Consider the following 67,257-nt stretch of genomic DNA (forward strand, 5'->3'; position numbering starts at 1 on the left):
AGTTGAACAAGAGGTGAATGGGGGAAGGATTTAAAAGGAAGTGATAGTAGTAGAGATACACTGCACGAAGTGATAGAGACTGGGGCTTGGTGGCGTCCATTGAAGGGGGGGAATTCTGCCTTTTAAGTTGCTCTGCAGTTCCTACTCATCCGGTCTTTAACTCACTCTGTCAGAAATGTAGTCTTAAATATTTCAACCAGCTAACCTGTTACGGGTATTTGTTAAGATGTGGGGCTTTGGTTCCCCTCGGGTGTGCGTTGACATGCAGTGATACAGTCTACTGTCGCCACATGAATGACTGACCTTGAGCTTGTTGTGCGGGACTGTATCGTCACGGAAATGTAGCGTCATACAACTGGATGCTACTTTAGCGCTCTTGCCAAAGAACCAGAACTAAAATGTTTTTAAAAAACACACAAAAAAACTGTATATATACAGTTTTACAAGTTTTTACTTATACTGAACAAAAATATAAAACATGTAAAGTGTTGGTCCCATGTTTCATGAGGTGAAATAAAAGAAGCTGATGGAATGTGTAATTGGCATGCTGACTGCAGGAATGTCCACAAGAGCTGTTGCCAGAGAATTTAATGTTCATTTCTCTACCATAAGCTAGTTCCAACATTGTTTTAGAGAATTTGGCAGTACGTCCAACCAGCCTCACAACCGTAGGGTACGAGTAACCACGCCAGCCCAGGACCTCCATATCCAGCTTCTTCACCTACAGGATCATCTGAGACCAGCCACCCGGAGAAACAGAGGAGTATTTCGGTCTGTTATGAAGCCCTTTTGCAGGGAAAATCAAATTCTGATTGGGGAGCCAGGCCCATTCAGTGGGTGGGCCTTGCTCGCAAGTGGGTGGGCCAATGCCCTCCCAAGCCCACCCATGGCTGCGCCCCTTCCCAGTCATTTGAAATCCATTGATTTGGGCCTAATGAATTTATTTCAATCGACTGATTTCCTTATATGAACTGTACTTCAGTAAAATCGTTGCATTTATATTTTTGTTCAATATACTATGACTGAGATGTGGTTGTCGTATTTAGCTACCTTAAGATGAACGCACTTTACTGCAAGTCACTCTGGATAAGGGTGTCTGCTAAATTACTAACATTTAAATGTTTCAAGTTAATGATCACGTGCACAAGTATATTGAAATGCCTTCCTTGCAAGCTCCAAACCCAACAATGCAGTAATCAACATCAATATAGCACTAACAATAAACAAGGCAGAACAAAAACACATGAGAAATAAAAATGAGAACACAGAAAAGTAAGAAGCTATATACAGGGTCAGATCCAGTACCATATTTACAATGTGCTGGGATACTGGAGTGATAGAGGTAGATACAGTATGTATAGGGATAAGGTGACTAGGCATCAGGATGTATGATAAAAAGAGTAGCAAAAGTGTAAATGATGATTGTGTGTGAGTGGAGTCAGTATAAATGTGTGCGCGTAGAGTCCTGTGAGTGTGAATAGAGGGCATGCAAACGTTTAAATAAAATACAAGCGTCAACTAAGATAGTCCGTGCAGCCAATTTGTTAGCTATTTAGCAAAGTTATGGCTTTGGGATAGAAGCTGTTCAGGAGCCTGTTGGTGTCAGTCTTGATGCACCGGCAATTTCGAAGCTGAGAGAACAGTCTATGGCTTGGGTGGCTGGAGTCTAATGATTTTCCAGGCCTTCCTTTCACACCGCCTGATATAGAGGTCCTGGATGGCAGGGAGCTCGGCCCAAGTGATGTACTGGGCTGTCCGCACCACAATCTGTTCGCCCATGCGATCCAGGGCGGTGCTGTTGCCATACCAAGCAATGATGCAGCCAGTCAAGATGCTCTCAAATGATGCAGCTGTAGAACTTTGAGGATTTATGTAAACTTTGTGTAGCCCAAGTGTGACTTAAACCAAACAAGAAAATGACACTTAACTCCACAAGAGAAAAAGCCTACCTATTCCAAGTTAATAAGGACCACCTACAGGGATAATTCAGGATTTTGACAATGAAACCCTTTATCTACATCCCAGAGTAAGATTCATTTGTGGATACCATTTTTATGTCTCTGCATGCAGTTTGGGGGAGGGGCTTGCCTGTTTTGCATTAATACATGTCACATATCAGTTTGCAAACAATGTAAAAAATATATCACTTAGTTAATAAAGCCGCATACAAACATGGTCTCTTTTTTGCATTCTTGAGTAAGGCAGCTCCAAAATGCAGGTGTTTCAGTCTAGCTCAGTGCTTTCTGTCATGATGGGGCAAGCCAGCAGAAAATAGAGCGTTGCGCTGTGATTGGCTCAGTGTTCTGTCACTCATGGGGACACTACGTCACCGCCAAGTCTAAGGATAGAGCTAGAAAATTCTAGCCCCTTTGGTGCTGCCATAGAGTTACATTAGAAGTGCCCATCCAAGAAGGCTCAAGGTCATTGGCCACAGATAAAATGAAGTCAAATCATGTTATATGTACAGCCGCTTTGGTTGGACTGATCATGTCAACATCATACTTTCGTAATCTTAGCTAGCAGTCGACATCATGAATTAAGTCGACAATCTACTGGCAAATCCTTTTTAATCCTTGTCATTTGAAAATAAATAATGAAGAGAAATTACAGATAAAACCTATCGGTGCTGATCGGCCATAAACATGACACAAGTTGGAAATTGCAAATTTAACAATGAGTCGTTTGCAAAGCAATCACTAGCCTGCCATTCAGTGGAGTGGCTGTGTGGTCCCAAATCTGGGATTAAGGGGCTCTATACGCCGGTGAACATATCGGAATCGACCGATACCGATGTTGGCATTTTTAGCTAATATCGTCCGATTCCGATATGTTCACCGATGTATCGTCCATGTCCATCTTAACGTCCGATGCGCAAACCCAATGTCAAAGCTGACGTGCATACGTATATAATGAAGGTACATGGCGTAAAATGTTGCAACACAGCATTCCTAAACTAGCCCACAATATCTGCTGTGTGGATCGAGCAGTCAACAAGTCAAGCAGTCATTTGAAAGAGTAACAACATTTCAGCGAGACAACAACTCAAAGGCGAACTTCATTAAAGCCAAGAATTGAATTCATTGCCCTTGACAATCAACCGTTCTCTGTTGTGGGTGATGTTGGCTTTCGTCAACTGGTCGAGTACCGTTTAACACTACCAAGTGAGTTATTTTTACGATGTTGCCCTACCGGAGTTACACAGTAATAGCGTCACTGCTATTAGCATCACGACATACATAGTATGGAACGCCATTTGCGTGTCAAAAAAGATACAGTAGCACTGTCAAAGCAGTACAAAAAAAAGTCAGCAAACACCGGCCACGAACGATGTTTACAATACTGTGTTGGTAATAAAGCGTCATTTGTTCGACCGCAACTTCTGGGGTAGCTAGCTTTACCTTGGTACCTAGCTAGCAACAATACTTTTATTTTAAAGGCAAACCGCAAAGTCCACTATTGTGGCTAATCCTTATTGTGGCTAGCTTCACAAAGATAGGTCAAACCATTAATCAAATAAGAACAGTCTTATAAATTAGGGTTATTTTAGATGATGGCACCTCCCTATATAGTTAGCTAGCTAACTATAGCTACTGAAACAGACTGTCGTTTTGCTATGTTTTTGGGGAAGAACATTGTTTGCATCCATGAGCTAGCTAGCTTTTTTTATGGCCAGCACTGTATGTGCGCGAGACAACTTTTCCAGCGTCATAGCATACGTATCGATAAATCGTTGTGATGTATGAAATACGAGTGAGTGTAATAACTACGTACAAAAAATGTATGAACGTGTTAAATTATTATGTGACGGGCAGTCATATTCAGATCCTGATTGGTCAAATAGTGTTATTTGACACGACAAATAGTATCTTTTTCGACATGTAAAGACCCCAAAAAATCCTGGTTGAGAATGAAACGACTGAACAACAAAACAGCACAGCAAGTAAGTGAGAGAAATAGGTTTGATGATGTTTTACTGCTAATGGGGCCATACGTAAATGCCAACAAAATAACTTTTTGGTCAGTGTGTGTGTAACCTTAATTTAACTAGGCAAGTCCATTATGAACAAATTCTTATTTACAATGACGGCCTACCCCAGACAAACCGGGACGACCCTGGGTCATTGTGCGCCGCCCTATGGGACTCCCAATCACAGCCAGATGTGATACAGCCTGGATTCGAATCAGGGACCGTAGTGACGCCTCTTGCACTGAGATGCAGTGGCTTAGACCGCTGCATCCATGTGTGTGTGTTAACTATACTAGAATGCTTCAAAGGCCGCTCAAGTTAAATATCTGTATTGTTTTTTTGGCAAGGAAAATATTGAATATTGGTATCGGCCAAAAATATCATATCGGTGCATCACTAATGATAAACATTCAACATTGGCCATGCTGTCAATTAAGCATGATTTGTGCCGTGCTCAAAACAACCGTTAAAATCGGAACTGCGAAAAATTGACTTCAGTGAGTTCAAGACAACTGGTTAGTCGGGAATAAATGAGCTCCGACTGCGAAAATACGTTTTGAACGGTCATCCAATTCAGAATTGTAAATCCAGCCACTTTCTGGAGCTACGACCTGAAGATCAATGATGTCATCATGATTCAACCTCATTTCTCTCACCCTAATAATTTGGTCTGTTTACCCCTCTTAATTTCACCTACTGTTCTGACTTCGTGGCACACATGTAGCCTATAACCTGTTTTAGAGAGATGTAACCATTGAATATTGTATGAGCTTTCATGGTCTGCTTATATGCCCCCTTTATTTATCCTACGGTTCTGACTTGGTGTACAGGGAGAACACTAAGAACGGCCCATGTTCTATATTCTGTTGCTGTGCATTTCAAAAGTGCTAAACAAATAGTCACTATAACTACGGCCGTTCTAGCTCGCTCATTAATGTCTAAATCTAAATTACGGATTGCCTCTTATCTGCTTGTCGTCCCCTTATGCCATAGTTCAATTGTCATTAGAAACCACATTTGTTTAAGCAAGTCAGCCATGTTTTCTTTTTAAAGGCAGTAAATGAGGCAGAATTAACTGTTTTGCTGATAGCCAAGTGTATCGGTGGTAAAATGCTGGGACTACTGTTGGGACAGCTTTATGTAGGCGGTTTGTGGGCACCGTTTGTCACCGTTATAGTGCAATTAATGTATTGATTAGTTTTGTGTAGTGGCTTTGCTGGCATGCATCCCACTTGTTTTTGTTTGTTGCCCAACCAAGATTTACATGCTTAAATCGCCGTTGGTTAGCACAATTGCTAACTAGCATTAGCGCAATTACAAAGTCTATGGTAACTGCTATTATGCTAGTAGATACCATATACTTCCAGGTATTGTGGTAAAGCTAGTTAGCATTGGCTCACGAAACTACCTTCAACTTCCTTCATACTGGATGCAGAGACAAAAATGTTATCCATGAGTTAATTTGACTGTGGAAATATTGCCCAAATCCCAATGTAGCCTATCCCTTTAAGCTCCTCACTACCGCTCCTCTTTTACCCTCAAAAAAAGGGTACAGGTCAAAGAATCAAATTCCAATTAGGAAAACAAGCAGGCTTTCCTTTCAGCTCGCTGTGTCATCAACAGCCCTTCCGCAGCCACTACTCCGATCTCCCCACTATTCATCTTGTTAATTCCACACACACACCAAATACCTTTGATCCACCATCCTCTCTCAGTAACACACAAACACACCCCTTACGACACACTAAAAGAATGCCATCTATTCAGACATCAATGGAGCAAAAATGCAGCGTGACAAAGACAGAGTGGAGGTAGTTATCAAAAAGGGCCTCGCCACCACACAAAAGGTGATGAGGCATTCGCTTATTTTCCCGCTCATTCTTATTGATGGAAGTAAAACTCCACGCTTTGAGGTGGCAAGGATGAGGGCAATTTTCTTATACTAACAATTAAATAAGGCCAAGAATGCTCTTTCAAATCCTGAAGTCTTACTGCTGACAAACACCAACTCAAAAACACACAGTATCCAATCAATATGCCATGGAAATCAATGGATTGGTTCATCTGCTACGAAGCTCTGACACCACAGAGAGAGAGAGATGTTCCCGCTCCCATGAGACGAAGCCCGTTAATGAGAACACAGTAGCAAAACAGACAAAGAGCAAAAGCAATGCATCCAAGTCACTTCTTCAGCCCATCTGTAGTCAAAGAATCTCCCAGAAGATTGATTCATTGTTAATGCAGCCTGACACCCTGTGTGTGACAGAAAGAAAGGGAAAGAGAGAAGGGGGATACAGAGGCTCCATTTGCAAAGAATATGAGTAGCAGCAGCAGTTCATTGGGTAATTTCCCACAGTGGCCACTGTTCCCCTCCTACAAACATACTAACACATATAGGCCTACACTGCTAGAGAAGATGTAAGAGTGCATTACATTTAATTATTTATTCATGATAAATAAATAGGCCTAATCTCAAAATTAAGAGACCATGAAGACCACCCAGTAAATAGGCTAGCTCAGTGGCCTTATTCATACTCCAGGCCAACAAGCCAAAAACCATACACACATTCACCTGACACCATGCTCGCCAGCCTTACATGTCACATGTGTGGGTAGTGGTGTGGAGGAGAGAGGATGTGTTATAACTAGGGCCTCAAGCTTTTCTTGGTCAGGTCACATTGTTAGGAAAAACTCCTGGCCCTACTTAGAAAACTGACAGATAGGCATGGCATATAACACAACAGATTTTTTTTAAAGTCTGAAGCCAGACACAGAGCATTGAGTGTTGCAAGAGGAGATGTGTAGGTCCTCCTCCTGTATATGTGCGCGTGAGTATCAGTAAGGGTGCTTGTGATTCACGTGTTCTGCCAGCAAGCAAAGACTGACTGCACACACCTAGACCTGAACCTTAAAAATCGAAGCGACATGACTCACGCTCCATTGTCTGTCGAGTTACATGAGCAAGCTCTCAAAGAATGCTCCCTTACCGCCTCAGAAAGTGAATGTTCAGCATATACAGAGATCAGTAGTTACCCTTTTTTTTTTTTTTTTTACCAAAACTCAATGAGGAGTTTGCACTGCAGAGTACACGTTCTCGCTAACACACACACGTGAATTTATACCAAAACCATGCACCATCAAATGTCTACACTACAGTAAATTAAAATGTAGCCTGTGAACTTGAGACATATGGTGTCATAAGTAGCCTATTCTGTACCGATGTGTGACATGTAGCATAGACTAGAGGGTTTCACGGGTGGCCTGACGTCCGTATCCAACCCTCCCCTTTCCGTTGTACATAGTAGTGCTGGGTCATTAACCGTTACAATCACAGAGATACTTAACCTGCTAGACTACACAAATAGAAGAGTTCACTCACAGTCGAAATTAAATAGAATTGGTTCTGAACATAGCCCATCAATTGCCCCTCGGATAAACTTTGTAACAAAAGAGGAGTAGGTATGAAAGCAGTCCGAAACCTCCTCGAGGAATGCACATTCAAAACGACAAATTTGGTCTCGCATCATCAGGTAGAAAGAACACTTCATACAGCCTAAAATTACGTAAATAAACGAACACGATCGGAACTAACGTTACAAGGTAGGTTGGTTGCATTGAGGTATACTAAGACGGGTGAAACCTCTACCTATTCCAAGTAACTCGGCACATCAGATCAACAGGAACATTTGCCACATGTTTAAAACCCAAATCAGTGTTATCAACAAAACACTTTAAAAACTTGAAAAGAAAACACCGGCTATTAGCAGAAAAACTCACCCGCTTCAATGCATTCATTGAGTCCACCACTCCAGTTTCTTTTTTGCCTCTATTAACTCTCCGCCATCTTCACCACTGTGCTTGTTTAAATGGGAAACACTCCCAAAGCGCAAGAAGCCAGGGGCGTATTCATTATGCCGATTATGTTGCAAAACGTTTCTTAAACGAAAGCAAAGGGAACGAAACGAGGAGGGACCTACCTGAATTTGTCCAATAGAAACTCTCGTTTTGTTTTACAACGAACAATAGTGTTTCTATTGGACAGATTTAGGTAGGTACCTTCCCATTGGCTGAACTTGTCCAATAGAAACGCTAGTTTTCGTTGCAAAACGGAACATTTAGCAATTGTTTGGAGAACTGATTACAACCCAGCTTGCAACAGAGCGACAGGGCTTCTGGGTAGGGTAGTTGTCTTCCTCCTCTATTAGCATAAAGATTTATGGGCCTTTCTAAATATGGACTACACGTACACGAATTAAATAACCTACCTATGAGACAGGCAGCAGCAATGCATTTATTTATAGCTCACCAAAGCAGCTCATGGAGATATGCATGATAACGGTGCACGTGGCCGTTGTGACATGCTATTTTCCATTAGGCCAAGTCCCCATAAGGAAACCCTGTTAACTGTTTTCTTTTATAGACACATCATTCTATGAGGTCTCAAAAATTGATATTGACAGGTCTAATGTTTCGGTCTGCAATTGTAACAAGGCTAGAATTAACCCCCCAAATTTCATATAGGTCTACATATTTTCTTTGATTGTATGATGTTGGTTAATTTTTCAACATGGTCCGTTGTAACCATTGCGGGTTTCCAAGTATGAATTTTCAAAGAGACATTAGTGAGTTGAGTTGACCTTTTTATATAATCCTTTAAGAATATTAACACAAATACAAAATTATACAGAATTTAGAGTAAACAGTTACATGGAGAAGGATACATAAGCATGATACAAAATGTAGCCTATGCTTCCTCAGAATGCTTCCTTACTGCCAGTCCTTACAGTTGCACATTAACTGGCAGTCAAGCTCAAGTATGCGCTCACACACAACCCTCAGACTTTCAGACCATTTCAATTATGAGGGGGATATCAAACATGCATGTTATCTACTGACACACAAACCGGCCAATATCCATATGCCACATTGGCACTGGAGAGCAGCGGTGGTCAGGGTACAATTTGCAATTATGTAGCAAACACTATGAAGTAAAATCGCCCTATAGGAGGATGAAGGGACTCGGGAGGCCCAACTGCCCTCTGGAGAAGAGCCACAGAAGATAGTGACGAATTTGTCTCTATGGTGATCTCTCAGCACACAAGTGTAGAATTTCAACTGTTCGGAGGGAGTCAGGGCTAAAGATGGAGGGAGGGAAGGGGGGAAGGAGAAGGCGAAGGGGTAGAGAGAGGGAATGGTTGGAGGATAGCGCCAGTGAGAAACAGTCTAACCACCCAGAGGTGCATCATCGCGAGACTTCCAGGAACGCTTGCGAAACAGACCAAACCTATCAAGCAACAAAAAAAAATGTTAGTTGTTAATTTTATATATTCAAATGACTTAAGTAGTTGAACATGTTATTACTCCAACCTTATGAAAGTGACAAACTGACACATTTTCATTTGTCAAAAATAACTATATCGAAGGAGTGCCTTTGATTTGATGGCCTGCACATGCGAAGTTCAGCGCGAGACAACTGTTAGACCCGATGACTTGTTTCTATGCATGAGCTTAGCTAGCCAACGCCACCATGACATCGCCTACAAGCAATGTTCCCTGACATTATTTTCATCACTGAACAATTTTCAGGTCTGCTGAGCGCAAACCTGAATGTTGTGAAAATTCTGTGCAACTTCCGGTGTGTTTCCTGTGAACACAGGCTGTACCTGCTTTAAGTGGTCAAGTAGGCTACTGTGGCTATTTGATCATAATGTAGGTCTACCAGAGTGGTCTACCATCAAAAACAATGGAGAAAATGCATCCCATAACATTTTAACATGGAAATAGCTGTTCTATTGTTCAGTCTACAGTAGCAGCCAATGTGTGGTGTTCAATGTATGCCTACATTCCATGAGACTTTTGAAAAAAACATGCAGGGCTTGACATTAACCTGTTTATCCACTTGTCCTTCAGAGGAGGTGACTGAAAATGTTGTTGTGTGATGCAAGAAACCACTTTACAAAATAAAATGCATCAAATTATCTATAACTGGGCTAATAACTCACTAACTAGTGAAAGATATTAACAAAATGTACAAATGTCGCTACATGTAGCTCTCGCTTTGATCTCAAAACAAGTACATTACTCATGACCGCTCATGCTGTAAAAACAGTCAATTTCAAAGTGAATGCATATAGGCCTACTGCAGCTCTGATTGGTTATGGCACACCGGTCTGTGTAGACTGTAGAGTATGGGCCTGAGTCTTGCCTGTCAATGCAATATAATCCTACTCAGATGCTTCCTGCCTACAACAAAATCTCTTACATAGTTAGCTTCGCATACTAAAAGTCTTGCATAGTTTGTTTTGGTATAATGCATTGAAAGTGGCTAAAATTGCGTTGATTCGATCACCATTCCCACAGTAAAGGGAAACGTTGATAGTGTTAACGGGGAAAACTCTAGAAAGTTGAGTGAAGTTCTATCTCTTGCTTATTAGCGCAAGGCATCCCCGGGGAGCTGCGTGCCCGCACACATGAACAGTTTAGAGGGAACATTACAAGTTTGATCGGGGATTTCTATTGGAGAAGCAGTTTTAGCCTATCTTCATACTGTACCGTCTTTGGTGTAACACTTGGTAATTAGCTCCTTGCTTGCTGTTTCCTGTCTGGACATATTTTACCTTAATCAGTCTACAAATGAAAGGGGAAACGTTGACAGAAATAATATATAATGGAAAGAAATAGCCCACCTGATACACAGTGTGTCTCTTAAAAGTTTTACTTACATGCAAGGCCTCTTTGATGTCACCTTCAAAGGGGTGTTGTAGAAAAAATCTGTGAAGTTCATTGCCTCAGCTGAGTCCCAAGCTTCAAGCTCAAAGAGATTTATGCAGTCCAGCCAATTGTATACAGATTTTAACGTCAAACATAGCAATTTTATTTAGGTTATTGATCCGCATGAACTCAAAACACAAAAGGAAGCATTATTTGTGACACTAGACAGACATTTAGTCTTGACAGAGAAAGTTTGATATGGACTCTTTCCCATAATATTATGCTACGAGAGTTCACTTGCATTTGATAAACAGCATTAAACTGAGATGATATGTTTATAACAGATATCACCACAGCCAGAAAGCCAACACTGCGATCATGAATCATCTGTTTTCCTGGTTGTTTGCTTGTGTTTTAAAGAGTGAGCCTCAATTACATTCCACAGAGACCTAAAAAGGGGCCCATGGCCCTCTGTTTGTGCCCCCTCCCCCATAACACACCGCAAACTGACCTCCCCCTCTGTCAGTGAGTGTGAGACGCTACATCCCAACCCCCTTCCCACTCTGCCTCTCCAGTATGAAAAGACAGGAGATAACAGTTTGAAAGGACAGGAGATAGCCCCCTAATAATTAATGCATTTGCAGATTGCTTTACCTGCAAACAACCAATCGGATGCCTCTCAGCTCATCACCCCTTCCCCCTCCCCCACTTTGTTTCAATTGCACTCAGATTCAAGCCTTTAGGATCATGATGAAGACAAAACAGAGATACAGTCCATTGCAGTACATGGGCACAAATTATGAATATGATTTGACAAAGAAATGTGAAATTGATAGATAAAGCACAAATGAAAAGGGCAGAGAATGTTCAATATTGAATTAATTTTTTAAAAAGATTGAGTTTACTTACAGGGAGAGAGGGAGAGAGAAAGAGAGAGAATCACACACACACACACACACACACACACACACACACACACACACACACACACACACACACACACACACACACACACACACACACACACACACACACACACACACACACACACACACACACACACACACACACAATATGATACATTTATTTTTATCCAGCTGATATAAAGGTATTCAAATATACATTTGAGAATGATAGGTGTTTGATAGTTTGCTTTAGAGGCCTGCTCAGTTGAACTCACAGACAAATATTTCATAATTCCCCTGTTAATGATTCTTGAACGTATTTCATGGGTAGTAGCCTACATAAGATGGATTTACAATTGGCTTTTGTTTTGATCACATGCCTGAATCTGCTTGTGGAGGTCCCCTTAAAGTTTGGAGATGCAGGTGGAATACATGGATGGAGTATCTGGTACAACAGACACGAACTTGTTGATATCAAATCATCATAGACCGCCAGAGAAAACTATGACACAAGCGCATTGCCGCAGGAGATCAATACAACATGGAATGTTCAATGGAAGAGAAGGAAACTTCAAAAACATAAGAACAATCCGCCACTCCCCAACATCCTTTTTGCCAACGTGAGATCAATAAGAAACTAAAATGATGAGCTCAACGCCAATTCCCGCTTTCTGAGTGAATATAGAGATGATTGCATTCTCTGTTTTACAGAGACTTGGTTATCTGATGACATTTCTAATGACGCGCTGAAATTGAATGGATTTTATGGTCCCATTCGCACAGATCGTGACCTGTCAATCACCGGTAAAGCAACAGGAGGAGGGGTGTGTTTTTACGTAAACAAATGCTGGTTTTCTTCCATTACCATCAAGAGCACTATCTGCACAAAAGATGTTGAACTATTATGCATTTCACTGCGCCCTTTATCTCCCAAGGGAATTTGGACAAGTGTTTATCACAACTGTTTATTTACCACCCACAGCTACAACTGCTGCTCAAACCATCTACCAATGCATCAACACGCTGGAAGACGTCCCCTGAAGCACCCAAAACCATACTCGTTTATTTTAACTCTCGCTCACTGTCCTACCAAACTATGAACAGTATGTTACTTGTAGCATAGGGGGAGATAGTAAATTGGATTTGTGCTGGTAATATTAAAGGGCATATAAGTCACTGCAGAAGCCCCCAGTGAGCACATCGGACCACTATGCAATTAAATTACTGCCAACATTGAAACTGAAACAGGAAAATATTAAGGAAAGGGCAGTCCATATATGGTCATAGAAAGCTATAGAAAGCCTGCAAGGCTGTTTTGCCTGTATAAACTGGGACATTTTTATAGTGGACCATACCCTTGAGGAGTCAGTATCAGCAGTGACTGCAAATATACATTTCTGTGAGGGCATATTAGTCTCCACAAAGATGGTTAAATGCTATCCACAAGCCTTGGATTACTGCAGAGTTTAAACAGACACTTAAGATGAAACAGACAGCCTTTTCTGCTGGCAACCAAGAGGAAGTGAAAACCCTGCAGAGGACAGTAAAAGAACAAATAGACCAGGCTAAGGACAACTACAAAAAAAGTGTAAATCATGGGAAGCTCAGGCAGCCCTGGCAGGGTCTGGCAACCCTCACAGGGCAAGCCAAAAAACCCAAGGAAAAACATAAATGACTAGGGACAGTTTGTCAATGAACTCAACACTTTTTTACTGTCATTTTGATAATCACAACTTCTCCACTGTAACAGAAAGCCTGAGGGAACAACTGGAGTTCCAGGCTCTGGATGGAGGGGAGGCATCAACCATCGAGAAGAGGTGGTGAGACGGGTCTTCAAGAGAGTAAAATCCATCAAAGCACCCGGACCAGACAACATCAAGGGACAGCTACTGAAGGAATGCTCAGATGATCTGGCAGACATCTTCCGCGTGCTCTTTAACAGCTCCTTATCAGAACACATGGTTCCCTCACTCTGGAAGACGTCTGAGATCCGACTATTTCCAAAGGAGAACAATCCAGCGGAGCTGTATGACTATCGTCCTGTGGCGTTAACGTCAGTCGTTGTCAAGTGCCTTGAGCGCTTGATACCCACACATCTCAGGTCTCATGTGGATGGAGCCCTTGACCCAATGCAGTTTGCATACATAAAGAACAGATCAGTGGAGGATGCAGTCCTGACGGAGATGCACAGTGCCGTGACACACATGGAGAGGCCTCACTCTTATGTGTGCGTCAGTGGAGGCTGGTGGGAGGAGCTACAGGAGGGCAGGCTCATTGTAATGGCTGGAATGGAATTGGTGGAACAGAATCAAACATGTGGTTTCCATATGTCCGATACTATTCCATTCATTTCAATCCAGACATTACAATGAGTCAGTCTTTCTATTGCTCCTCCCACCAGCCTCCATTGGTGTGCATCCTTTTCCTGAACTTCTCCTTGGCGTTTAACTGCATGCAGCCCTAGCATACTACTCGCCAATGTCCAGTCTCTTGACAATAAGGTTGATGAAATCCGAGCACGGGTAGCATTCCAGAGAGACATCAGGGATTGCAACGTGCTCTGCTTCACGGAAACATGGCTAACTCAAGGGACGCTAACGGAGTCGGTGCAGCCAGCTGGTTTCTTCATGCATCGCGCCGACAGAAACAAACATCTTTCCGGTAAGAAGAGGGGCGGGGGGGTATGCCTTATGATAAACGAGAAGTGGTGTGATCATCATAACAACACACAAGAACTCAAGTCGTTCTGTTCACCTGATCTAGAACTCCTCACAATCAAATGTCGACCGCATTATCTACCAAGGGAATTCTCGTCAATCATAATCACAGCCGTATACATTCCCCCCCAAGCAGACACATCGATGGCCCTGAACGAACTTTATCTGACTCTTTGTAAACTGGAAACCACACACCCTGAGGCTGCATTCATCGTAGCTGGGGATTTTAACAAGGCTAATCTAAAAACAAAACTCCCTAAATTCTATCAGCATATCGATTGTGCTACCAGGGCTGGAAAAACACTAGACCATTGTTATACTAATTTCCGCGACGCTTATAAGGCCCTCCCCCGCCCCCCTTTCGGAAAAGCTGACCACGACTCCATTTTGTTGATTCCAGCCTACAAACAAAAACTCAAACAACAAGCTCCCGCGCTCAGGTCTGTTCAACGCTGGTCCGACCAATCTGAATCCACGCTTCAAGACTGCTTCGATCACGCGGATTGGAATATGTTCCGCATCGCGTCCAACAACAATATTGACGAATATGCTGATTCGGTGAGCGAGTTCATTAGGAAGTGCATTGACGATGTCGTACCCACAGCAACGATAAAAACATTCCCAAACCAGAAACCGTGGATTGACGGCAGCATTCGCGTGAAACTGAAAGCGCGAACCACTGCTTTTAACCAGGGCAAGGTGACCGGAAGCATGACCGAATACAAACAGTGTAGCTATTCTCTCCGCAAGGCAATCAAACAGGCTAAGTCTCAGTACAGAGACAAAATCGAGTCGAAATTCAACAGCTCAGACACAAGAGGTATGTGGCAGGGTCTACAGTCAATCACGGATTACAAAAAGAAAACCAGCCCCGTCGAGGACCAGGATGTCTTGCTCCCAGACAGGCTAAACAACTTTTTTGCCCGCTTTGAGGACAATACAGTGCCACTGACACGGCCCCCAACCAAAACCTGCGGGCTCTCCTTCACTGCAGCCGAGGTGAGTAAAACATTTAAACGTGTTAACCCTCGCAAGGCTGCAGGCCCAGACGGCATTCCCAGCCGCGTCCTCAGAGCATGCGCAGACCAGCTGGCTGGTGTGTTTACGGACATATTCAATCAATCCTTATCCCAGTCTGCTGTTCCCACATGCTTCAAGAGGGCCACCATTGTTCCTGTTCCCAAGAAAGCTAAGGTAACTGAGCTAAACGACTACCGCCCCGTAGCACTCACTTCCGTCATCATGAAGTGCTTTGAGAGACTAGTCAAGGACCATATCACCTCCACCCTACCGGACACCCTAGACCCACTCCAATTTGCTTACCGACCCAATAGGTCCACAGACGACGCAATCGCAACCACACTGCACACTGCCCTAACCCATCTGGACAAGAGGAATACCCATGTGAGAATGCTGTTCATCGATTACAGCTCAGCATTTAACACCATAGTACCCTCCAAACTCGTCATCAAGCTCGAGACCCTGGGTCTCGACCCCGCCCTGTGCAACTGGGTCCTGGACTTCCTGACGGGCCGCCCCCAGGTGGTGAGGGTAGGTAACAACATCTCCACCCCGCTGATCCTCAACACTGGGGCCCCACAAGGGTGCGTTCTGAGCCCTCTCCTGTACTCCCTGTTCACCCACGACTGCGTGGCCATGCACGCCTCCAACTCAATCATCAAGTTTGCGGATGACACTACAGTGGTAGGCTTGATCACCAACAACGACGAGACGGCCTACAGGGAGGAGGTGAGGGCCCTCGGAGTGTGGTGTCAGGAAAATAACCTCATACTCAACGTCAACAAAACAAAGGAGATGATTGTGGACTTCAGGAAACAGCAGAGGGAGCACCCCCCTATCCACATCGACGGGTCAGTAGTGGAGAAGGTGGAAAGTTTTAAGTTCCTCGGTGTACACATCACGGACAAACTGAATTGGTCCACCCACACAGACAGCGTTGTGAAGAAGGCGCAGCAGCGCCTCTTCAACCTCAGGAGGCTGAAGAAATTCGGCTTGTCACCAAAAGCACTCACAAACTTCTACAGATGCACAATCGAGAGCATCCTGTCGGGCTGTATCACCGCCTGGTACGGCAACTGCTCCGCCCACAACCGTAAGGCTCTCCAGAGGGTAGTGAGGTCTGCAGAACGCATCACCAGGGGCAAACTACCTGCCCTCCAGGACACCTACACCACCCGATGTCACAGGAAGGCCATAAAGATCATCAAGGACAACAACCACCCAAGCCACTGCCTGTTCACCCCGCTATCATCCAGAAGGCGAGGTCAGTACAGGTGCATCAAAGCAGGGACCGAGAGACTGAAAAACAGCTTCTATCTCAAGGCCATCAGACTGTTAAACAGCCACCACTAACATTTAGCGGCCGCTGCCAACATACTGACTCAACTCCAGCCACTTTAAAAATGGGAATTGATGGAAATTATGTAAAAATGTACCACTAGCCACTTTAAGCAATGCCACTTAATACAATGTTTACATACCCTACATTACCCATCTCTTATGTATATATACTGTACTCTATATCATCTACTGCATCTTGCCATCTTTATGCAATACATGTACCACTAGCCACTTTAAACTATGCCACTTTATGTTTACATACCCTACAGTACTCATCTCATACGTATATACCGTACTCTATACCATCTACTGCATCTGCCATGCCGTTCTGTACCACCACTCATTCATATATCTTTATGTACATATTCTTTATCCCTTTACACTTGTGTGTGTGTGTAAGGTAGTAGTGTGGAATTGTTAGGTTAGATTACTGTTGGTTATTACTGCATTGTCGGAACTAGAAGCACAAGCATTTCGCTACACTCGCATTAACATCTGCTAACCATGTGTATGTGACTAATAAAATTTGATTTGATTTGATTTGATTTGAGCCTCACCTTCTCTGTGACACACTCTCCCACTTACAGGTGGACCCCAGTATTACCTTTTGGGTCTTGGACTTCCTGCTGATTGGGGACAATATGTCAAGTTCAACAACACAACATTCCATCCTCTGTGTACATCTACCAGTTACCCCTAAGGAACGGTCATCGCTCCAGTGCTATTCTCCATATACACCAATGACCTGAGAAGTTCCGACAGAGACTGCTTGGCAACAAAATATGTAGATGACACCACCCTTGTCAACCTCTCAGATGACACACTGCATTTCCAAATAGAAGTAAACAGGATTCATGACTGGTGCAATAACAACTACCTCACACTCAACATCAACCCCAAAAAAGAATTGCTCATTAATTTCGGGAGGAAGACAGACCCAGTGAGCCACCTAGTCCTGGGCGGTGAAGAGGTAGACTGAGTGGGGAGCTTTAAGTGCATGGGAACTATCAGGGATAGCCCACTCTCTTTTAATGCCAACACTCAGAACATCAATTAAAATGCCAACCACGGCTGTACCTTATGCGCAGACTGAGACAAATTAATACCAACACCCGGATACTCTCCAACTATTACACCTGCCATATAGAGAGTGTGTTGACTTTCTGTTTCCTTGCCTGGTACAGTAGGCTGTCAGTTGCTGATAAGGGTATCCTCAGGCGGACTGTGAACCTGGGATCCAAGCTCTGCAGGCTGCATTGCAGGGGGCTTAAGGGCCTCTATGATAAAACGAGCAAGGGACACGGCCAAACACATCATAGAGCACCCCACACACAATCTTGGCCAAATGTTTTGAGGAGCTGCCCTCCGGAAGGAGATTAAGGGTCCCACTGTTGAGTAAGAATAGGAGCAGGGCAAGTTTCATTCCATCAGCCATCAGGCTGCTGAACAGTGGGACATAGGACAGATGTAGGATGCTGAACAGTGGGACATAGGACAGATGCAGGCCCACTACTCGGTCGGACAGTAGGCCACAGAGACTTTGAATATGTGGAAAGGAAATTGTGTACAAATATTCTAGTTTTCCATACAGCATGTGATACTTTGTTTTGTGTATTTGTATGCTGACGTCACCAAATTAATTTCCATGTAAATGGACAATCAAGTATATCGTATCATATAAAAACAGAACATTCACCTGACATTTTACTGTGTGTTATTTTTTATAGATTGTTTTTGCTCCTTCTTTTACACACCTTTTAGTTCCATGTGAATACATTATGTCTGCTTTCAGGTGCCATCATTGCATGAAATAAAACTACAGAACAAATGAATATACTTTCAAGTCTGAAATATATTAAATCAACAAGGAGACTAATTTAGTGTAGATAAAGTGCCCTCTATGGTCAACATTTCCCTATAGTGCTATGTCAAGATTTTCCACAGAGAAAATAATAAAACTCTATAATTGAAATATCACTGGGAAAAAGTTCAAAAAGCATCCATGTCAAATGTTCCTTCCTAGAAACCTTTGTCCATGAACTCCATATTTCAGATATATCTCATTTCAGATGGGTAGATGGCTTCTACAAGTCCTGCACAGCGCAGCCCACAACAATTGAGAGGGATGCTTCTATTGTGCATTGGATTAGGCAGTGTATAATATTTTATATAGAGCTAAGGTGATCACTATGTATCTAAACCCATGGCTTGTATATAGAGATACTGTAGATCATGGCCATTCAATGATGAGTTCTTCTAGCACAGGGGAAAAGGGTGAAACTTGGTAGTAGCTTTCTTTCTTGACAGGTCATTGAAAGCTGCTTATAAATTGAATCAAATTTTATTGACAAAATATTTATTTTTATTGCTCTAATTACATTGGTAACCAGTTTATAATAGAAATATGGCACCTCTGCGTCATGCCTAAGAACAGCCGTGGTATATTGGCTATATAACACACCCCCTTGGGTCTTATTGCTTAACTACACATCCACTTCTTGTCACCTGGCCATATTATCTCAAAATGATGACTGCTTTTAGGTGTGCCATTCCTCTGCAGTTATGGGATGAGATCCAATAGGTTTGGATAGGTGAGATGTAGATGAAAGATTCATAAGTTAGGCTAAATACAGTGTGACTGTAAAAAATAATGCACTCATCAACCAGTGCTCTTTAAGGAGCAATGACATACGTACCTTAACTAATAATGTTCCTCCTTTTCCCTCAGAGCATTCAAAGCTTTTTTGTCTCCTTTGCACATGAAAGCTTTTCCCAGGCATTATGAGAATGTTGTGATTTATTAATGCAGCAAGGGGCCTGTGGCAGCTGTTCATAGCAAAATTGTCAAGATATCTGCTACAAGTCAAGCTGGAGGGTGACATCTAGTGGAGTGCTTTCTAACAGACACTGAGCCATAGACCACCAGAGAGGGAGACGGTTACCTATTGGAGAGAAGTCAAGGGGAGAATCTCAATGGGTGTTGCCTGCCTCCTCTCCTCAAAGGTAATCGGGGAGTAAAGGCGAGGACAGTAAACATAGATGTGCTTGCATGAAATGAGACTCTCCTTCCCCACTCCCACATCATCAAGAAAATTATATTTACAGGGGTGGAATCCCAAAATAAATGTGTAAAGTGATCAAATCAAATGTAACTAGTTGTGTAAGACATGTTATAGATAAAACCATATATACCGTATTGAAATGTGTGCATATGCTTTTCTCCTTTGAGAAACCAACAGCTGATTCAAAGGGGGTGTGGCAGATTTTAAAACACTTCTGTGCTGGTAGGAACCTCTTGTGTATCCTTTGCATAAGTAGGTCAATTGTGGAGGGAAGTATACTCATCCATCCGCCTACTAATGAATTGATACTTTCCTCAACCACTCGGCCACTTATCGGTTTCCGGGACACGGAGGAGAGGAGGACGGAGAGGTCAAGGAGAGGACATACTCTACCCAAGGCAAGGCTGCATCTTTGCAGTTTAAAGTGACGTCTTCGACTAGTCTCTTTTCCTCAAAGAGTAAGCAGTGCATCATAGATATGTGTGTCTGACAGTGTTTGAACCTGGTCTGGGTCATATACAGTTGAAGTCGGAAGTTTACATACACTTAGGTTGGATTCATTAAAACTAGTTTTTCAACCACTCCACAAATTTCTTGTTAACAAACTATAGTTTTGGCAAGTTGGTTAGGACATCTACTTTGTGCATGACACAAGTAATTTTTCCAACAATTGTTTACAGACAGATTATTTCACTTATAATTCACTGTATCACAATTCCAGTGGGTCAGAAGTTTACATCCACTAAGAAGACTGTGCCTTTAAACAACTTGGAACATTCCAGAAAATGATGTCATGGCTTTAGAAGTTTCCGATAAGCTAATTGACATAACTTGAGTCAATTGGAGGTGTACCTGTGGATGTATTTCAAGGCCAACCTTCAAACTCAGTGACTCTTTGCTTGACATCATGGGAAAATCAAAAGAAATCAGCCAAGTCCTCAGAAAAAGAATAGTAGACCTCCACAAGTCTGGTTCATCCTTGGGAGCAATTTCCAAATGCCTGAAGGTACCACATTCATCTGTACAGACAATAGTACGCAAGTATAAACACCATGAGACCATGCAGCCGTCATACCGCTGAGGATGGAGACGCGTTCTGTCTCCTAGAGATGAACGTACTTTGGTGCGAAACGTGCAAATCAATCAAAGAACAGCAGCAAAGGACCTTGTGAAGATGCTGGAGGAAACAGGTACAAAAGTATCTATATCCACAGTAAAACGAGTCCTATATTGACATACCTTGAAAGGCCGCTCAACAAGGAAGAAGCCACTGCTCCAAACCCGCCATAAAAAAGCCAGACTACGGTTTGCAACTGCACATGGGGACAAAGATCGTACTTTTGGAGAAATGTCCTCTGGTCTGATGAAACAAAAATAGAACTGTTATGATATGATGACCATCGTTATGTTTGGAGGAAAAAGGGGGAGGCTTGCAAGCCGAAGAAAACCATCCCAACCGTGAAGCACCGGGGTGGCAGCATCATGTTGTGGTGATGCTATGCTGCAGGAGGGACTGGTGCACTTCACAAAATAGATGGCATCATGAGGTAGGAAAATTATGTGGATATATTGAAGCAACATCTCAAGACATCAGTCAGGAAGTTAAAGCTGGTCACAAATGGGTCTTCCAAATGGACAATGACCCCAAGCACACTTCCAAAGTTGTGGCAAAATGGCTTAAGGACAACAAAGTCAAGGTATTGGAGTGGCCATCACAAAGCCCTGATCTCAATCCTATAGAAAATGTGTGGGCAGAACTGAAAAAGCGTGTGCGAGCAAGGAGGCCTACAAACCTGATTCAGTTACACCAGCTCTGTCAGGAGTAATGGGCCAAAATTCACCCAACTTATTGTGGGAAGCTTGTGGAAGGCTACCCAAAACGTTTGACTCAAGTTAAAAAATTTAAAGGCAATGCTACCAAATACTAATTGAGTGTATGTAAACTTCTGACCCAATGGGAATGTGATGAAAGAAATAAAAGCTGAAATAAGTCATTCTCTCTACTATTAATCTGACATTTTACATTCTTAAAATAACATGGTGATCCTAACTGATCTAAGACAGGGAATTTTTACTAGGAATTGTGAAAAACTGAGTTTAAATGTATTTGGCTAAGGGATATGTAAACTTCCAACTTCAACTGTACATTCCACAAGGATTTAGTCACGTTCCCCTGCTCAGAGGTTTTATGCAACGGTTGTGTACCATGTAACCGACTGTGCAGTCGGTATCCAGATTGCTATAACATATGTGGTAAGCTGATATGCAAAATACCTATCCAGGCGTTGTGAGATCTGGCAGGCGTAAACAACGTCTGAGCAGAGGAACGAGCCCTTTGTCAGTCCACTGTGCTGAAGCCTAGGGCCCTAGGCGTTTACCTCTGGGAGTAAAGAGAAGTCTTAAGTCTCACTGAAATACCTCAGGCTACACTTGCAGGTTGGATGATGGTTTAATACAGAATTTTGAATTACACATTTCCTCACGTTCAACAGGATATTGTAGGCATACTTACAAAAAAACATTCCATACATATTTACCCATTGTAGAAGTGCTCAGAAAGTTATATTTTCAAGAGATAAAAGGTGCTCAAAGTTACGGAAGTCCAGAGAGGACATATGAATAAAAAAAGTTTTCCCTTGCTATGTCGAGATCATTAATTATTTATCTCATGATCACAACATACCAAAGTTGCTTTGATGAGATCACGAGAAACTCACGGTAAACGGACACTTCGTGTTTTATAGATACTTTTTACATTTACAGAGTGGGTGAGCTTCACTCCTGACAGGCGGATCAGATTCAATTTCAGCCTCAGAGCTTGATCTGGATGCTCCCTCCTCTACACCGATTGAAGTAGATTTAACAAGTGACATCAATAAGGGATCATAGCTTTCAACTGGATTCACCAATGTCCAGCACCCAAATTATTTTACCTGTTCATGCGCCTAAAGTTATCATGCTTCTTCACGTGAAGGTGACATATCTGAGCATACAAGTGCACCACATTCAGTAATTAACTAAAAGGCACGGAAAGGCAAACATCATTATATTTAATCCAAGTTGCTATTTCCAAAGCACATCTCTGCTATTTCTATAAAAACAAATACAGCATAGCAAATCCAGAGAACCAATCACAACAGATGTTTTCTGTAATGATGCAAATGTAGGCCAATGTTTTCTACAAAAAAATCTGTTTTCTTTTACAGAAAATAAAACTTGCACACCCTCAATACCCCTGTTTGTTATGGATGAAAAAAACACACGTATTTGACATCAAATAGAAAAAGTAAGATGTCCACATAGGCCCATCTCAGGATATCTAATGAGTCAATATCTGACCATACCATGTATGATATCCAGAGAAAATCCCAAAATGATTTGTGCATGAAAGAAAAATATGGATTTCATATTTGTCCAATTATTAAGCATGTGCCGAAAACTCAGAAATGCATCAGAAATCATCCTTATTTTCAGCCTATCAAAGAGCATATTAAGATTCGGATATGGACCTCAGCCAAGAGAAGCATATCTGGAATCAATTTAGCATAATACACTGAGCAAAAATATAAATGCAACATGTTAAGCGTTGGTCCCATGTTTAATGAGCTGAATTAAAATATCCCTGAAATGTTCCATACGCACAAAAATCTTATTTCTCTAAAATTTTGGGCACAAATTTGTTTACATCCCTGTTAGACTACTAGTCTGCCAACTCACTAACTACATACAGCCAGACGTTTGGTGAGAATTCTTCTCATATAGTCAGGTATACTTATTAATAGCTAGCTTTTTAGCAAATTAAAGAATTCTCATCGCCTAGTAAGATTTCAGCTATTTATTTCGCACCTGGAACCACCTGGCAGTTAGCCTACAGTGACAAAATTGTGCATGCCATGGTCTTTTTAAAGAAATATAAAACTAAATGAAAACAGCAAAGGAAATAGATTTACCCAACTTGCAAAGAGGGCAGAGAGGGTTGACATGCAGTGCTTTAGCATATGGCTCCACAAGAGGTCGCTATTCACCTTCAGGTTAGGCAAAACTGTACAAACTAGAAATAGTAATGGTGTATTTTTGTAGGTACCAACTCCGGCATGGTTCATTGGACAAAGCCTATGGGGAAATTAATGGAGTTATTGTTGGGTTTTTGGATAAACGCCAAAAATAAGGTATGTGGTAAATACAGGCATAGATCATATGTTTTGTTTTCTGAGAATCTTCATCAGCTAATGTCAATTTGTGAATTTTGAAGCATTTATGTAATAAACAAAAAACACAAAGCACCAAAAGCTTCATAATTCAGAAAGGTAATCTTAACTGACTGGTATTATCTAATAGAACAAAATGTAAGATCTCCTAAGCCTGTGTTAACCTCAGACCTTATTTTCTGCGTTTATCCCAAACCTAACTCTTTCCCCGTTCATTTTCCCTATTGGGATGGCTGAACCAGTCGGAGGTAACACATTTCCGGGTTTTAGGACTACACCAAAGATGTTCTACTATCTGTGACTACAAGCTGGCGAGCTCTATATTGAAGGGTTGGTTGTTAAGCAAGAAAACCGACACTTTCGCAACTACAGTATGGGGCAAAACAGATGGGGTTGGCTTAGATTGTTGACAACATGTAAACTATATTTCTCTCCAATGTTTATTGAAAACAAATACATTTGCACAGTTAGCAACTGTTGTCTCTCAAATACATTTTTACAGTTGTTGGTTAGCTAGCTAATGAATTTGAGCTATATTAGCAATAATATGAAATCAGTAAAAACACCTCACAACAAGATATGGTATCAAGAACAAGATGAAACTAGTTCAAACGAGGCACTTATGATTCCACACAAGACAGTTTCTTGTCATTGTTGGTAGCTATCTGGTCATCCAGAATCACAACAACTCACAGACTTCTGCCCCATTGAAGCATGCTCATCGTTTTCGTGATGTTGTCAGCTAACCCATCTATGGCACAGTCTATTCAGGCAAAAGGGACTTATACACTTACCTCATAAAAAATGTGTCCTCAAAAGATCTCAGTTCAACTCAACTTCAGGACAGAAGATGACATATGATGACATATTTTTGCTCACATTGACAACACGAGCTATATTATTGGATACTAAACTCAGCAAAAAAAGAAACGTCCTCTCACTGTCAACTGCGTTTATCAGCAAACGTAACATGTGTAAATATTTGTATGAACATAACAAGATTCAACAACTGAGACATAAACTGAACAAGTTCCACAGATGGAAATGGAATAATGTGTATCTGAACAAAGGGGGGGGGGGGGTCAAAATCAAAAGTAACCGTCAGTATCTGGTGTGGCCACCAGCTGCATTAAGTACTGCAGTGCATCTCCTCCTCATGGCCTGCACCAGATTTGCCAGTTCTTGCTGTGAGATGTTACCCCACTCTTCCACCAAGGCACCTGCAAGTTCCCGGACATTTCTGGGGGGAATGGCCCTAGCCCTCACCCTCCAATCCAACAGGTGCCAGACGTGCTCAATGGGATTGAGATGCTGCCTCTTCGCTGGCCATGGCAGAACACTGACATTCCTGTCTTGCAGGAAATCACACACAGAACAAGCAGTATGGCTGGTGGCATTGTCATGCTGGAGGGTCATGTCAGGATGAGCCTGCAGGAAGGGTACCACATGAGGGAGAAGGATGTCTTCCCTGTAACGCACAGCGTGGAGATTACCTGCAATGACAACAAGCTCAGTCGATGACGGTGGGACACACTGCCCCAGACCATGACGGACCCTCCACCTCCAAATCGATCCGCGATTCCGACCATCACCCCTGGTGAGACAAAACCGTGACTCGTCAGAGAAGAGCACTTTTTGCCAGTCCTGTCTGGTCCAGCAACGGTGGGTTTCTGCCCATAGGCAACGTTGTTGCCGGTGATGTCTGGTGAGGACCTGCCTTACAACAGGCCTACAAGCCTTCAGTCCAGCCTCTCTCAGCCTATTGCGGACAGTCTGAGCACTGATGGAGGGATTGTGCGTTCCTGGTGTAACTCGGGCAGTTGTTGTTGCCATCCTGGACCTGTCCCGCAGGTGTGATGTTCGGATGTACCGATCCTGTACAGGTGTTGTTACACGTGGTCTGCCACTGCGAGGACGATCAGCTGTGCGTCCTGTCTCCCTGTAGCGCTGTCTTAGGTGTCTCACTGTACGGACATTGCAATTTATTGTGCTGGCCACATCTGCAGTTCTCATGCCTCCTTGCAGCATGCCTAAGGCACGTTCACGCAGATGAGCAGGGACCCTGGGCATCTTTCTTTTGGTGTTTTCCAGAGTCAGTAGAAAGGCCTCTTTAGAGTCCTACGTTTTCATAACTGTGACCTTAATTGCCTACCATCTGTAAGCTGTTAGTGTCTTAATGACCGTTCCACTGGTGCATGTTCATTAATTGTTTATGGTTCATTGAACAAGCATGGGAAACAGTGTTTAAAACTTTTTAGGGATAGGGGGCAGCATTTTCACTTTGGATGAATAGCGTGCCCAGAGTGAACTGCCTCCTACTCTGTCCCGGGTGCTAATATATGCATATTATTATTACTATTGGATAGAAAACACTATGAAGTTTGTAAAACTGTTTGAATGATGTCTGTGAGTATAACAAAACTCATATGGCAGGCAAAAACCTGAGAAAAAATCCAAACAGGAAGTGGTAATTCTGAGGCTGGTCGATTTTCAACTCATCGCCTATTGAAATCCCAGTGGAATATGGATCTGTTTGCACTTCATATGGTTTCCACTAGATGTCAACAGTCTGTAGAACGTTGAATGAAGCTTCTACTGTGATGTTGAGCCGGATGGGAGCTGTTTGAGTCAGTGGTCTGGCAGAGAGCCAGGTCCTGGTCATGCGCATTCCACATGATATCGACTTGCGTTCCATTACTTCTATAGACACAAAGGAATTCTCCGGTTGGAACGTTATTGAATATTTATGATAACAACATCCTAAAGATTGATTCTATACTTAGTTTGACAAGTTTATTCGACCTGTATAATAACTTTTTGAAGTTTTCATCCGAAGTTCGCCTGGACCTGCACGAGCGTTTGGATATGTGTACTAAACGTGCTAACAAAAGTAGCTACTTGGTCATAAATAATTGTCATTATCGAACTAAACAACAATTTATTGTGGAACTAGGATTCCTGGGAGTGCATTCTGATGAAGATCATCAAAGGTAAGGGAATATTTATGATGTAATTTCGTATTTCTGTTGACTCCAACATGGCGGAGAAATGTTATTTATATTTGAGCGCCGTCTCAGATTATTGCATGGTGTGCTTTTTACTAAAGTTTTTTTTAAATCTGACACAGCGGTTGCATTAAGAACCAGTGTATCTTTAATTATATGTAAAACATATCTTTCATCAAAGTTTATGATGAGTATTTCTGTTATTTGATGTGGCTCTCTGCAATTTCTCCGGATATTTTGGAGGCATTTCTGAACATGGCACCAATGTAAACTGAGATTTTTGGATATAAATATGCACATTATAGAACAAAACATACATTTATTGTGTAACATGATGTCCTATGAGTGTCATCTGATGAAGATCATCAAAGGTTAGTGATTAATTTTATCTCTATTTCTGCTTTTTGTGACTCCTATCTTTGGCTGGGAAAATGGCTGTGTGTTTTCTGGACTTGGCGGTGGTCTAACATAATCATATGTTGTGTTTTTGCTGTAAAGCATTTTTTAAATCGGAAACGATGGGTAGATTAACAAGATGTTTATCTTTCATTTTCTGTATTGGACTTGTTAATGTGTGAAAGTTACATATTTCAAAAAAATATTTTTGAATTTCCCGCGCTGCCTTTTCAGCGGAATGTTGTCGAGGGGTTCCGCTAACGGAACGTGTGTCCTAGAAAGGTTAAACCCTTTACAATGAAAATCTGTGAAGTTATTTGGATTTTTACTGGGTTTATAATTGGATAATATTGCAGAGGTGTGACTAATGACGGCAAACTTATTCAAGAGCAGAAAAATGTCTCAGGGTTGATAAACTGGTGTCTGAGTAATGCCCTGTGTACTTATGGACAAAAGGCAATGTGTCATTCAGTGCACAGATAAAGTTGCCTGACGACTCAAACAGAATTCTTCCGATGTTCTACTACATACAGTTGTGGAAAAAGGACTAAATCAAATCAAATTTTATTAGTCACATGCGCCGAATACAACAGGTGTAAACCTTATAGTGAAATGCTTAATTACAAGCCCATAACCAACAATGCAGTTTAAAAAAAACGAATAAGAATAAGAAATTAAAGGAACAAGTATTTAAAGAGCAGCAGTAAAAGAACAATAGCGAGACTATATACAAGGGGTACCGGTACAGAGTCAATGTGCGGGGCAACGGTTAGCCGAGGTAATTGAGGTAATATGTACATGTAGGTAGAGTTATTAAAGTGACTATGCATAGATAATAACAGAGAGTAGAAGCGGCGTAAAAGGGGGGGGGGGGGGCATGCAAATAGTCTGGGTAGCCATTTGATTAGATGTTCAGGAGTCTTATGGCTTGGGGGTAGAAGCTGTTAAGAAGCCTCTTGGACCTAGACTTGGCACTCCGGTACCGCTTGCCATGCGGTAGCAGAGAGAACAGTCTATAACCAGGGTGGCTGGAGTCTTTGACAATTTTTAGTGCCTTTCTCTGACACCGCCTGGTATAGAGGTCCTGGATGGCAGGAAGCTTGGCCCCAGTGATGTACCGGGCCATACGCACCACCCTCTGTAGTGCCTTGCGGTCAGAGGCCGAGCAGTTGCTATACGAGGCAGTGATGCAACCAGTCAGGATGCTCTCGATGGTGCGGCTGTAGAACCTTTTGAGGATCTGAGGATCCATGCCAAATCTTTTCAGTCTCCTGATGGGGAATAGGTGTTATCGTGCCCTCTTCACGACTGTCTTGGTGTGCTTGGACCATGTTAGTCTGTTGGTGATGTGGACACCAAGGAACTTGAAGCTCTCAACCTGCTCCACTATAGCACCTTCGATGAGAATAGGGGCGTGCTCAGTCCTCCTTTTCCTGTAGTCCACAATCATCTCCTTAGTCTTGATCGCGTTGAGGGAGATGTTATTGTCCTGGCACCACACGGCCAGGTCTCTGACCTCCTCCCTATAGGCTGTCTTGTCGTTGTCAGTGATCAGGCATACCGCTGTTGTGTCATCGGCCAATTTAATGATGCTGTTGGTGTCGTGCCTGGCCGTGCAGTCATGAGTGAACAGGGAGTACAGTAGGGGACTGAGCACACACCCCTGAGGGGTCCCTGTGTTGAGGATCAGCGTGGTGAATGTGTTGTTACCTAGCCTTACCACCTGGGGGCGGCCCGTCAGGAAGTCCAGGATCCAGTTGCAGAGGGAGGTGTTTAGTCCCAGGGTCTTTAGCTTATTGATGAGCTTTGAGGGCACTATGGTGTTGAACGCTGAGCTGTACTCAATGAATAGCGTTCTCACATAGGTGTTCCTTTTGTCCAGGTGGGAAAGGGCAGTGTGGAGTGCAATAGAGATTGCATAATCTGTGGATCTGTTAGGGCGGTATTGAAAATTGGAATGGGTCTATGGTTTCTGGGATAATGGTGTTGATAAGAGCCATGACCAACATTTCAAAGCACTTCATGGCTACAGATGTGAGTGCTACGGGTTGGTAGTCATTTAGGCAGGTAACCTTAGTGTTCTTGGGCACAGGGACTATGGTGGTCTGCTTAAAACATGTTGCCATTACAGACTCGGACAGGGAGAGGTTGAAAATGTTAGTGAAGACACTTGCCAGTTTGTCAGTTCTTGCTTGCAGTACACGTCCTGGTAATCCGTCTGGCCGTGCGGCCTTGTGAATGTTGACCTGTTTAAAGGTCTTACTCACATCGGCTGCGGAGAGCGTGATCACACAGTCGTCCGGAACAGCTGGTGCGCTCATGCATGTTTCAGTGTTATTTCCCTCGAAGCGAGCATAGAAGTAGTTTAGCTCGTCTGGTAGGCTCGTGTCACTGGGCAGCTCTCAGCTGTGCTTCCCTTTGTAGTCTGTAATGGTTTGCAAGCCCTGCCACATCCGACGAGCGTCGAAACCAGTGTAGTATGATTCGATCTTAGTCCTGTATTGACGCTTTGCTTGTTTGTTGGTTCGTCGGAGGGCATAGCGGGATTTCTTATAAGCTTCGGGTTAGAGTCCTTGAAAGTGGCAGCTCTAGCCTTTAGCTCAGTGCGGATGTTGCCTGTAATCCATGGCTTCTGGTTGGGGTATGTACGTACGGTCACTGTGGGGACGACGTCAGCGATGCACTTATTGATGAAGCCAATGAAGAATCCCAGAACATATTTCAGTCTGTGCTAGCAAAACAGTCCTGTAGCTTAGCATCTGCTTCATCTGACCACTTTTTTTATTGATCTCATACTTGAGTAAAAGTAAAGATACCTTAATAGAAAATTAGTAAACGTGAAAGTCACCCAGTAAAATACTACTTGAGTAAAAGTCTAAAAGTATAAGTATCAAAAGTAAATCTAGTTGCTAAAATATGTAAGTATCAAAAGTAAAAGTAACAATAATTTAAAATTCATTATATTTAAGCAAACCAGACAGCACAATTTTATTTATATGTTTTATATTTATGTATAGCCAGGGTCACACTCCAACATAATTTACAAACAAAGCATTTGTATTTAGTGAGTCCGCCAGATCAGAGGCAGTAGAGATGACCAGGGATGTTCTCTTGATAAGTGTGCAAATTGGATCATTTTCTGTCCTGCTAAGCATTCAAAATGTAACAAGTTATTTTGGGTGTCAGGGAAAATGTATGGAGTAAAAAGTACCACATTTTCTTTAGGAATGTAGTGAAGTAAAAATTGTCAAAAATATAAGTAGTAAAGTACAGATACCCCAAAAAACTACTTAAGTATTTTTACACCACTGGCTACATACTTCAGTCTGAGACCGCAATTGTTGAAGTCAATTTGTGGTGATGTCAAAATGAGGGATGTTGGAAGAAATAAAGTAATTAGCGATTGAATCATCTCTAACCAATCTCTAACCATCTCTAACCGAGTATCAAAGCCAATGACGAATTTTCAAACTGTCGTTTTACCTGAGGTGCGTGCAGTTCGCTTGAATGTTTGCTACGTGCGGAACGGTTTGTACTAAGTGAAATGTTCTCAAAACGTTCTTGTAAATTCTTGAACAGACTTTCAGGTATGTTTGCTCCCATTTGGTGGGTGTGGCTTGCAGCAATGAATGACGTATTTAAGGGGCAGTAGCCATGCTGACAGTTCCCCAACCTCTCCGATTTTCAACTGATAGTTCAGTACAACACCGTTTCCGTTCAATTGAATGTCCCAGAACGTACAAACATACTGAACACAGCCCAAAGGGAAAGGGGATATCTATTCAGTTGCACAACGCATTTAACACAACCCCTCTGAATCAGAGAGCTGTGGGGGGCTGCTTTAATCAACGTCCAATGGCGCAGTTGTTGAGGGGGTTAACTGCCTTGCAGCGACTCAGATCCAGACTCATTGGTTGAGTCCGGAATGGCATTGTATAAAATGAGTTAACTCCGCTCACCCGGGGCACCGGGTCATGCAAAACAAACTTGACCATTGTGGAGAAGAAACGAATGTCCATGGGCGTGGTGTAGCGTTTGGCCGGAGAAATGAGTTTGGGTAGCCAGGCAACAGATAAGGGGCAAAAATAGAATCTGTCATAGGCAATAGAGGGACTCAGAGCCATATATTAAGAGAGTTAGCCCAACTTTTTGAATTGTTTGTATTTTTCAAAAATTCTAGACATTCAGTTACATAGCATTTTATTCTCCATTAAATAATAATGGGGAGCTTACATGGCTGCCATAGAATGTTGAAGTGTCATGTAAATGCTTCATAATGCAGAAACCGCATTGGCCCAACTCTCACGGCTCTGAAGGGACTACTGTACATTGTCAATCTGCAGAATTCTGAGAGGAATACCAGACTTTTAAATGTTTTATTAGCCACATATTTAATCTCTCCGTTCTGGTATAGGCCACAGGTTAGTCTGTTTTCTTAAGAAAAGGTCCTTTAGGAAGGCAGAGAAATCCCAATTCTAGTATTACGTTAGTGAAGTAATAATAACATTGGCGCATTGGCTTAAGTAGTCTACAGGTTTTAAACCCTGTTAAATCTGACTTGCCAAGGAAACATACTTTGTTAAATACCCATAGCATCACATAAAAAAAATATTCCTGCAATTCTCTTTATTTGATGAGATAAAACCCATCACATCTGTTCATAAAAAGTACATTTTTATGTGACCACATTATAATTTGAGGCCGCAGGAGAACTTGGTGTCAACTTCTGTCTCCAAAAAGGGTAACATAGTAACTCATCTATGTTCTGTTAAACTATGTTTGCACTGTTATGTAATGTGTTGATGTCCAGTAGGCATTTGCGCGAGTTCATCTCATTTACAAGAGGAGGAAACCTTGCAGATCGAGCCCTCTGACAGTCTCTCGCTGTTTGCTCTCTTGTATTTGTGCAACACTTTTTTCACAGCGGATGGTTTTTCACTGCGGTGTAATCTCTGAGACAAAGGCTTTTCCTGAAACATGAGGGCCTTGGGCCTGTCCTGTATTCATGATGCTGTTGCTGAACTTTGTCAAATACAACCAAATGTCCATGTAATATAGACGGGTCAGACATGGATTACAGCTCCATGTGGTTTTCTTGGCTGATTTGTGCTGTGAAATGGTTTATCTTGTGATTTGGGCCTTGTTTCTTCCTCTGTCCACAAGCGCTTCTCCTGCCTGCCTGTGTGGAACAAAAGATTAGCAGCCAGGAAATGCCCCAGCCAATCAGCTGCAGCCTTACATCATGCCAGTGAGAGCAGGCCACTCACAGCCTGGCTTCTATCCTAGCAGTCGATCAGCCAGCCTGGAGAGCCGTGGCTATGCTCTGAGCAGGGTGAGGACTTAGAGGGCTGTTTGTCCTCCATGTTTTAACAAGCATTGACATATAACACACTGAGTTTGTTAGCCATGCATCCACAGAGGTAAGCTTGATTTTTATTATTTCACTTCCTCTTTAATAAGCTACCAGCTACTGTGTATGTTATGTGCCTCAGGAATACAGGTTTGTCTCATGGAGAGAGAAGGGGGGAGAGAGCCTGCTAGTCCCTAGAACACAGGAGTGGAGCCTGGCAGGAGAGCAGAGCACAGCAGGCTGTCTGCCTCTCCTCTGCTGACTGTATATGTCTCTGGTCACATAGGGGATCAGCCTGTCTTCATACCTTTGTACAGAATATACCATGGCAAGAGGAATATATCCCTTTTGGAATAAGGCACAGGATTGATCAGTTTGGCTAGGTTGTTGTTGGGTTGTAAGGGTTTATGACTGTGTCACAGGCCTGTACATTCAAAATGGAAGGTGTGGGGAGGGGAGAGGGCCGTAGCAGGGAGAGAGAACATTCATTAGGGGATCCCAGTGGATTTAACAGATGGTAAAGAGACAGCTCAGCAATGACAGCACAGCAAGAATGATTTAGGCCTCAGAGTGGTATTAGTGCATGGCACTACTTTTAATCTTACACCCTCCAAGCAGGAAGTAGTCAATCAAGATGAGCTATGATGGCTGTACAGTCAGGGTGTTTTTCCAGACTACTGTTTATAACAATGGGTAGTATTCACATTCTTGTTTTAGCATGTTGAATCATTGAACATGTTTCGTCTGGGTTTAAACCAACATATACAGTACAGTTTTTTTAACAACTAGCTGAAATAAAATGTCTCTGGATGTTAGATTATATGCCTCAACAGTTTAGTATCTGGTGAGAAAATCTGCCTAATGTTATTTTTCAGTTCACAGCTTTCTCTTTGCTGTGGAGTGGCATCCATTTCAGAGAGCTTCCCCTTTCTGTGCCTCGGGTCTAGACACTCTGGGTGTTTGTATGTGAAGCCTGATGAAGGGAAGCAAGGCTGCTTCAGACAGAGCCTTGGACAAAAGTATATAATTATCCCAAAAGGATATGAGAATCTCTACATCTCTAGTGGAACTCATAGAATTTGCACACATAGACGAATGCTGTATGTCGGCAGATGTTATGACAACAACCATGCAAAATGCTTTAATGTCTGGCATGTAACGTCAACTGCCTCAAATTGAATTGCCTGAAAAACAGCTTCTATTACCAGGCCATCAAACTGTTTAACAGCCATCACTAGCCATCTACCAGGTGATACACACTCACTAACACAAAACACACACCTCATAATCACAAACGCATGCAGCAAAGCCTACTCACACACACAGCCAATGCTGCTGTCCCATGTTATAGAGACTTTAAACCACTGGACACTTTCGGTTTCACACGAAACAAGAAAACCATGTCATTCTGGCACTCATTTTTAATTATTCACCATACCTGAGTAGTCTGACCTTTCCTAACGATCTTCACCTTGTTCAGATTTATTCTCCATGTTAAACCATCATTGTTTTTGTCCATTATGATCTTAATGGCAGCATTAGTATTTATTTAACTACAAATAGAGATCTGGTTCTGGTACTGGCAGAATAAAATAAGTAATAGCAATACCACTGTTGGTTAAAAGTATAGACACATTGTTAAGGTCCAAGCCCTTAAGGATTTATTTGACCATAGGTAATGCCAGTAGGAAAGTATTGGACAGGGAAAAGGGTGTTGGCACTGGCTGCATGTTCTTCAGTCTAAACCACAGCCGTCCATTTTGATTCCGAGGCCTGTGACATTTTCAGCCCTGTCGTTGTAAGGCCCTTCCTGCATTCCTGTGAGCCGGTCTACTGGTAAGCTGTGTGTGCTTTCTACAGCAGCTCGCCTCAGCTGGAGCCGTGTGTGTGCAGTGTGCTCAACAGGCAGGGAGGGAATGTCTTCAAAATGGACGCCATACACACTGCCTCAGAGCCGTGGAGGAAGAGGGAGGGAATCTGATACGCTCCCTCTAAGCCTGTGTAACTGCATCCCCCATGTTTTAGAACATGCACACAGCCAGTGAGGGCTATATGGACTTTGAGGGACTTCGTTGCAGAGGTTTTGTGAGAGTGAGGAGAAATCCTCTCTGCATTGCAGCACTGTGTCTGAGGAAAGAGGGGAGAAGATAGCCTGTGTGGCACACTAAGCCGGGCGCCCAATCAGGCAACTCCTCCGTGTGGCGCACAAACCAATCAGAAGCCCACAGCTGAGGTTAAAGATTGACAATCGCAGAGAGAGCAGCAGGAAGAGCAAGGCCCTTCTGGAAAATTCTGCTTTGTCTCATCCCCCACCGGCCTCACTAATTGAAAAAAAAAAAAAGCCTGAAGAATTCTGTGCGTAAAGAGCAAAAAAGGTATGCTGTCAATTTCCTACATTGAAGCATGGGTTTTGTGTCAAGAGAGGGTATGGGAGGGGTGATATCACTATATTCATGAAAATAATGTATTTTTTGCAATGCTTTAACAACAGGAAGGGGTGTTGTTGGAAGATTGGGAGGCATTGATTTATTGTGTTTTCACTGTTCTCTCCCTCTGCTCTCCTGGCCTGGGGAGGAGGGGATGTAGCTGAGTGAGACTATCTCTGTCTTTGCTGACAGGTTATGTCAGAGGTGGAGGCCAGTAAAGCCAATGCTCTGTCACTGCAGATGTAGCTGTCATTTTCTACCCGAGATGGAGAGGAGAACTAAGACAGAGAGGGGGATAGAGAGGTGGTGGAAAAGGGACTACATTTGCTGCTCTAACAGGGAGCTGCTATCTTGGTATCCCGCACTCTCGCATTCTAATTTTGCTGCTCTCCCCAAGAGCTAAATAAAAAGCTTGTGAAATGGAACCCATCTGAGCTGTGAGACAGTAGCTTGTGCCTTGGCGTCAAAGAAAATGGCTGAAATAAGGGGATCGACACATTTGGTGTCTGAATAACAAGGAGGTTGATGTTCAGCTGATACTGAGTAAAACAGTGGCTTTCCCACAAGAAAGTACTGTTTAAATTCAAGGAAGTGTGCATTTAAATGATGCACATGCATAGGGCTGGGGCTGTGTTTGTGCAAGACAAAGAAACAGGAATGTTTGAGTTGCTTCTCTCTTGAGGGATATGATGCGCATGAGTGTGATGTTGCATTTAGGGGGTTTTGGGACTGGGGATAGTTCCATTATAGAGGGCATTGTAGTCACCATGCAGTTGTAGAGCGGATGGTTCTCCATTGCCCCTGCCTCAGTTCAGCCTTGACCTGTCTCTCTCAGAAGTCTCAGTCATGGAACCCAAGGGTGGTGGGCTCAGGATTCATGGGTGACAGGAAGGAGAAGATATATTGAGTTTAATGCATGATTGTTTTTCAAGTCATGTTGAAACTAGGACACATTTAGCTGTTGGTTACAAACAAGTTAGTTACATACAGTCCCATCCATGCCCAGTCATTTACAGTAGATGAGATGTCTGTATAATTTGTTCATCTGAGAAATCTCCTTTTGACATCACAGCCTGGTCTCATAGACTAGACGTAACATAATAAACATAAACCTCTTGACACTCAAATTAGTATGATATGGTATGGTTACATAAGACAGAAGGTTACTTAACCTCTCTTGGGTACGTGAGATGTTAGTGTCCCACCTCTTCAACAGCCAGTGAAACTGCTGCACGCAAAATTCAAATACTGAAATACTCATTATAAAAATTCAGAAAACAAAACATATTTTACATAGGTTTAAAGATTAACTTCTTGTGAATCCAACCACGGTGTCAGATTTTTAAAATGCTTTACGGCGAAAGCATACCTTACGATTATTTGAGAACATAGCCCAGCAGACAAATCATTACAAACAGTAACCAGCCAAGTAGAAGAGTTACACAAGTCAGAAATAGAGATAAAATTAATCCCTTACCGTTGATGATCTTCATATGGTTGCACTCAGCAGACATTAATTTACTCAATAAATGTTCCTCTTGTTCGATAGTCTCTTTATATCCAAAAACCTCCGTTTTGTTTGCACGTTTTCTTCAGTAATCCACAGGCTCAAACGCAGTCAAAACAGGCAGACAAAAAATCTAAATTGTATCCGTAAAGTTCATAGAAACATGTCAAACGATGTTTATATTCAATCCTCAGGTTGTTTTTAGCCTAAATAATCGATAATATTTCAACCGGACAATAACGTCGTCAATATAAAATGTAAACAAGAAAGGCACTCTCTCGGTCTCGCGCATGAAAAAGCTCTGTGACAATTTAGGGTCCACTCATTCAGACTCTTGCTCTTACTTCCTCATTTTTCAGAATACAGGCCTGAAACAATTTCTAAAGACTGTTGACATCTAGTGGAAGGCATAGGAACTGCAATTTGAGTCCTAAGTCAATGGATACTGTAATGGCATTGAATATAAAACTACAAAACCCCCCCAAAAAATACTTCCCGAATGGATTTCTCAGGTTTTTGCCTGCCAAATTAGTTATGTTATACTCACAGACACTATTTTAACAGTTTTGGAAACTTTAGAGTGGTTTCTATCCAAATCTACCAGTTATATGCATATCATATCTTCTGGGCCCGAGAAGCAGGCAGTTTAATTTGGGCATGCTTTTCATCCAAAATTCCGAATGCTGCCCCCTACCCTAGAGAAGTTAAAGCTGCAATATGTAACGTTTTGTGCAACCTGACCAAATTCACATAGAAAGGTGAGTTATAGATATGTCATTCTCATTGAAAGCAAATCTAAGAAGTGGTAGATCTGTTCTATGTACGCTATATCTATGCTTCCCGTGCTTAAGTTTAATTTTTGCGTCTTTTGTACACCAGATTCAAACATTGGTTATGGAAAATATATTTCACAGTGGTTTAGATGATACATTGATTCTGTATACGATACTTGCTAGTTTTGTCACAAACTGAAATTAGGCAAACTATTAGAATTTTAGCAACCAGGCAATGGCGCAGCGATTTCTGCATAGTGCATCTTTAAGGCTGGCCAGGGTGGGTGGGTGTATAACGTGAATGTCTAGCAACCCAAAGGTTGCGTGTTCGAATCTCATCAGACAACATTACAATTTTAACTACTTTGCAACTACTTAGTATGTTAGCTAACCCTAACCTTAACCCCTAAACCAAGCCACCTAGCTAATGTTAGCCACAACTAATTGGAATTCGTAACATATCATATGTTTTGCAAATTCATAACATATTATACGAATTGCAATTCGCAACATATTGGAGGAATTGTAATTCGTAACATATCATACAAAATGGATGAGTCTTGGGGCGGCAGGTAGCCTAATGGTTAGAGTGTTGGGCCATTAACCGAAAGGTTTCTAGATCAAATCCCCAAGCTGACAAGGTAAACATCTGTCGTTCTTCCCCTGAACAAGGCAGTTAACCCATTGTTCCTAGGCCGTCATTGTAAATAATAATTTGTTCTTAACTGACTTGCCTGGTTAAATAAAAAAAATAAAAAATGAACATCCATAAATTAATACATACCATACGGAATGTAGCATATCATATATCAATTGGAGTGTCCCGGATTTACATTTACTATGTTACGTCTACCCCTGAGTCCAGGTTGAACATCAATGCACAAGTGTGAGTTCACATGTAAATAGGATTCAACACAATTTTATGAAATACATGGCTTCACAAAAGCATGTCTAATCCCTGAGAAATTGTTCTAATGAGACAATGACAGATGATTGGTACCTTTTTTTGACCAGAAGTTGTTTTGAAGATGGGGAGAAGTACAGTGCATTCGGAAAGAATTCAGACCCCTTCCCTTTTTCCACATTTTGTTACATTACAGCCTTATTCTAAAATGGATTAAATACACACAATACCCCATAACGACAAAGCAAAAACAGTTAAAAACAAATAAAAAAACAAATACCTTATTTACATAAGCATTCAGACCCTTTCCTATGAGACTCGAAATTGAGCTCAGGCGCATACTGTTTCCATTGATCATCCTTGAGATGTTTCTACAACTTGATTGGAGTCCACCTGCGGTAAATTAAATTGATTGGACATGATTTGGAAAGGTCCTGTCTATATAAGGTCCTACAGTTGACTGTGCATGTCAGAGCAAAAACCAAGCCATGAGGTCAAAGGAATTGTCCGTAGAGCTCCGAGACAGGATTGTGTCAAGGCACAGATCTGGGGAAGGGTACCAAAACATTTCTGCAGCATTGAAGGTCCCGAAGAACACAGTGGCCTCTATCATTCTTAAATGGAAAAAGTTTGGAACCACCAAGGCTTCTTAGAGCTGGCCGCCCGGCCAAACTGACCATTCACAGGAGAAGGGTCTTGGTCAGGGAGGTGACCAAGAACGCAATGGTCACTCTGAAAGAGCTCCAGAGTTACTCTGTGGAGATGGGAGAACCTTCCAGAAGGACAACCATCTCTGCAGCACTCCACCAATCAGGCCTTTATGGTAGAGTGGCCAGATGGAAGCCACTACTCAGTAAAAAAGCACATGACAGCCCGCTTGGAGTTTGCCAAAAGGCACCTAAAGGACTGACCATGAAAACAAGATTCTCTGGTCTAATGAAACCAAGATTGAACTCTTGGCCTGAATGCCAAGCATCACGCCTGGAAACCGGGCACCATCCCAACGGTGAAGCATGGTGGTGGCAGCATTATGCTGTGGGGATGTTTTTCAGTAGTAGGGACTGGGAGACTAGTCAGGATCGAGGGAAAGATGAATGGAGCAAAATACAGAGAGATTCTTGATGAAAACCTGCTCCGGAGTGCTCAGGACCTCAGACGGGTGAAGGTTCACCTTACAACAGGACAATGACCCTAAGCACGCAGCCAAGACAATGCAGTGGTGGCTTCGGGACAAGTTTCTGAATGTCCTTGAGTGGCCCAGCCAAAGCCCGGACTTGAACCCGATCGAACATCTCTGGAGAGACCTGAAAATAGCTGTGCAGTGACACTTCCCATCCAACCTGACAGTTTGAGAGGATCTGCAGAGAAGAATGGGAGAAACTCCCCAAATACAGGTGTGCCAAGCTTGTAGCATCATACCCAAGAAGATGCGAGGCTTTAATCGCTGCCAAATGTGCTTTAACAAAGTACTGAGTAAAGTGTCTGAATACTTATGTAAATGTCATGTTTCAGTTTTTCCCCCCAATATATTAGCAAAAAAAACAATTTAATTCATTTTAGAACAAGGCTGTAACGTAACAATATGTCAAGGGGTCTGAATACTTTTCGAATGCACTCTATGTCTGTTATAAAAAAAGGTTCTGCGTTTTTTGACACACAGATCAACTGTACTAGTTGTTCAGGCTTTGATCTTGTCCCATCTTGATTACTGTCTGGTAATATGGTCAGGTGCAGCAAAGAAAGACCTACTGTAGCAAAGCTGCAGTTGGCTCAAAACAAAGCAGCACGCCTTGCCCATAAACTGTACACATAGAACTAACATCAACAACATACTGTACATGATAGTCTTTCATGGTTGACGACAAATTTACTACTTCTCTTTGTCTTTTTAAGAAACATTTGTGTATTGAAAATGCCTAACCACTTGTATAATCTATTTGCATACACTTCAAACAGACATACATACCCCACCAGACATGCCACTATGGGTTTCTTCATGGTACCCAAACCAAAAACAGATTTGAATGTGTCACTCCGTTATCTATAGAGCCATATCATCGTGGAATGGTCGGCCACCAGAGGTTACTCAGGCAAACAGCAAGTTTAGCTTTAAAAACAGATAAAAAAACATATTGCATCACAGTGCCTCCCTTCTTTAAAAAATTTAATCTAATTTAACTGTACTGTATTTAAGAATATGAATAGGTACGGTTGAAGTCGGAAGTTTACATACACCTTAGCCAAATACATTTAAACTCAGTTTTTCACAATTCCTGACATTTAATCCGAGTACAAATTCCCTGTCTTAGGTCAGTTAGGATCACCACTTTATTTTAAGAATGTGAAATGTCAGAATAATAGTAGAGAGAATAATATATTTCACATTTTATTTCTTTCATCACATCATTTTGCAACCTTTCATCACAGTGGGTTAGACATTTACATTCACTCAATTAGTATTTGGTAGCATTGCCTTTAAATTGTTTAACTTGGGTCAAACGTTTCGGGTATCCTTCCACAAGCTTCCCACAATAAGTTGGGTGACTTTTGGCCCATTCCTCCTGACAGAGCTGGTGTAAGTGAGTCAGGTTTGTAGGCCTTCTTGCAAACGCTTTTTCAGTTCTGCCCACACATTTTCTATAGGATTGAGGTCAGGGCTTTGTGATGGCCACTCCAGCACCTTGACTTTGTTGTCCTTCAGCCATTTTGCCACAACTTTGGAAGCATGCTTGGGGTCATTGTCCATTTGGAAAACCCATTTGCGACCAAGCTTTAACTTCCTGACTGATGTCTTGAGATGTTGCTACAATATATCCACATAATATTCCTGCCTCATGATGCCATCTATTTTGTGAAGTGCACCAGCCCTCCTGCAGCAAAGCACCCCCACAACATGATGCTGCCATCCCCTTGCTTCACGGTTGGGATGGTGTTCTTTGGCTTACAAGCATCCCCCTTTTTCCTTCAAACATATCGTTGGTCATTATGGCCAAACAGTTTTATTATGTTTTTTATTATGTTATGTTTCATCAGACCAGAGAACATTTCTCCAAAAAGTACGATCTTTGTCCCCATGTGCAGTTGCAAACCAGCAGTGGCTTCTTCTTTGCTGAGCGGCCTTTCAGGTTATGTCGATATAAGACTCGTTTTACTGCGGAGATAAATACTTTTGTACCTGTTTCCTCCAGCATCTTCACAAGGTCCTTTGCTGTTGTTCTGGGATTGATTTGCACTTTCCACACCAAAGTACATTCATCTCTAGGAGACAGAACGCGTCACCTTTCTGAGGTATGACGGCTGCGTGGTCCCATGGTGTTTATACTTGCGTACTATTGTTTGTATAGATGAAAATGGTACCTTCAGGTGTTTGGAAATTGCTCCCAAGGATGAACCAGACTTGTGGAGGTCTACATTTTTTATTCTGAAGTCTTGGCTGATTTCTTTTGATTTTCCCATGATGTTAAGCAAAGAGGCACTGAGTTTGAAGGTAGGCCTTGAAATACATCCACAGGTACACCTCCAATTGACTCAAATTATGTAAATTAGCCTATCAGAAGCTAAAGCCATGACATCATTTTCTAGAATTTTCCAAGCTATTTAAAGGCACAGTCAACTTAGTGTATGTAAACTTCTGACCCACTGGAATTGTGACTCAGTGAGTTATAAGTTAAATAATCTGTCTGTAAACAATTATTGGAAAATTTACTTGTGTCATACACAAAGTAGATGTCCTAACCGACTTGACAAAGCTATAGTTTGTTAACAAGAAATTTGTGGAGTGGTTGAAAAACAAGTTTTAATGACTCCAACCTAAGTATATGTAAACTTCTGAATTCAACTGTATGTACATTTTATTGTTGTGCCTTGATGTCTTTCCTATATATAACTCTTATTTAATGTTTTTATTTTGTGTAATATCTTATGTTGTTCTTGTCTTGAACTGTTCTGTACTCTGTCATGTATTTGTACGTTTTGTGTGGACCCCAGGAAGAGTAGCTGCTCAATGTGCAGTATCTAATAGGGATCCTAATTAACTAAACTAATCATTTGACCTAATCCAATCACATTCTGTCAGTTTGACTCTCTGGAACTCTTCACATTGGAACACTGCTTTACTAGACATTAAGGGCAGCGCTAATTAATACAGGGAACCCGAGTGTTGGCTTCTGCAATGCATTAGCTGATGCATCAACTGACGTCGCATCATATTCTACAAACACTTCCTACCTTTTAATATGGTGGTCTATTTAGCTGATCAGTTTTACTCACTCATTCTCTGCTACCTGTATTTCTGTTGGTTGCTTGATAGTATGCGGTTGCATTTTCTAGCACCCACCCCATCCTCCACCTTTTTGGTTCTGTGTTTCCTTCTTGCAGTGGGATTGGTATAGCGTAACTTGTAATTATCATTATTATCTTAACATGACACACGTAGTGAGCTACCCCAAAGGATCAGAGCCTAACGCCAAGACTAATGTATTACGTTGTAATCTTTTTCTAATAAATGGTTAAATGAATACGTGGCGTTTCCTGTTTTGAAATTGCTTTACTAAACATTTTCCTTCTCCCAATAAGAGAGGGACTCTTACTGGCCATAGCCGGCACCCAAATGAACAGCGTGTGTCTGTGTCCAGTCAGAATTGGTTGAGACAGAGTTTGCTTCTGGGCCAAATGGACTCTCGCTCTAAGAATAACCCCATTGTAGTGAGACTGAGAGAGTGAGTCTCACTGCCAAGTGAGTCTGTGTTAAAGCAGACCTTTACAGCCAGACGGGATTATGTCTTTCCCCTGAAAATGATACTAGATCCACACAAATAAGATTTGTAAGACTTCAGCAGATGCTCTTATACAGTGTGATTTTATGATTGTTACCAAGTGCATACTGAACATACTGTGGAGGAAGCCATGTCTGGTGGAAGCATAGTGAGTCAAACTGTAGAACGCATTGGATGAAATGATCTATGTTGGGAGTCTTTTTCTGTAGGTGTTGTCATAACAGGGCATTAATAGTGCCTCTTTTCCCTGCGTCAGTGTGGCTGAGGAGGAGGTGAAGACTGAGTCGGATGCAGTAGAGGGGATGGAGATCTCTACACGATCCAAAGGTGAGAAAAAAACAAAGCTGAGCTATACTATTACTTATGATTGCCTATGCCTGTGTGGAGTATGTGGTGGTGGTGAAAGGGTTTATTTTATTGCTCCCATGTTGAGTGTACTGTATGTGTGCATGCATGTGTGTGTCTGGTACAGCTGAACGATACAAGGTACAAGATGGAGGCTAATGTGCTGCTTCTGTTCATATCGCTGTCATGTCTTATCGCTATGGCAACTGGTTTTATCTGCTGTACAGTATAAAACAATGAACATCTACTGTTCTATGGCTAGTACATGCACCTTCTTCTTAGAAATATTGCATCTGTCATGTTGGCTTGTCTGACCTTTGACCCCTCTCTGCAGTTTCAGTCCCTGGGTCAGTGGAGCGAGCAGTGCAGAAACGAAAGGTGCCCAGCCCCTCTCACTCATCCAACGGTCACTCCCCTGCTGAGACCTCCTCCAGCCCGGTCAAAAAGAAGAAGAAACCAGGAGCAGTCAGCAGCAGTAAAGACCAGGTGCGACCTCCCCCTCCACTCTCCTCTGTGCTCACACTGTGGGGCTTTCACAGGCTGCTGGGTTTCTGTTACACTGCAATATATCCTACTAAAAAAACTAACTTTCGGTTCCAATTTAGTCTTTTGGTATGCCATGGGACTATTTGATGTTTGTGAGACCAAGGGTTTATATTTTCTTATAGTGTTACAGTTAGCCTATATGTCCTAATACAATTGTTATCTAAATGATTATTGTTTTGTTAATGTGTGTTTGCATGCTTAATTTTGCCCACTGAAATCAAGAATTTGATTGAGTTTTTGGATATTGCTCAAAGAAAAACTGATGCAAGTAATGTTGAACACTTTTATCAGCTTTATAAATGGTCAATTATAATAGCAACATTGGTTTATAAGTCACGGATCAAAGGTTGTCTCAATGCAAAACAGTAATGGGTGTGGACCAAAACACAGTTTCTCAGATCCAATCATTAAGTGATACTAAAGGCTAGTTTCTCAAACTGATCCTTTTCACTGTCTTGACCTTTGAAAAGGGATTTGCAATATAATCTACAGTGATTCTCTTCCAGTTTGATAACAGAAATGAATGCCTTATGTTGCAACACAGGGTTCTAAGCAGTCTGTGCTTTGGACCGTTACTATGTAACTTCTGTTGATAATTTTTTTTTAATTGCATGTCTGTGCTGCTCATGTAAACTCACTCCTAAATTAAATGTTGAACCCCTCCAACTTTCTCCTTCTCTTGCCTGCATTTCAGTCAGAACTAAGACATGGTCCCTTTTACTATGTGAAGCAGCCAGCACTCACCACAGACCCTGTTGATGTTGTACCGCAGGACGGCAGGAATGACTTTTACTGCTGGCTGTGCCACCGCGAGGGCCAGGTGCTCTGCTGTGAGCTCTGCCCGAGGGTGTACCACGCCAAGTGCCTCAAACTGCCCGCAGAGCCCGAGGGTGACTGGTTCTGCCCTGAGTGTGAGGTACTCGCTTGTGGGTGGGACTGGAAACCAGTTGTCTACTAGGAAGACAACTTTAAAATGCGTGGGAGGTTTTAGGCTGGGGGTTGAGCCCTGACTATGATGAAAGACATCCCGATTTATTGGAAGTTACAGAGTTGAGCAAAATCTTGGAGCTAAAATAAATTCTGATCATGTTGGTTTACGATGTTGTCAAGGTAGTAAAATGAGGCTTGATACTGAGAATATCCTTTGAGATGGCAAAATACCTTTGAAGCTAACATCTTTCTCTCTACCTCTTTTCTTTCAGAAAATAACAGTTGCTGAGTGCATAGAGACTCAGAGTAAAGCAATGACGATGCTAACACTAGACCAGCTGTCTTACCTGCTAAAGTTTGCACTCCAGAAGATGAAACAGCCAGCTGTAAGTGCACTGACCTCCCTCCTCCAACTGACTGATTAGTCCCAGTAACACTAGAAACAAATATCAGGTCTGTTGGGAAATCAACTGGATATAGTGCATATTGCAATGGCTTGTGCTTCTGCTTTCACCCTCCCCACATTGTCATGGAAGAACTCTATTTAATTTCTACCTTTTCTAACTGTTGTCATTGACTAATTGTTTTGACAGTAGATATATTGGACTATTGAAGAATAGAGATAGATGTATTAGTAAGTCCAATGCGAGTGAACAGAGCTCTCACACAAACACAATGGAATGGTCTTGCGCTTGTTGATATGGTCTGATTCTAAGACTGCTTAATGCTTTCTCATGGTTTTATTTTCCATCAGTGATGATGTCCATTGCCCCTGCCCTTATACACGGAGAACTGCACCCTGCCAAATGATTTCCTATACTCAGAGTCTGAAGTATCTTTTGGTGTTCTGATTACAAAGTGGTTACCTATGTCATAAGTAAGGAAGCTCTCTAACAACACTAAACCACCCCAAGCCTGTTTTCGCCAGTCTCCTCCTCTACAATGGCATAAAGAGGAAAGGGACCATTGAACCAAGGGTGCAGTTTGTAAAGCGTGGTGTGGTGAGGATACAGTTGCCCCTCTTACTCTTTTTCAGGACCAACCACGCTCGTCATCTCACTCCCCCCATGCAGCCGCCACGCAGAGAAAGGCTTTTAATTGGGTAATCAATCAAACACACTAAAAAAAGACCCCATCATATTTTCCGTTCGTTTTTTCCCCCTCCTGTTTGGAGTGTTCTTTTTGTTTTGTGTGTCTGTTTTTAGTTGCTGTTGTCTGTCCTGGGGTGGTAGAGTCTGGGTGGTAAGGTGTGTGTGTCTGTGTGTGTGTTAAGGAGGTCATGCAGTTGAATCCTAAATTGAGATGCGTGCAAGGCAAGCCATTTTAGATCTTGACCTAAATTTTGAATTGATGCCAATTTTATATATTTACATGAAAGTTGTAGCTGTGCTTGTGTCTCAAGTTAGGATTTGGCCTAAGTGTGGCCTGTATTTGGAATATGAAGGTTAATTCACTGTGCACGTCTCTTTTATATCTTCTCCAGACGGAACCCTTCCAGAAGCCAGTATCTCTTGAACAGCATCCGGACTACGCAGAGTATATTTTTCACGCCATGGACCTCTGTACATTAGAGAAGGTTAATGTTCCATGCTTATTTATTTGGGGTTAGAACTACAATCCCAAACCTTACCAGTTGTTGATCACTGACCTTTTCTATTTTATTTTTTCCAGAATACAAAGAAGAAAATGTATGGCTGTACCGAAGCTTTCTTGGCAGATGTTAAATGGATTTTACACAACTGCATCATTTATAATGGAGGTCAGTGTCCGTGTTTAGATTGCAATGGATTTTCACTGGTTTCAATAACTGGTTTGTAGTTATTTCTAATGGTGACCTTCTTATTCCAGGAAATCATAAGCTTACTGCCACAGCTAAAGTCATAGTGAAAATCTGTGAACATGAGGTGAGTATGGGAAGGCGTTCAATAATTTTTTCAGGCCTTCAGAAGACACCTACAATTGTTACACCTACAATAATTCTTCTCTTTCAGATGAATGAGATTGAAGTCTGTCCGGAATGCTATCTGTCAGCCTGCCAAAAGAGAGACAACTGGTTCTGTGAGCCATGTGTGAGTTCAGTTACTTAAACTCTCTTATTTACTTGTATCAAAGCTTGTGCTAAACGAGTCATACATTGGAATTGTAGTGCCTTGTGTATACCAAATGCTGCCTATATAATGGTCTCAGTATTATAACTAGTCTTCCTGCTTGCTTTGCTCAGAGTGATCCTCACCCTCTGGTGTGGGCCAAGCTGAAGGGGTTTCCATTCTGGCCTGCCAAAGCATTGCGGGACAAAGATGGGCAGGTGGATGCTCGCTTCTTTGGGCAACACGACAGGTAATTCCGCTTTGGTACCTACCTATGTCAATTATACTCATCAGTGCATTTGCATTTCTCAACTCTCTGTCTCTAGCCAGCTGTTTATTTGTGTTATGTTTCTTCACCTTCCAGGGCGTGGGTCCCCTTAAACAACTGCTACCTCATGTCCAAGGAGATTCCCTTCTCTGTGAAGAAGACTAAGAGCATCTTCAACAGCGCCATGCAGGAAATGGAGGTCTACGTGGAGAACATGAGGAAGAAGTTTGGAGTGTTCACCTACGCCCCCTTCAGGACGCCCTATACCCCTGACAACCAGTACCAGATGCTGCTGGACCCCGCCAACCCCTCATCCGGCTCGGTCCGGCCGGAGAAGCATGAAAAGATCAAGTTCAACTTCGACATGACTGCATCTCCCAAGATGCCCTTGTCCAGGAGCGTGCTGACAGGAGGGGGCGGGGGCATGGGCGGGGTTGGAGGGAGTGCAGGCCGGAGGATCTCCCTGACAGATATGCCCCGCTCGCCCATGAGCACTAACTCCTCTGGTCACACAGGCTCTGATGGAGAGCAGGAGACACCAGACAAGGGCCAGGCTAGAGCCCCAGCTAGCCACTACAGTGCTGGGGAGGAGTCCATGGACTGCACAGGTAGTTACTGCACACTGCCTTTCTAACGGTCTGGAGAGTCCTGGGACTACGGAATATACTGTAACAGCAACCTAGACTCTGGTTTTTGTTTTAAATCAAGCACTGTAAACGAAGTGCATGTTGAGTTCTTCTTCAATGCACAATTGCCATAAGTTATTTTAATAAAACCTACCTCTTAAATGCAGATCCAAGGAAGAGCATGACATTGATAGATACTGTATATCTGAACTCTCCCCACAGCATCACCGGCTTCCACTCGACCTGATCTTGTCTCTGGTGCCAAGGACAGCCCTAAACCATTCCACTCCCAGGGCCCTGCCCTGCCTCTCGTTCCCAAGCAGGAGAAAGCAACACCCACAGGGAGCATCCTTAATCTCAACCTGGGTGAGCTGCCACAAAACCTGTCATCAAAACCTCAATCATCATCAAAGTTCAGCTATTTAGCACACCTAACCTGTGTAAGGCTTCATGACAGCAAAACACTATCCATAAACCCTAGAACTTAACCACATGTAGAGGCAGTTCTACTTGATGGTCTAGTGATTGTGGCTGATTTCAACCAGCTCATAACATTGTTTGTGGTTTCTTGTGCTGGCCTTTCAGACCGAAGCAAAGCCGAGATGGACCTAAAGGAGTTGAGTGAGACTGTGCAGCAGCAGCAGCAGCAACAGCAGGGGGTGCCACCAGTCCTCACCTCACCCAAAAGACAGATCAGGAGCCGCTTCCAGCTCAACCTGGACAGAACCATCAAGAGCTGCAAGGCCCAGCTGGGTGAGTGACCTAACCGCACTGCTAGAAAATAACCGCTTTAAGATACCAGGACAACTTTTTTAACTTGTATGATAACAACCATGCAAACCACTGCTGAAACCTTTGATGTTATACATTTACCCCAATTTCCCCTCTCTGCTTACAGGTATAGATGAGATCTCTGAGGACGTGTATAAGGGAGTGGAACACAGCGACTCCGAGGACTCTGATAAATCCGATTCGAGTGACAGTGAGTATGCCAGCGATGAGGAACAGAAACCTAAAGTGGGCCAGCACACTGAGGCCAATGACAAAGGCGAGAAGGACCCTTCCAAGAGGGGGTCCAAAGACCCCCTGCCCCCCATCCAAAACAAGGAGGGCAAAACAGAGGGGCCGGGGCCAACAACTGCAACGGCAACCATGGGAGATGCAGGGGTACCATCTACCCTCTCTGAATCCTTGTCGAAAGAGAAGCAGGGTGTAGAGTCAGACAAAGAGCCCCCAGAGAAAGCCAAAGCAGTCCCTGCGTCCCCAGCCCCCAGAGAAAAGCCCCAGGTGAAGCAGGAGGCCAGGCAGACCTCTCTGGTGGATGACTCTGACTCTGAGAGGGAGCTGGTGATTGACCTGGGGGAGGACCAGGGGGGCAGAGACCGGAAGAGGACTAGGAAAGATGCACACGCCACCAAAGATCCACCAACCAATAAGACAGAGGGTGAGAGTCCTCCTATTCTCTACCACTATTTGACAAAAATAATAGTTGCTGTTATTAATTAATTTCTTTCCATTCTAGGTAAAGCCCCCACCCCATCAAGTGGCCTTACTCCATCTCAAAACAACACAGCCCCTTCCTTAACCCCCAGTGTGAAAGATTCATCACAGTCTCCACTAGCCATCCCTCTAAACATGGTGCCCTTCACTACTGCTGCTCCCACCACCATTGGCCCCACCACCCTGGCCAGTGCCACATCAACAGCCTCCATCACAGCCTCCTCCGCCACCACAGCAGTGAAGAAACAGCGCCCTCTGCTGCCCAGGGAGACTGTCCCGGTGGTGCAGCGGGCAGTGGTGTGGAACCCCACCAACAAGTTCCAGACTTCCTCCCAGAAGTGGCACATGCAGAAGGTGCAGCGGCAGCAGCAGAATCCGCAGCCAGATACGCCTCAGCTGCAGACAGCATCACCTGGCCAGCCACAGACACAAAAATTGCCCCAAACGCCGGCATCTGCAACATCTTCATCCTCATTATCGCCAGAGCAACCTTCCCAAAGCACGCGGTACCAGACCAGGCAATCTGTCAAAGGTACACCACAGTATTAGTTGATAATTAAAAATTAGCACACTACAGAGAAAGTGGAGACAGCTAAAAAACTATTTGAGTGCAACCGCAGGCCTAAATACCATGACTGTGATGTCAATGATTAGTTTTGATTGTTGTTGTTTACTGTAGCTGTCCAGCAGAAAGACCCCCCACTCAGTACGTCCACGTCGGCTGTTACCCTGGTGACCAGTATCCCAGCCTCTGTGGCCATGATGGCAGCTCCCGGAGTAGGCAGTGGCCCCTCCACCTCCATGGCAGGGGACTTCCAGATCCCTACCGCATCAGCAGACGTAGCAGCTGACATCGCCAAGTACACTAATAAAGTGAGTATGCAAGACTTGGACTGATGGCCAAAGAGTAAACAAGCTGAAGGATGTACACTACACTCACTATCAGTATATTACGATAGTTTGGGGCTTGGAGCAGAGCTTATTGAAGCATACAGACTTTTGGGGGACAATTTTACATGCACTACATGACCAAAAGTATGTGGACACCTGCTCGTCAAACTTTTAATTCCATTAATATGAAGTTGGTCCCCCCTTTGCTGCTATAAACAGCCTCCACTCTTCTGGGAAGGTTTTACACTAGATGTTGGAACATTGCTGCGGGGACTTGCTTCACTTGCCACAAGAGTATTCATGAGAGGCCTCCCGGGTGGCGCAGTGGTCTAGAGCACTGCATCGCAGTGCTATGCTGCGCCACCAGAGTCTGGGTTCGCGCCCAGGCTCTGTCGCAGCCGGCCGCGACCGGGAGGTCCGTGGGGCGACGCACAATTGGCTTAGCGTCGTCCGGGTTAGGGAGGGTTTGGCCGGTAGGGATATCCTTGTCTCATCGCGCTCCAGCGACTCCTGTGGCGGGCCGGGCGCAGTGCGCGCTAACCGAGGGGGCGGGTGCACGGTGTTTCCTCCGACACATTGGTGCGGCTGGCTTCCGGGTTGGAGGCGCGCTGTGTTAAGAAGCAGTGCGGCTAGGTTGGGTTGTGCTTCGGAGGACGCATGACTTTCGACCTTCGTCTCTCCCGAGCCCGTACGGGAGTTGTAGCGATGAGACAAGATAGTAATTACTAGCGATTGGATACCACAAAAATTGGGGAGAAAAAGGGGATAAAATTTAAAAAAAAAAAAAAAAAAAAAAAAAAAAAAAAAAAGAGTATTCATGAGGTCGGGCACTGATGTTGGGAGATTAGGCCTGGCTCGCAGTCGGCGATCCAATTCATACCAAAGGTGAATTGAGGTCAGGGCTCTGTGCAGGCCAATCAAGTTCTTCCACACCGATATCAACAAACCATTTCTGTATGGACCTCGATTGGTGCACGGGGGCATTGTCATAATGAAACAGGAAAGGGCCTTCCCCAAACTGTTGCCACGAAGTTGGAAGCACAGAATCGTTTAGAATGTCATTGTATGCTGTAGCATTAAGATTTCCCTTCACTGGAACTAAGGGGCCTAGCCAGAACCGTGAAAAACAGCCCCAGACCATTATACCTCCTACACCAAACTTTACAGTAGGGACTATGCATTGGGGCAGGTAGTGTTCTCCTGGCATCCGCCAAACCCAGATTTGTCCATTGGACTGCCAGATGGTGAAGCGTGATTGATCACTCCAGAGAACGCATTTCCACTACTCCAGAGTCCAATGGTGGGGAGCTTAACACCACTCCAGCCGAAGCTTGGCATTGAGCATGGTGATCTTAGGCTTGTGTGCGGCTGCTCGGCCATGGAAACACATTTCATGAAGCTCTCAACGAGCAGTTCTTGTGCTGACGTTGCTTCCAAAGGCAGTTTGGAACTCGGTAGTGAGTGTTGCAACCGAGGACAGACAAGCTTCGTGCTTCAGCACTCGGCAGCCCCGTTCTGTGAGCTTGTGCTGCCTACCACTTCGAGGCTGAGTCGTTGGTGCTCCTAGACGTTTCCACTTCAAAATAACAGCACTTACAGTTGACCGGGGCATCTCTAACAGGGCAGGAATTTGACAAACTGACTTGTTGGAAAGGTGGCATCCTATGACGGTGCCACATTGAAAGTCACTGAGTTCTTCAGTAAGGCCATTCTACTGCCAATGTTTGTCTATGGAGATTGCATGGCAGTGTGATAAAGATTCTCAACCAATCAAATATGAGTTATTATTTAATGAAGTTATTACTAGTCAGCGGTCTCTTGGGTACTTTGGACAGTTTTGCTTCATTTCTCCTTTTCCTCAGATAGTGGATGCAATCAAAGGGACGATGACTGAGCTGTACACCGAGCTTTCCAAAAGCACTTCAGGGAACACAATAGCAGAGGTATGTATCTATCTGCTGGTCTCTCTCAGAGGCACCGAATAACACCCTGCATATAATAGTTAGCTGTATGACTCTGGGGAGTGAATGTATGTCCTTGTCTCTCCCACACAGATAAGACGATTGAGAATTGAAATAGAAAAACTGCAGTGGCTTCATCAACAGGAGCTTTCAGAAATGAAGCACAATCTAGGTAAGGACCTTTGCATTACTCAAGCTTCCACTGCAGATGACCCAGTCATTTCTGGGTCAAAGGACTGTCTCTCAGTATAGACGGGTTGGTTATTTAGCAACAAAACCGACGTGTGCGCAACTATGGGCCAAAACAGATGGGGTTGGCTTAGATTGTTGACAACACGTAAACAATATTCACCTCCAATGTTTATTGAAATCATAAATACAATTGCACAATTAGCACTTGTCTCTCAAATACATTGCTATTGTTGTAGCTAGATAGCAAATTTTTGCCATATTAGCATTGACATGATTGTTGACAACACGTAACCTATATTTCGTTTTCAATATGTATTGAAATCATAAATGCATTTGCACAATAAGCACTTGTTGTTTCTCAAATGCATTGTTACAGTTGTTGGTTAGCTGGCTAGCGAATTTCGCCATATTAGCATTGACATGAAATCAGCCAAAACACCTCAAAACAAGACACGGTATCAATAACAAGATACAATGAGCTGAAACGAGCCACCTACAATTCCCCACATGGCAGCTTCTTGTTGCTAGCTATCTGACCATTCAGAATCATGATGCACATACATCATTTTCACAGTGGTGTAAAGTATTTTTTTTAAGTATTTTTAAAGTATTTTTACTTAAGTAGTTGTTTGTGGTATCTGTACTTTACTATTGATATTTTTGACAACTTTTACTTTTACTTAACTACATTCCTAAAGAAAATAATGTACTTTTTACTCCATACATTTTCCCTGACACCCAAAAGGGCTCGTTATATTTTGAATGCTTAGCTGAGCAGAAAATGGTCTAGTTCACACACTTATCAAGAGAACATCCCTGGTCATTCTTACTGCCTCTGATCTGGCGGACTCACTAAACACAAATGCTTCGTTTGTAAATAATGTCTGAGTGTTGGAGTGTGCCCCTGGCTAGCAGAAAATAAAAAAACAAGAAAATTGTGCCTACTGGTTTGCTTAATATAAGGAATTTGAAATTATTCATACTTTTACTTTTGATACTACAGTTGAAGTCGGAAGTTTACATACACTTAGGTTGGAATCATTAAAACCTGTTTTTCAACCACTCCACAAATTTCTTGTTAACAAACTATAGTTTTGGCAAGTCGGTTAGGACATCTACTTTGTGCATGACACAAGTAAATGTTCCCCAAATTTTTTACAGACAGATTATTTCACTTATAATTCACTGTATCACAATTCCAGTGGGTCAGAAGTTTACATACACTAAGATGACTGTGCCTTTAAACAGCTTGGAAAATTCCAGAAAATTATGTCATGGCTTTAGAAGCTTCTGATAGGCTAACTGCCATCATTTGAGTCAATTGGAGGTGTACCTGTGGATGTATTTTATGGCCTACCTTCAAACTCAGTGCCTCTTTGCTTGACATCATGGGAAAATCAAAATAAATCAGCCAAGACCTCAGAATAAAAAATGTAGACCTCCACAAGTCTGGTTGAATTTCCAAACACCTGAAGGTACCACGTTCATCTGTACAAACAATAGTCCACAAGTATAAACACCATGGGACCACGCAGCCATCATACCGCTCAGGAAGGAGACGCGTTCTGTCTCCTAGAGATGAACGTACTTTGGTGCGAAAAGTGCAAATCAATCCCAGAACAACAGCAAAGGACCTTGTGAAGATGCTGGAGGAAACAGGTACAAAAGTATCTATATCCACAGTAAAACGAGTCCTATATCGACATAACCTGAAAGGCCGCTCAACAAGGAAGAAGCCACTGCTCCAAAACCGGCATAAAAAGCCAGACTACGGTTTGCAACTGCACATGGGGACAAAGATCGTACTTTTTGGAGAAATGTCCTCTGGTCTGATGAAACAAGCCGAAAAACACCATCCCAACCGTCAAGCACGGGGGTGGCAGCAACATATTGTGGGAGTGCTTTGCTGCACTTCACAAAATAGATGGCATCATGAGGCAGGAAAATGATGTGGATATATTGAAGCAACATCACAAGACATCAATCAGGAAGTTAAAGCTTGGTTGCAAATGGGTCTTCCAAATGGACAATGACCCCAAGCATACTTCCAAAGTTGAGGCAAAATGGCCTAAGGACAACAAAGTCAAGGTATTGGAATGGGCATCACAAAGCCCTGACCTCAAACCTATAGAAAATTTGTGGGCAGAACTAAAAAAGCGTGTGCGAACAAGGAGGCCTACAAACCTGACTCAGTTACACTAGCTTTGTCAGGAGGAATGGGCCAAAATTCACCCAACCTATTGTGGGAAGCTTGTGGAAGGCTACCCGAAACATTTGATCCAAGTTAAACAATTTAAAAGGCAATGCTACCAAATACTGATTGAGTGTATGTAAACTTCTGACCCACTGGGAATGTGATGAAAGAAATAAAAGCTGAAAGAAATAATTCTCTATACTATTATTCTGACATTTTACATTCTTAAAATAAAGTGGTGATCCTAACTGACCTAAGACAGGGAATTTTTACTAGGATTTGTGAAAAACTGAGTTTAAATGTATTTGGCTAAGGTGTATGTAAACTTCCGACTTCAACTGTAAGTATATTTTAGCAATTACATTTACTTTTGATACTTAAGTATATTTAATACCAAATACTTCTACTCAAGTAGTATTTTACTGGGTGACTTTTACTTGAGTCATTTTCTATTAAGGTATCTTTACTTTTACTCAAGTATGACAGTTGGGTACTATTTCCACAACTGCGATTTTCACGAGGTTGTCAGCCAACCCGTCTGTAACAATGGATGTCATTGACTGAGGAGAATTAATCACATTATTCTATAGAAAAGGTTATGTTATTGTCTGATGTGTGTACATGTGCAGAGTTAACCATGGCTGAGATGAGGCAGAGTCTGGAGCAGGAGAGGGAGCGTCTGATGGCGGAGGTAAAGAAGCAGACAGAAGTGGAGAAACAGCAGGTGGTGGATGAGACCAAAAAGAAACAGTGGTGTGCCAACTGCAGGAAGGAGGCCATCTTCTACTGCTGCTGGAACACCAGCTACTGTGACTACCCCTGCCAGCAAGCCCACTGGCCAGAACACATGAAGTCCTGCACGCAATCAGGTAACACACACCAGCCATATTCAAAGCTGAATTTATACTAGTTAAAGAACATTGATTCCATCTGAATACAGGTACTAATTGTCTTACAACTGTATAGTTATATATTCCTGTTCTCATTTTGTAGCGACAGCCTCACAGCAAGAGCCTGAGTCAGGGTCCACGGCAGACGGCCCAAACAAAGCCTCAGGACAGTCCAACAGTGGTCAAACTTCTCCCAGAGAAACGACAGCATCTGCCCCCACAGATAAAGACTCTAACATGGAGAAAAGCAAGGACAATGTCACTGTCAGTCTGTCCTAACACTGAGCCCCTGCCCTGGCATTGAGTTATCACACTTGAACCTGTAACATAAAATACCGACACCTTCTTAGCTACTGTACATGGACACGTTTTGTTAGCATTAGTCTTTTCAAGCTGCTGCTCTGAAGGTATCAAAATACTTTTTTATTTTAAGTGATAATGACCAGAATTTCGTCTTTCCCAAACGCTATAATCATCCTTCTCCATCTCAAGTCCAGATGTACTTTATGCCCAAAGTACTATGGGACAAGTAACCACTAGAGAGCGCCACCTGTTCTCTTAATCACTGTCACCTTGCATTACACACGCTTTGCAAGCTCATAGAGAAGCAGCTTTTCATGGCCAAATTTGAGGGTTGGGTGTGTGAGGCAGATGTACAGAAAGTGTATCTATTGTTATACGTAATATTAATAAAACTGTATTGGGAGTGCATAATAAGTTTTGGTACTGTGTGAAAGAATTGGACAGTTTGGTCAATGATCACCCAGATGACCAAACGTAATGTGAATGGACCAGAATGGAACATTGCTTCAGATTATTGTTGATACAAATTATTTTCAACCGCCATCTTGTATGTTAATTTATTCATTATTTATGCTGGAATGTTGCCTACAGTTTTATTGAGGAGATAATGTTCGATGGACTGCCTGTTGAATTTAGATATGGTACAGAGATAGTTATATGAAGCTTTTCCATTTCAGAATGTTTTTCTTTCCTCCCTTAGGACTAATGTTCATCATAATGCAACCAACATTTGTCCTGTATTCATATTTCTGTGTTCATACTCTTTCATCTTGTATTGTTGTCACTGAGAAATAAACCATATTTATGGCAAACACAGGCCCTGAGAGGGAACAGAATACAACACTAGTTTTTGAAAGCCCTTGCATTTTCTATGTGTCTCCCACATGATGATACAAAAACATAAATGTATTTGGTTGAAAATGATCGGCTACGGTGAACTGAACACGTCTTTGTATGTCAGGTTTGAACGCTCTACTACAATTTATTCACTCATCTGCAGGAAACCCCATTTGATTTTCAAACTATTCTCCTACAGCATACTGTAATGGAGTCATTCCTCCCTGTCCCGGTATAGAGAAGAGACTAAAGGAACTCTGTTGTATTTCATGTTTGTTTACATTCTGTAAATAAATAAGCTGTGTTGTTCTAAAACTGTGCATGGCTCTAATGTACCACCATTTCAGTCGCATATGCCCTCAAATATGTTGCTGTGTGACCTGGAATTTTGATTTGGAATCACCAGTGTGCCTACAAAAATATTCACCAACGTATGGCATATGGCAATACCCTGGCTTCCCTGTGGTTTGTTTTGGAATCAGAATTTTTCCACTCCTGGCCTTCATTAGTGCTGTGGTAACAACGGAGCAATATAGCCACATACCTTCCAGCTCTCCTTTATCTGACAAATAGTCTGCAACATTCTGGAGGTATAATGCGGTCCCTTTTCCAGGGACATCACTGGATAAGAAAGGCTGCCAACGCGTTGCCATATTTGGACATGTGTATGTGAAGTCCAAACTAAGTAGCTCTAGCACAGATAGAACAATGAGACAGATATTTCATCGGATGTATAAATGTGAAGCATCCGGTTAGTGTTTCCACTCACTATCAAATATGGTGATGAGAGGAAGCCCAGTGGCCAGCAGTGGGAGAAGATGAAGCGAGATGGATTTTGGCCGACATTCTGCTAATTTTCTCATCGATGAAACATTTGATCTCAATACAGTTTCGTTTCTAAAACTAGAATCTGTTACGAACAGAGTGGATACATTTTTGTAGACTTTACCATTTGCCAAAAAATGCAAATATATGCTATAACGCACCAATAGGTGTGCCTGACTGCCCACCTCCTTGCTTGTTCTGTCCACTATGATGAATTTGCTTCCATTTGAAACGAAGGGCAGTGGTCTATCTTGGGTTAGTTATACAAATCTTCGGCTCTATTTAATTGGTCAAGATTTGTTTAGTTTTTTTGAGTCTAGCTTGCGATTTAGCCGTGAAGACATCATGGATTCATAGCCCTGTACAGTAGATTAAATGTGCGGTCCAAACACTTAAAATAACCTCCCTCGTCCATTTACCCTCGCGTTATGCCATTGGGAGAATCGCCATCGCAATCCCCTCAGCCCTGTGAACGCTGCGTGTAACACATCCGGTGTCAGGATAAATAAAATGCAAGGTCTGCTAACTTTCTTTAATTATGTTTAATTACCGCAAACAATGAATGGCAAATGCAATTTTCGTATATACGGGTTCGCTGTTTCACCGCGCAGGATGAACAGAGAACTGGCAAGAAGTACGTAAACAGCTGTTCTTATACCGTGATGACGTCGTTTCAACGCGTCTGTTAGCCTATCACAGTAGAGGCTGGGCCTGGTTTAGACTTTGCCCCCCTTTAATGGCCCTTTGTCCAAGCCCCTTGGCGCGTCCCTTGGTCCACATCTGGTTGCTGGGTAGATTAGCTCCGTCTTGGGTCTGTCGATTCTACACTAAAACAGTTCCTAATATGGTATTGTCCAGTATTCTAACCTCCTCGTTGGTCTAGAGAGATGCACCCCTCCCCTCTCCAGACTGTCCACAACTTTTATGGCCTGTGTTGGTCAGTCCTTTCACCTACACACCCACACCCCTCTGTATAGTTTGTGTATGTGTGTAACAAAACAATATTCCTCTTCAACCAATATGCTAACAGGCTATTATGCTTAAACATAAATCCTAACAGCCCTCGTTTTTAGTCGGCTTTGCGAGTGTACAATTATGTTCACTTCAGGGCCTGAAACTCCCCATAACTTAATTCGCGACGACTGTACATCCGCTAAGAAAAGTCCGCAAACACTTAAAAACAACATCAATGGAGAAGTTATATGAATTATGGGGAGTTTCAGGCCCTGAAGTGAACATCATTTATACAAGTGTAATTAAAACAAATGCAAATTAGTTCGAATTTGTGCTACTAATTGTGGGGTTTTATAAAGGTTTTTTGACATGCTTAACTAACTATAAGCTAGTAGGGCTTCTTATGCATTAAAGTTTGAATTGCTGACTCTTGTGAACCTGCATTTTCCATTGTTCTCACTCTTACCAGTGCTCAGGGCCTAACCATGAATATCAGCCTGAAATGTGTGTGTGTTAAAAGGAGAGAAGCAACAAATGTATCAGTAGTGTGAAGCTGTACTGTGTGGCCGAGACTGTGCTAATCTTAGAGAGACACAGGAGGGGGGTGAATCAGGAGACTGCTGACCAGACAATAACAGATAAACTATACACACGAAAAACATATGTGAGGTTCTGAGTCATGCACTATAACCCAATACTATAACAAACATGATTGAATATTAGCAACTGTATTATATGTGATTGAATACTATAACAAACATGATTGAATATTAGCAACTGTATTATATGTGATTGAATACTACAACAAACGTGATTGAATATTAGCTGACTGTTGGTCTGGGCGCCTGGGTGTCTGTGTGTGTGTGCTGGAAGTAACAGTTAGCTCAGATAAGAAGCTGGGAAGCTGTAGTTAGCCTTGAGCGAGAACAGTGGACATTGTATAACAGGTGTGAATAGCTCAGACAATATTACAGAGCTGTCTGACCTCAGTCTTTGGGGTGAAGGAGCGTAATCTACACAGCAACAGCGTCGGGACATCACATGCGCTAAGGGGCTAGGACTAGCTTAAGCGCCAACACCAACGATAGGCTGGGTGAGTCTAAACCACGCCCAGTCTCTACTCTGACAGGCCGGCTCGGAAGTGGGAACTATCTCTGTCATGAGTATTTATTATAATGTCTTTGTCAGTAACAAGTGTCTTCTCTGTTTCCACCCTGCGGGGTGGGGCAGTGGACCCGTATATACGAAAAATGCATTTGCCATTTATTAACTTTTGAATTAAACAATTATTTTAATCAAGTTCAGGTGTCCTATTGTTCCTATCTCAGTTGAACTTACGCAACCCTAACATAATGCACAAACACGTCTCGTAAAAAGTAAATATGTTTTTGTTTGGTTATCTTTTGGAAATTGTAGAAAAAAATAAAAATCCTTCTTCAGATGTTCCAGCTAGGCAGGCTAACGTTAGTTAGCTAATTAATTTGCTAGCTATCATACAATAGGCGTATATTAACAATTATATATTTAATATAATAAGTAGACATGCACTCATAATTGACTGTAGCGAATATAAAGCACCCACAAGCTACTCGTGGCTAAAAACATAATTATCGTGTGACGAATTTCCGGCCAAGGGTGGCCCATTTAAAAAATGATTCCTTCCTCCCTTGCCTCTTGCCCTGCAAGTGTATTTTCGTCAAACGTCATGAAACGTCATCAGAAGTGTCCACTTAATTTGAGGGCTAAGGGGATAGGGTGTGTCTTTTAAGTGTTTGGACCTTAACAGAAGACACAAGGATGAGGTTAATGGATCATCAGTAATGAGTACAGACAGATAGATAGCTAGATAATGTAGCTACTTAGCAACAAAAATATTTCACGTTTTTATTTTTTATAACAAAGTAAACCTGAATGTGATGCACACCAGTTATATTCACAAAATGATCAGCTTTGTTTAGATTGTTTAGCTGCAAATAGCTAGCAGCTGTAGCTAGCTAGATGGGGGATGCATATTTAGGGTGTTAATAAACTGGGCAAAGAGTGTTAGAAGTGGTTTAATATTACATTCACCTGCACGTATTCCTAGCTACCTGCCTGTAACTATATTGCAGATATAAGCAGTGTCAAGATCAGAGCTCCAGCAAGCTCGTTTTGAGAACTTACTAACTAGCTTCTGTAATATATATATATATATATATATATATATTAAATACAAAGACAACACACCACAACAGGACATTTCCTTAATCCAACCTTGGCCATTTCCTTACTCCCACCTGGCCTATTAGAGGTCAAGATGGAGCTACCAGCAAATTGCTTACACATATCCAATACTTCCAGATCTACACAACAAGTTTCTAAGGGCTATGGGTTTATTTGTGTTCCAGGGATTAATACCAATGGACCAAGACCCTGGGCTCTGAGTCCAGACCCAGATCAACACTGCATTCATGTGGTCTGATGGCCAACACCACAATAACAAGAGACTATCGGTGCTATTAGGTATAGTAGGGCTGCCTATACAAGGGTTAGTAGGGATCAGGCTTTCCGGGCATGGCATGTAGGGCATTGGTCACCAACCCTGTTCCTGGAACTCCACGGGGTGTGCAGGCTTCTGTCCCAGCTAACAGTATGAGGACTAATACACTGGAGGGTTTGTAAGTGTTGGGCTTGACTCCACTGCTTACCCCACAGCTCCACATGGTTGATTAGTGTCTAATGTCCTGTTGCAGGTAGTCAAGCTATATAATTACTCTACAACAAAGCTACAGGTATAAGAGTGGGCATGGTAAGTTGACTAGGACTACTTATTATCGGCAGGGTTGGATGATGATCACTTAGCACCCACAGGGCAGGTCATACGTTACCTTGGCTTTAAAGTAAAGTAGCCTTGGCTTGTGCGAGCTGGAACGACTCATAGGAGCAGGAGCCTATTTCCGGTTTCTGTAGTGTGAGGCATCTTGATGTACAAGTACACCCCCTGCACAGGATGCTAGTCTATCACAGGGCCTTGGCTTTAAGGGGATGGCAATATCTGCACCATCGTAAGTTAAGAATATTTCCTCAGTGTGTGTTAGAGTTAATAACTATTAAAACCTGAAATGTTTTTGTAAATATGTTTCATGATGTATCTGATCAATTACGCATGTATCTATTCATATTTCTCTCTCTAGTTCAGGAGCCAAGGAGAGAGGATGCGCATGGAGAGGAGGGCCATGGAGAGAAAGATGCATGTTAAGTACAATTTCACCAATCTGAAATGGTGGCAAAATATCACACAATACAATTAGATCTCCACTTCAAATTCAAAGCACAACATTGCCTTATAGTAAGTAGCCTTCACACTGGGCAATTTCACAAGCTGATTGTATAGTCTTGAGCCTCTTCCTTCTATCCCTTCCTTCTGTGTGTACGATAGCTGTAAATACATTGGGAGAAGATAAAGGCCATTCTGCTAATGTTGTTTACCCTGTCATATTGTTATAGCAAAGGAGCCTTGTCAGCCACATACGGCGTGCGGATGACAAGCAATCTACAAAACTTATCGGGATGCTGTGGCTTGTGGCAAATTCATGGATAAAATTACACAGTGACATATCTATTAGACATGACGAGTGCTTTGTCCTTATTTTTCATTACAAATGAATTCACAAGGCAGAAGACAATTGAACTCTGATATGCATGAAAAAAATTAAATAAAAAGGAACATACACTATATTCATAACTATTCGGAATCCGCTATTTCAGCCACACCCGTTGCTGACAGGTGTATAAAATCTAGCACACCACCATGCAATCTCCATAGACAAACATTGGCAGTAGAATGGCCTTACTGAAGAGCTCAGTGACTTTCAATGTAGCACCATCATATGATGCCACCTTTCTAACTGTCACGGTTGTCGAAATAACATTCAGACCAAGGCGCAGCGTGATATGGGTTCCACATCTATTTATTCGTGAAACGCACAAAACAATAAAATAAAAAAGATACGTGAAGCTCTGGAGTGCTCACAGGCAACAACACAAAAACAAGATCCCACAAAACAGTGGGGAAATGGCTGCCTAAATATGATCCCCAATCAGAGACAACGATAAACAGCTGCCTCTGATTGGGAACCATACCAGGCCAACATAGAAAAAAACTACCTAGATTACCTACCCTAGTCACACCCTGACCTAACCAACATAGAGAATAAAAAGGGTCTCTATGGTCAGGGCGTGACAGTACCCCCCCCCCCCCCCCCCCCCAAAGGTGCGGACTCCGGCCGCAAAACCTGACTCTATGGTGGAGGGTCTGGGTGGGCATCTAGCGTTGGTGGCGGCTCGCCGAAGAAGAAGGCTCCTGCCATGGAGCGGGACTGGACGCCGTGCCTGGACTGGACACCGGCGCAGAGGAAGGCTCCTGCCCTGGAGCTGGACTGGACGCCGTGCCTGGACTGGGCACCGGCGCAGAGGAAGGCTCCGGCCTTGGAGCGGGACTGGACACCATGCCTGGTCTGGACACCGGCGCAGAGGAAGGCTCCTGCCCTCGAGCTGGACTGGACGCCTTGCCTGGAAGCTCCGGACCGTGGACCGTCGCAGGAGGTCCCAGACCGTGGACCGTCGCAGGAGGTTCCAGACCGTGGACCGTCGCAGGAGGTTCCGGACCGTGGACCGTTGCAGGAGGTTCCGGACCGTGAACCGTCGCAGGAGGTTCCGGACCGTTCCAGTCTAATCGCCCAATATCGCAGGAGGTTCCAGTCTAATCGCCCAATATCAGTGCCAGACCTCACTAATGCTCTTGTGGCTGAATGGAAGCAAGTCCCTGCAGTAATGTTCCAACATCTAGTGGAAAGCCTTCCCAGAAGAGTGGAGGCTGTTATAACAGCAACAGGGGGACCAACTCCTTATCAATGCCCATGATTTTGAAATGAGATGTTCAACAAGCTTGTGTCCACATACTTTTGGCAATGTAGTGTGTTCAAATAGAATATAGCCTATATTTGTGACTTTATATGTATTTATTTTTATTTTATCCTCATTTTACCAGGTAAGTTGACTGAGAACACATTCTCATGTACAGCAACAACCTGGGGAATAGTTACAGGGGAGAGGAGGGGGGATGAATGAGCCAATTGTAAGCTGGGGATGATTAGATCAGTGTATTTAGATCATATCAATAAAAGGACAGGATATCATGTGGTTCACTGAGCAGTGCCACGTACTGTGTGTTACCTAGATAACTGCATGGTGTATGGAGAGTGAGGAGAGGTATGGCCATTCACCTCTTGTGAATGCCACTTAGCTTCATTTCTCTACAAAAGGGATTGAATCCACATGGAGGCATGCAGGTATTTCAATAACAATCAAGTCTACATAACGTAGTAATACTTTGCCCAAATAGCATACTTTTAAACCAAATATTTCCTGTAATAAATGTATTTTCTTTCTATGTGAAATGACTGTTTTGCAGTTGTTCTTACTACAATGTTCTATCTGTTCATGTTATTTTGTTAATCCAGACATTGTTCATGATAAACAGGGTCTTTGAAGTAAAAATGTGACCCTTTTTGGTCATATAGAAAGGAATAGCATTCACACATTTCATTTTTTTCTCCAAATTAAGGCATGATCATTGTTGGGGGTTTATGGTGTAATAATGGACAAAATACGACAACATTTATTTTTGATGTCCCTGGGCTTGTTGAGTTGTTCTCATTCCACAACCTTTTTTGCAAAATGTTATGATTTTGCTTTCTACCCCAAACCATCTCACCAGGTACAGAATGCTTGCAATATTTCTGGACTTGCAAGAGGAAGAGCGACCTGATAAGGGTGTTCTGCAACCAGAAAAGACTGTGCTTATCTGCTATGACTGCCTCATCCAAGCTCAACAATCTCTATAAAGTTTATCCACACCCCAGGCACAAAACAAATGTAATCCTGCTGGAGCTGGAGTTGCAGTCAGGTTCAAAATGAATGATAAAGATGAGCAAAAAATATTGTATAAAATAAATAATACAAATAGTATATTGTATTCTCCAAAGTATGGGAAAAATGATATTATTTTATATTAATACAATTGCTTAGAGAAAAATATTTTGTTTAACAAGGCACCCCTGTTTTCAATACATCACTTTGCGAAAATAACGGAACTGAGACTTTTCCTAAAATGTTTTATGACATTGGAGAACAAATTGGGAGGGATCTTAGACCATTCATCCATACAGAATCTTTACAGATCCTTGATGCCCTTCGTTTGCACTTATGGACTGCCCTCTTCACTTCAAACCACAGGTTTTCAATGGGGTTCATGTCCAAAGACTGAGATGGCCATTGCAAAATGTTGATTTTGTGGTCAATTAAATTTCTTTGTGGATTTTGATGTAGGGTTATTTTCTTGCTGGAAGATCCACTTGCGGCCAAGTGTCAGCCTCCTGGCAGAGGCAACCAGGTTTTTGGCTAAAATGTCCTAGTCCTTGGTAAAGTTCATGATGCTGTTGAGCACATCTTTATCAAGGGTGCCAATATTTGGACCTGACTGTCCGCAGTGAAGGTAGGGCAGCATGCATCACGTGTCTCCATGACCCTGTTGGCTGAACCGTAAATGCTGCTGAGGCCCTATGCTCCACTAGGAGCTAAAAGAGAAGTAAGTCATATCTCACCACCAACCAATACATGACTTTACAAATCTCCAGCTTATTGAAATTACAGCTTGAATACTCAGTGTCTTTTTTTCCCTTAATGTCCCCGTACACGCTCAGGTTGTACAACTGATATACAAAGCATTTGACACAACAGTTGTGTAAATATTTTCTGCCAGACAAATCTGTTAAATGCATTGTACAACCTGAGAAAGTATGTGGACAATGTGTGTTTTTCAGGTTGAAGTTGGCCTCCATCCAGCCCTCCTCAAGAGTAGGAGTGAGGAGAATGATATCAAATCAAGTGTGTGTGTGCCACAGGAGGTTGGCGGCACCTTATTTGGGGAGGACGGGCTCTTGGTAATGACTGGAGCGGAATCAGTGGAATGGTATCAAGTACATCTAACACCTGGTTTCCATTTGTTTGATGCCTTTCCATTCGCTCTGTTCCAGCCATTATTATGAGCTGTCCTCCCGTGAGCAGTCTCCACTGGTGTGTGTATGGGTTTACAGGCATGTTATTTCAATATGATCCTATCAACAAATCTGAAGTCAGAGATGTCTTCTACATATAAAATCACATTACATTGATAGGACCATGGGAAAGGTGGGTCCCCAAAAACCATGTTATAAACTGATTGACCTCATATACCATATAAACAAGTATGTGTGTGTGCGTGCGTAATGTGTGTGTGAGAACAGTTGATATACTGTATGAAAAAGTACCTGATTAAATAAAACCAATTTTATTAAACCCTTGACTAAGACTGTTGAATCCCTCATAACAAAATAGCATGAGAAAAAGATATTGTTCCTTCATAGACCAATTGCTTTGTGAGGTTCAACCTCACTTTTTGTTGGTGTCTCAATATTCTCAGAATGGGGGACATTGGCGAATCTGAGTAGATAAGGCCTGACAACATATTAACACTATATCCTTACCAAGGACCTCCTCCAGTATTACTGCCATTACCACAGCAGCCAGACTGCCAATGCAAGACTCCAAGCCAAGAATACTGTAAGTCAAACATGTTGAATAGCAGGTTTATTCATAGGTTATCATGTCATCATGTGACTCCCTAATCAAATGTATTTATAATCAATCCAATGTATTTATAAAGCCCTTTTCACATCAGCAGATGTCACAAAGTGCTATACAGAAACTCAGACTAAAACCCCAAACAGCAAGCAATGCAGATGGTAGAAGCACGGTGGCTAGGAAAAACTCCCTAGAAATGCTGAAACCTAGGAAGAAACCTAGAGAGGACAATGATCCAAATATATTTTGGGGTGTAAACCAGAAATATGAATCACTGTTGATCCATACTGTTCTGATCTAATAAGATGGATGTAGGATCTTCTATGCCTTCCCCAGTCATGATGAACAGAAACATGCACAGTTGAAGTTGGAAGTTTACATACACTTAGGTTGAAGTCATTAAAACTCGTTTTTCAACCACTTCACACATTTCTTGTTAACAAACTATAGTTTTGGCAAGTCGATTAGGACATCTACTTTGTGCATGACACAAGTAATTTTTCCAACAATTGTTACAGATTTTTTAACTAATCACAATTCCAGTGGGTCGGAAGTTTACATGCACTAAGTTGACTGCCTTTAAACAGCTTGAAAAATTCCCCAAAATTATGTCATGGCTTTAGAAGCTTCTGACATAATTTGAGTCAATTGGAGGTATACCTGTGGATGTATTTCAAGGCCTACCTTCAAACATCATGGGAAAATCAAAAGAAATCAGCCAAGACCTCAGAAAAACAATTGTAAACCTCCACAAGTCTGGTTCATCCTTGGGAGCAATTTCTAAACGCCTGAAGGTACCACGTTCATCTGTACAAACAATAGTACGCAAGTATAAACACCATGGGACCACGCAACCGACATACCGCTCAGGAAGTAGACGCCTTCTGTCTCCTAGAGATGAACGTACTTTGGTGCGAAAAGTGCAAATCAATCCCAGAACAACAGCAAAGGACCTTGTGAAGATGCTGGAGGAAACAGGTACAAAAGTATCTATATCCACAGTAAAACAAGTCCTGAAGGTGACAGTCCAAGAGAGACCGACGGATCATCGCAGTTGCGATGTAACTTCAAGGGGCAATCAGTAGTTGTACATACAGTTTTTGGACTTATAAATTAAAGATATGTACACATTGATTCTTGAAGAATATAACTTATAAATCACCATGAGCTTAGTTCAAC

At 42.6% G+C, this 67,257-nt stretch overlaps 2 protein-coding genes across 13 annotated transcripts in view; one reads left to right on the forward strand and one right to left on the reverse strand.

Annotated features, from left to right (window-relative positions):
- Positions 1-7,884, reverse strand: part of LOC139536562 (nuclear receptor coactivator 3-like) — a 43,948-nt gene extending 36,064 nt beyond the window's left edge. For 4 of the 5 annotated variants that reach the window (XM_071337187.1, XM_071337186.1, XM_071337183.1 and 1 more), the window contains exon 1: positions 7,745-7,884. The gene's annotated coding sequence lies outside the window, so the exon portion shown is untranslated. The remainder of the gene's footprint in view (positions 1-7,744) is intronic. The other variant, XM_071337184.1, reaches the window with a different exon arrangement.
- Positions 7,885-32,611: 24,727 nt separating this feature from the next.
- LOC139536565 (MYND-type zinc finger-containing chromatin reader ZMYND8-like) lies at positions 32,612-59,715 on the forward strand. 8 transcript variants are annotated; one of them, XM_071337189.1, is made up of 21 exons: positions 32,612-32,752; positions 43,324-43,394; positions 43,747-43,898; positions 44,653-44,874; positions 45,161-45,274; positions 45,925-45,990; positions 46,372-46,464; positions 46,560-46,647; positions 46,737-46,792; positions 46,880-46,957; positions 47,110-47,225; positions 47,340-47,851; positions 48,092-48,235; positions 48,455-48,622; positions 48,768-49,313; positions 49,392-49,901; positions 50,049-50,242; positions 52,123-52,203; positions 52,315-52,393; positions 55,237-55,476; positions 55,601-59,715. In XM_071337189.1, exons 1-21 carry the CDS (start codon positions 32,739-32,741, stop codon positions 55,774-55,776), a joined length of 3,720 nt encoding a protein of 1,239 aa, XP_071193290.1. In that variant the 5' UTR covers positions 32,612-32,738; the 3' UTR covers positions 55,777-59,715. The 8 variants fall into 8 exon arrangements, with proteins under 8 accessions (XP_071193290.1, XP_071193293.1, XP_071193292.1 ...); XM_071337192.1 differs by having other exon boundaries at positions 44,731-44,874; XM_071337190.1 differs by lacking the exon at positions 32,612-32,752 and adding an exon at positions 33,165-35,057.
- Positions 59,716-67,257: the final 7,542 nt, after the last annotated feature.

The sequence above is a fragment of the Salvelinus alpinus genome, chromosome 12, assembly GCF_045679555.1.
Source record: "Salvelinus alpinus chromosome 12, SLU_Salpinus.1, whole genome shotgun sequence".
Classification (NCBI taxonomy): Eukaryota; Metazoa; Chordata; class Actinopteri; order Salmoniformes; family Salmonidae; genus Salvelinus; species Salvelinus alpinus.

Coding starts and splice junctions, on each gene's coding strand:
- LOC139536565 (XM_071337189.1), top strand. Junction 46,958..47,109: donor ACTGGTTCTGTGAGCCATGT/GTGAGTTCAGTT, acceptor TGCTTTGCTCAG/AGTGATCCTCACCCTCTGGT. Junction 47,226..47,339: donor TTCTTTGGGCAACACGACAG/GTAATTCCGCTT, acceptor TTCACCTTCCAG/GGCGTGGGTCCCCTTAAACA.